The 72,089-nt window shown below is 41.9% G+C and overlaps 1 protein-coding gene across 1 annotated transcript; it reads right to left on the bottom strand.

Moving 5' to 3' along the window:
* Nucleotides 1-39,039: 39,039 nt before the first annotated feature.
* ETNK1 (ethanolamine kinase 1) lies at nucleotides 39,040-71,003 on the bottom strand. The gene is made up of 8 exons (XM_032105633.1): nucleotides 70,701-71,003; nucleotides 60,957-61,216; nucleotides 60,101-60,241; nucleotides 59,249-59,391; nucleotides 50,842-50,925; nucleotides 49,054-49,214; nucleotides 46,996-47,069; nucleotides 39,040-45,901 (listed from the first exon to the last, which is right to left on the bottom strand). Exons 1-8 carry the CDS (start codon nucleotides 70,854-70,856, stop codon nucleotides 45,829-45,831), a joined length of 1,092 nt encoding a protein of 363 aa, XP_031961524.1. The 5' UTR covers nucleotides 70,857-71,003; the 3' UTR covers nucleotides 39,040-45,828.
* Nucleotides 71,004-72,089: the final 1,086 nt, after the last annotated feature.

The following is a 72,089-nucleotide window of genomic DNA, read 5'->3' as shown; positions in this document are numbered from 1 at the left end:
AGAGAGGGGGATCTCATGGAGCGGCAGCTGGAGGCCAGGGCGGAGTCCAAAGTTGCACGATTCTTCAGGCTGACCGCGGGTCAACCGATGAAGGGGACATCAGCACCCGTACGCTTGCTGCGAGAGCTGCTGGACCCGGCAGGGAAGGAAGTTACCCCGCAGAAGCCTGAGGGAGAACTGGTAGCTAAGGCGGAAGTAGACCCTCCTGACTCTGGGGGCAGGGCGCAGGTGAGCAGAGGAGAAGCAAGCGGTCCTGCTCCCGGCCGAAAATGGCAGTGCACTACCCCCCTCTGCCGGACAGCAGATCATCGTCTGACTGCGAAGCAGCCTCTGCGACTTCGTCGCCTGCAGAGCCAGAGCCAGCCAGGGCTGCCGGGGGTCAGCCCCAAGAGGAGGAGAACCACCGAGAGATGATGCATGAAGTAATCAAGAAGCTTGCTGAATTGTCTACACGTCAGGACGCACTGGAGTCTAAGGCTTGCGAAACCACACCATCAGCACCGTGGCGTCCCGTGGACCCACCGGTCAAGACAGCCACCAGAACTCCTCTGTTCCCGTTGGGAGAACCAGACGCAGGCCCTACAGCCCTTCCCTCCCAGCAAGAGGACGTGCAGCTATTGCCTCCGTCAGCCCTGACAGCAAGGACTGATCCATTGTGAAGGAGATGGAACGGAGTTGTCCGTAACGCAATCATTGAAGGAGATTGGCCGGCCGTAGATGCCCTGGCCTGCCCTGTACTGATACAGGGGGACACCGCAAGGTGGGAGCCCCATGACTGGAAGCTCTTGCAGCAAGCGAAGCAAACGGTCACCACGCACGGCCTCTGGTCCGAAGCTACACAGAGCATCCTGCAGTTTATCTTTACAGCAGATGTCCTGTGTCCGAATGATTGCATCAGCATCGCACAGTTGTTGTTAACCCCTTCACAGTTCCTGTTCTGGGAGCGAACATGGAAGCGGCTAGCACAAGAAGAAGCTAGCAAACACCAAGGTGATACGCAAGACCCACTGTATGCAATCCAAGCTGACATGCTAACTGGGAGCGGAGCTTATGGAGCGACGGTGACGCAGCTGACCATGCCCACAATCATTCATCACGTGTCACAGACTCTTGCCCACAAAGCCTTGTTGTCAGTACCCGAAAAGAAGAAGCCTCCTCCATACGTGGCAGTCTGACAGGGGCTGTCAGAGCCATATGGTCAGTTCATTGACCATCTGTCAGCAGTCTTGAAGGACGCAACTGAACTCTCCGAAGAGCTCCAAGAGCAAATGTTCCGGACCCTTGCCTTTGAACATGCTAATAGGCAAACTAAGACGATTCTTGCCACGCTGCCCCAGGGAGCAGGAGTAAACGAGATGCTCGTGCATGCTAGCTGTGTGGAGCAGTCATCTCAAACAGCTGCATTTACCACAATGCTGCAGAATGTCCTGCAAAAGCAGGGACAAGTCATCGCCGCAGCGCTGACAGGAGGGGCGCAAAGTAAAAAGGGGGCGAGGGCCGCTGGCCCATCTCCTGGTCCCCAGATGGGTGGAGTAGCCTGTTTCCGGTGCAGTGAAGAGAGGCCTGTGTAACCTTCAGGTGACAGACGACCCTATTAGAGATTAGCTTAAGGGTCTGGGTATTACCAGATGGCTGTGTACCTTGGTAGTAGAAAGCTGCCAATTGCTATTTGTAGTTGTAATAGGCTTAATAGTATTTGGGTGCATTTTTTCTTGCATTAAAGTGGGGCTGTGAAAGATTATCGACCAGGCCTGGGTTTTCCAAAAAGAAAACGGGGGATGTGTAGAGGAATTCCTTATGGAACAGGGGCATATGATAGCCCTGGAAAGATTGGACAACTCAGGGTTGCTGAGGAAAAGCCCCTGAACTGGCCCCTGGCTGCAGGCAAGCCTGGAAAGCACCTGGCTGCAGGCAGCCCTGAAAGTCCTTGGCAAAGTTATACACTGGTCGTCTCCCCCGCTGATTAGAGGCTGTCTAGAGGGACTGGGCATGAATCTTTGCAAAAGTATATATAAGCTTGCATAGTTGAACAATAAAGGGGGAACGATGCTCAAATCATATCGGTGTACGTTTCGTTACTCTGGCCAGCTCTCCGGACTCAGTCCCTAACAATGCAGAAAGCACTCAAAAATAGCTACTAGTTTCTATTTGCAGTAATGTAAACTTACCTGATTATGGAGTGGAAAGCTCTACTCATAGAACATAGATCAACTTCTAAAACACAGCTAATTTCACTACTTACTGAAAGCAAATAAAAAGCTGATGCTAATGTTTGTGTGCTTTGGAAACGTAAAACATTGCATACAACTAATGCCAAGTATAAGCTTGACAATATTTGTTAGTTAAAAATGAAAGAGTAACTTTTATTTTTCCTATGTTTCTTTGTGAATCTTCTGTCATTGTTTCAGGTTACCATATTGCTTGTTTAAAAAGATAAATTGTAGGTAAGGGAAAAAAACCCTTTATTTCAACCTTAAAAAAAAAAAATATATATATATAACATGGCCTCATGCAGGAGAACTTTCTTCACAGCAGACCAGTAATAGGGACACATTTGGCATATGTTTTATAAGCATATATACAAAGATCCATTTACTTTACTACCTCTAAAAAATCTGATGTTCCCAGACTAATGCACCCTCCTGCATAATCATTGTCCCTAGAAAATTAGGTTCTAATACCTTTATTAGTAAACTGAATCTGGAACTGTGGCTTCTAGGCTCTCTCTCTTTCCCAGTTCTTAAAATTCAGATAAATAAGGCAACCACGATTTGTAAAATTAAGAAGTTGTTTAATGCAACTTTTCAAAAAACAACCTCCCCTTCCCAAAAAAAAGTACTTGCTTCCTCATTGGTTTTAATAAATGCAAAACTAAGTTTCTAACAACATACATTTTTAAACCATGTAATAATACTGTCAGAAGTGACTGGCAACTCAGGCACACTGACTTCAAGGTGCCTACATGGAGACATCCCCAGGAACCTGGCTTTAATAACAAGGATGTATTTAATCATTTTTCCCCATTGAAAATCTTGGCCCAGGCTTCTCTTAAGTGTCAGTGCAATAGTAGTTCTGCCCTGATTTCTGCCTGAGAAAAGATCCCTTTAGTCTCCTGTGCAGGCAGGGACTCCATTTCCCTACTTCTGGAACACAACTTCATCTTCTTCCATCCATAATTAAAACTGACTTATCTTATGTGGGCCATTCACTTCCTATTTAGCAAGAGCAGCCCACAAAAATAGCTGAGAGGTTTACAGGAAGGAAGCAGTTAAATTATAAAAATGTGAAATGTTATGCAGCAAGCTGTGTACAATTAACTAGAATTCAAATATACACCTTGTTCCAATCCAAGCCATTTATGAGATAAAAATAGTCTGCTAGAAGAATGTCATGATTAATGAGGTGAGACTCCAGCTAATTACTGTTTCCTCCAGAAGTAATTAGGTTGGCATTGCTAATCAAGATGAATGAACACTCTGACCCGCTTTTTTAAATGTAAAACTATGAGCTACAGCAGCAATAACATCATTTAGTTCAGGCAATGTAGTCTTTATTAGGCTTGTAGTTTGATTAAATTCTTTTGTTATACCAGGCTTTCCACACATGAACAGATGAATGCTGTGATGTTCAAAGAGTTTGTCACCCTTAATTAAAGACTGAAAACACTTGTTCAATTCATGGGGCAATACACAGGACAGCTCTAAATTGATAGCTTTTAAGTGGAGGATAACTGAGGAAGTCATAGGGTTTGCCCAGCTGCGAGAGGATCCCTCCTCCTTCCACAGTTTTCCATCATAGTAGCTGGAAAATTAGTATCAGATATTTTTGTATTGATTCCATTAGGCAACACTCATTTCATCAGAGCATCTTTTCACACACAACTATACAGCTTTACTTTTACAAAGTGAATCCATTATAACTTAAGAGAAAGAAAGCTGTAAGAAGTAAATTCAGATAATTTACTGTGCTGCTTCTGACTGTGACCCTTTTGCACAACTACTGAGCCCCAGAACAGCCTCATGTCCCACCATCTCAGCAGTTCCCATCATGACTACATAATTTCACCCTGGGAAGGAGGTTGAGAAAGTGACATCTGAATGATGTAGAGATACAATACATTATAGTGGAGTTAACACATAGTAGTTTCCTTTTTTACCTTTTACTAGCAGATAAAGCACTCCCTTGTAACCAGGATTTATTTCAGGTAAACACTAGGTCCAATTTTTCATCTAAGAATTCTAATTTAAAGCATAAATGAGACTGGGTAAGAAAGTGACCCTCACCCTGCACTAACTTATTGGATGTATTTGCTATTTGCAAGAAGCACAGCAGGTGAGCAGGGGAGCCTCAGGGCCAAGCAATGGGGCAGAGGGAGGGAGAGGGGATGGTGGCACAGGAGACCTGGCCTGTTCCATGGCAGCAGGTGCAGGTTTCCTCCCTTACCACATGAGAAGTCACTATGAATGTGGCAACACAAAGACCTGCCTGAGCTTTCTGTCACACACATTCCACTGGACACAGGCTCACCCAGCCAGTGGGGTAAGACCTGGTGCCAAGGCTCCCCAGTCAAGCCTTTCTCCATGACATTCCAGTACACAATAGAAGGCACCTGACCTGAGCAACGTCAAACTTATCAGCACTTTGCTAAGAAACTCATATGCCTCAGGTGAAAGGCAAAGCTTCACACCTGAGCACAACACACACAGGCACAAAGGATGCCATTTTCCTCTCTCAGTGAAGCTTCACTCAGCCATTGCCCACAGCAGACACACTGTTGGGGAAGATGAAACAGGAAAGCCTTATAAATATGATTGCCTGACAAAAGATTTTGGGAATATGAAAACTATAAGCGATATGAAGGCCACCTTTGAGATACCAAGTCTTAGTTACTGAACAACTGGAAAACAATGGTATGGCCGACTGAAGGTAATCCCCTTTTGATTGAACAATACCCTCTGCTTGCAGGCAGGTCCGAGGGTCAGAGCAGACCCTACTAGCTCAGCAGAAGGAGTCCAAAGAGTAGTTTTTAGGAGTTAAGATGTAACACTCTATGGTAATATAACAATTCTTATAGGCTGTATGTAAATGCTATAGGATTTGTATCTTGTATTAGATTGGTTAGTGAAAATTAGAATATTCAGTACAAAAGATGATTTATTGTATTGTAACGAGGACTTCTGCACCACTCTACTTACTCCCTTACCCGCTTACTCTCTTACTTACCTCCTCTTCGCTCACTCTTACTCCACTTTTACCTACTTGTTCTTACTTTTACACTCTTGCTCTCTTGGGCCTGCTCCGAGCTGCAGCTGGCAGCTCTAAGCAGTGCCCCTGTACCCACACCCTTTGCAATAAACCACATGTTCCAAGATCTGACTTAAGAGATCTCTCGTCTCCGTCCATCCCGACCGTCCAACCCACCCAAGCTCCTACAACACACCACCTACCCCAGCAGGCAGAAGTTGCTTGCAGTTTCTCACACCTTCATCACAACACTTGGTAGGACCAGGGTAGCCCCCCATGAGCCACACCATAATGGACAGACAGAGAGTAGCTCCCTGAGAGAGCCCAGGCTTGTGGGCCTATAACACAGTACTTGATGCTCGAGGCATGAGCTCTGGCGTGCCCCAGGTCAGAGAGAGTCCAACTGCGTTACTTCTGTGCGTCGCTGAAGTGACTTCGGCATCAGGAAAAGTGCTGCTGGCTGAGCTAGCTAGCTGGCTTCTTTGCAGAGGGAGCATAGCAGGAGCCGATGGGATTGGCCCACGTTAGCTCGGAGACAAAGGAAGAGAGAAGCTGTTCTGGTCTGGCTCTCAACAGGTTTATTGTTAGAAGTTTTGCAACCCGAACAAGCTCGGAAGGGATGGAATGCAATGGGATGCTCCCCCAAGGCTTGTCCTCAGTTTTATAGGCAATTTGAAAACCGCGGGGAAAGGGGAAAACAACCAATGAGTTACAAGCCAGGGGGAGGATACAATTTAACAAGAACCACTGGAGGAAACTGAGAGGCAGGAGTTATAACAAAGAACCAGTGAACAACCGAGTAACGGAGATCTTTCCCGAACTGGGGGAGGCAGCTTGTACCTGGGCACCGCCCAGGGGGGGTGCAGCTTAGGCTTCTGAGCCACTCCTCGACTCACCCTCTGAGTCTGTCTCTTTGGGAAGCTCGATCCAGGGGATGGGCTGGGATTGATTGGCATCATGCTGCCCCAGCCCTGCAGTGGACTGGGTCACCGCCACATCTCCCCCTTTTTTATTACCTTGAAATGAGGGGGAAGGCTTAAGGGATTTCAAAACCAAACACTTAAAAATGGGAAGGGCTAATAAAATTAACAACACTGTAAACAAAACCCAAACAATGTCCTTGATAATGGAAGGAATCTGGCTGCTGAAGCTCCCAGTGGGTGAAGAGAGACTGGAGGCAGAAAAGATATTTTTAACCAGTCGCTGCCCTCTGCATGCAGGTTGTCAGCTTGGGCACAAATTTCCTTAATTTTGGCATGGAGGGACTTGCTCTTTGACAGAGCAGAGTCCTTCAAACTCATCACAGCCGTGGCCATGGGCGAAGAGAAGGAAATCGACAGCAGTTCAATTTTGTAATGTCGCCTGCTTTGCTTTTTCTTCCTCAGCTAAAAGCTGGCTGAGGATGGAGGATGTAGCTTGGGCGCTTTTCCCTAGCCAGCAGGAAAACTACTCAAGTTCTCCAAGGGCCTTACCTGCCGCCACCCATGGCATGAAAATTGACATGATAACTCTTTTAGAATGAGGCCAATTAGTGACCGAATTCTCACAATCATCAGGGATTTTGTAAATTGACCCAGCCTGATTAGCTGAATTTTGCCGATTGAGAAGTTGAGCCCTGTCTGGGGTGCGAGTGGTCAAATGCCCCAGAGTGCAGGGGCCTCCTGTGAGAAATGGTGGGATTCCGTTCCACGCCCGGTCCCCACAGATTAAGAATAAACCCGCTGGCAGCACCTTGCTGTGACTGATGGAGTTGGAAACTGACAGAGCCATCTTGTGAGACCAACTCTGGGTTTTATGGATTCTATTAAAAGGGCTGACTGGGAATTGGTGTTCTGGCTTGCTATAGTGTGGGTTAAAACAAAAGGCTGACCCAGCAGAACCCTGAAGATGTAATTCGTGGGGTTCCTGTATGGCTACCAGAAGTTTCCGCATCCACTGGTCCCAGTGGTGGGGCTGGAGGATGTGGATGTGTCCTGGGGTGACTTTATGATGTGTATCCCATGTTGCTGCTGTATGCCCAGAAATTAACTTTGTGCCTTTCTATGCCTCTGAACTGAGCAAAACTTTTTCAAAGCAGTTTGCAGCTTGTTCAAGGTCACACAGAGATAGCAGTTTCTTCCCAGCTGCCGCAGGGGAGTGAGGAAGCACCCAGCTTGCTGCTTTCCAGTCAGCTTTTGGCCAGTTTTTTCAGTTTCCTTTTCTCCAGAGAGAGACTGAGAGTTGAACTTTGCTTTTCCTTCCCTGGAATTTTGGATTTTCTCCCTTTTCTACTGGACTGCTTTCAACCTCAGAGCACATCAGGAGGACTTTCCACCGGGCACAGCGGGCCTGGCCCTGGGCCAAGCCCCAGCTCCGAGGAGACCAAAGGGAGGACTCTAACACTTTCTCCCAGGTTTTTTCTCCACAGCGAGAGATTTTATTATTTAGCATTATTTTCCTTTTCCTGTGTGTTTGGTAAATAAATAGTTTTATCTCCTTCACTTTCCTTAGAGGAAAGTTTATTTTTCCCGAACCTGGTGGGGGAGGGGTGGTTGTGCCTTCTCTCAGAGGATATATTTCTAAATTTGGCCAAACCAGAACAAATTTAGTGGCGCCCAACTGCGTGGTTCGAAGGAAAGTGAAAAAACCTGTGCTAATTACATTTTGGTTTGAATTTACTTATTTTGTGTTGGAGTAAAGTAGTCACCATGTTGGTTGAGTTCATAATGTCTCTCTGGCTTGATGTACTCATGTCTTTTTGGTCCTTAGGCTTCATTGAGGTACTAGTGGTTTTTTGGTCCCTAGGGTTGTTTGCCTATCCACAGCTTGCTCCAATCTTGTCCCTGATGTGTAAATTTTACAGATAAGGGAGATGAATCAGGATTTCTATCTTGCTGTGCTCGGTGATAATGATTTATAAGAAGTTGACAGAGGTACAGGCAGCTGTTCGAAGTGTGTATGATAAATGGTTTCTCCCTCCTAACCCCAGTCCTAGCTTCGATAGCCTGTTTTGGGAATTTATTAGTAACTGCACCCAGATTGTTAGAGGAGGAGGAGACGGGGTTTCCCTTCCCTTTAAATTTGATAGGTTATCTTTTGAGAGTGTTCAGTTTCCCCTGGATGCTAAAGAGACCACCTTCCTGGTATTTTATCTCGTAAGCTTCCTCTATGTGGTTCACAGCTTGTCTAGAGTAAGAGCTCAGATTTCCAGGGGGACTGCTGAGAAACCTGACCCAGAGGTGGAACATCCTGAGTGGTGTGGGGAATGGGAGGATATGGGCCAAATCTTGAAGAAATTCTCTGACCCAATGGTTTGCAATTTTCCCCCTGAACAAGTTCAGAAACCAGCTGAGGTGGCAAAATATCTGAAAGAGAAATACAATGACAATTCCAATGAGAACAAGCTCCTTGCAATATATTGGGCTTTGGCATATGCCTATCGCACACTGCAGCAGGTAATGGTAGAGAGGCAGGAGGATAAATCAGCAAAGCCTGCAGACACCCCTGCAGTCACTCAGACTGCAGCCAAACCAGACAGCAAGCCCAAACCAGATGGAGAGTCTAAGCCACTGACAGTGGCTCCTGTCACGAGAAAAAAGCACACAACCAAAACTGATCATCCAGTGAAAGATGGGGATAATGCAGGGAAAGGAACCTCAAAACCACCAACTGACTCAGGCACAGAAACCATTACTGAGTCCATGTCCATAAAGGACCTTCATAGCCTAAGACAGAATTACACCCGACAGTCTGATGAATCCATAATAAGTTGGATGGTCCGTATTTGGGATGCGGCAGGTGATGATGTGATGCTGGATGGTGCTGAAGAGAGGCATTTGGGATCCCTGTCATGTGATCCAGTGATCGACCAAGTGATGATAAGGGAGGCTGACTCTACCAGTGTCTGGAGACGGGTCTTGACAGGCGTGATTGAAAGATATATGTGCGGAGATGATCTCTATATGCAGCAAACCCCGTGGAAGACCATAGAACAAGGGATCCAACGCCTGAGAGAACTAGGGGTGGTAGAGGTTGTCTTTGCAAATGACCCAGGATTGAGGAGTCCAGACCGGGCCAGAGTTATTCCATATATGTGGCAAAAACTCATACAACTTGGGCCACAGGAATATGCTTCTGCTTTAGCAATAATGAAACCGGACTACGCTGCGAATGAGACTGTGCAGGATATGGCAGTGAAGCTCCGAGCATCTGCAGACTCTGTGCATGGCCCAGCACATGCAAGAATCGCAGCTGTGGAAACACATATGCAGAAAATGGAAGATAAGATGGAGAAGAGTCTCCAGGAGATTAAAGAGTGCCTTCTCCGTGGACGTTCCCCAGAGAGAAGGAACATCCCACGAAGTGAGCTGTGGAAATTTCTGTGTGACAGTGGGGAAGACACGAAGAGGTGGGGTGGACAACCCACCTTTGCTCTGGCAGCACAAGTGCATGAATTGAAGGAGCGCAAGTTTCCGAAAGGAAGTTCTACCAAAAAGGAAGTAGCTCCAGTTGCCTGTAGCCAAACTGCCGGAAATGATGGAAAAGACGATGGCATGTCCAATTCCCATGAAGGAACCTCTAAGATGCAGGCCCAGGGAAAGAAGGATAACCAGGCATAGAGGGGCCCTGCCTCTAGCCAGGTAGAGGCCAGGGAAAACCGTGGTTTTTGGACTGTGTGGATTTGTTGGCCTGGTACATCAGAACCACAAAAATATGATGCCTTGGTTGACACTGGTGCGCAGTGTACAATAATTCCATCGCAACATGTGGGAGTAGAATCTGTTTCTATTTCTGGTGTAACAGGTGGATCACAAAATTTTACCTTGGTGGAAGCTGAGGTGAGCCTGACTGGAACTGAGTGGAAGAAGCATCTCATTGTGACTGGCCCAGAGGCCCCGCACATTTTGGGTATAGACTTCCTCCGGAACGGGTATTTCAGAGACCCAAAGGGACTCAAGTGGGCTTTTGGAATAGCTGCTGTGGAGACAGAGGGCATTAAGCAATTGAACACTTTGCCTGGACTATCAGAGAACCCATCTGCAGTCGGCCTTCTGAAGGTAGAAGAACAAAGAGTACCAATTGCTACCTCAACAGTGCATCGCCGACAGTACCGGACAACTCGCGAGGCTGTGATTCCCATCCACAAGATGATCCACGAGCTGGAGAGCCAAGGGGTGGTCAGCAAGACCCACTCACCCTTCAATAGTCCCATTTGGCCTTCGTGCAAATCAGAAGGAGAATGGAGATTGACTGTGGATTATCGTGCCTTAAATGAAGTGACCCCACCATTGAGCGCTGCTGTGCCGGACATGTTGGAGCTCCAGTATGAGCTGGAGACCAAAGCAGCGAAGTGGTATGCCACTATTGACATTACCAATGCCTTCTTCTCCATTCCTCTGGCAGCAGAGTGCAGGCCTCAGTTTGCCTTCACCTGGAGGGGTGTGCAGTACACCTGGAACTGACTGCCCCAGGGGTGGAAGCACAGTCCCACCATCTGCCATGGACTGATCCAGGCTGCACTGGAAAAGGGTGAGGCTCCAGAACATTTGCAGTACATTGATGACGTCATTGTGTGGGGGAACACCGCAACAGAAGTGTTTGAGAAAGGAGAGGAAGTTATCCGGATTCTCCTGGAAGCTGGATTCGCCATCAAGAAGAGCCAAGTCAAGGGACCTGCTCAAGAGATCCAGTTCCTGGGAGTGAAATGGCAAGATGGACGGTGTCAGAGTCCCACTGAGGTCATCAATAAGATCACTGCAATGTCTCCACCAACCAACAAGAAGGAAACACAAGCTTTCCTAGGTGCCATAGGCTTTTGGAGGATGCATATTCCTGAGTACAGCCAGATCGTGAGCCCTCTCTACCTGGTTACCCACAAGAAGAACGATTTCCATTGGGGCCCTGAACAGCAGCAAGTCTTCGCCCAGATCAAGCAGGAAATCACTCATGCAGTAGCCCTTGGCCCAGTCAGGACAGGACTCAAAGTGAAAAATGTGCTCTACTCTGCAGCCGGGAGCCATGGTCTGTCCTGGAGCCTTTGGCAGAAGGTGTCTGGTGAGACTCGAGGTCGACCACTGGGATTTTGGAGCCGAAGCTACAGAGGGTCTGAAGCCAACTACACTCCCACAGAGAAGGAAATCTTGGCAGCCTATGAAGGAATCCAAGCCGCCTCAGAGGTAATTGGCACGGAGGCACAACTCCTCCTGGCACCCCGACTACCAGTGCTGGGGTGGATGTTTAAAGCCGAGGTTCCCTCTACCCACCACACCACCAATGCCACATGGAGCAAATGGATTGCTCTCATCACACAGCGCGCCCGTATTGGAAAACTGAATCGCCCTGAGATTTTGGAAATAATCACAAACTGGCCTGAAGGTGAAAACTTTGGTCTCGCTGATGAAGAAGAACAAGTGACACGCGCTGAAGGAGCTCCACTGTACAACCAACTGCCATCAGAAGACACACACTACACTCTTTTCACTGACGGTTCTTGTCGCATTGTAGGGATGAAACGAAAGTGGAAAGCAGCCATATGGAGTCCCACACAATGAGTTGCAAAAGCTACTGAAGGAGAAGGTGGATCGAGCCAATTTGCTGAACTCAAAGCTGTTCAACTAGCCCTGGATATTGCTGAAAGAGAGAAGTGGCCAAAGCTCTACCTCTACACTGATTCATGGATGGTAGCCAATGCTCTGTGGGGATGGTTAGAAAAGTGGGAAAAAGCTAATTGGCAGCGTAGGGGAAAACCAATCTGGGCTGCAGAAGAGTGGAAAGATATCGCTGCCCAAGTAAGAAAGCTGGTTGTGAGAGTCCGCCATGTAGATGCCCATGTCCCCAAGAGCAGGGCTAATGAGGAGCACCAAAACAACAAGCAGGTAGATCAGGCTGCAAAGATAGAAGTGTCACAGGTAGACTTGGACTGGAAACACAAGGGAGAATTGTTCCTAGCTTGATGGGCCCACGATGCCTCAGGCCATCAAGGCAGAGATGACACCTATAGGTGGGCATGAGATCGAGGGGTAGATCTAACCATGGACAGTATCTCCCAGGTGATCCATGATTGTGAGACATGCGCTGCGATCAAGCAGGCCAAGCGGGTGAAGCCCCTGTGGTATGATGGGCGGTGGTCCAAATACAAGTATGGGGAGGCCTGGCAGATTGATTACATCACGCTGCCTCAAACCCGCCAAGGCAAGCGCTATGTGCTCACGATGGTAAAGCCACCACAGGATGGCTGGAGACCTACCCTGTGCCTCACGCTATGGCCCTGAACACCATCCTGGGCCTTGAAAAGCAAGTCCTTTGGAGGCATGGCACCCCTGAGAGAATTGAATCTGACAATGGGACTCATTGTAAGAATAGCCTTATAAACACCTGGGCTAGAGAATATGGCATTGAGTGGGTGTACCACATCCCTTACCATGCACCAGCTGCAGGCAAAGTGGAACAGTGCAATGGATTGTTGAAAACCACCCTGAAGGCACTAGGTGAGGGAACTTTCAAAAATTGGGAACAGCATCTAGCAAAGGCCACCTGGTTAGTTAACACCCGAGGTTCCACCAATAGAGCTGGTCCAGCCCAATCTGAATCCTTGCATACAACAGATGGAGATAAGGTCCCAGTAGTGCATGTCAGAGGTCTGATAGGAAAGACTGTGTGGATAAATTCTGCCTCGAGTACAGACAAACCCATCCGTGGGGTTGTCTTTGCTCAGGGACCTGGTTGCACATGGTAGGTAATGCAGAAAGATGGAACAACACGTTGTGTACCACAGGGAGATCTGATTGTTGTATGAGAACCACCTGTAGTGTGAAAGTATACCACTGCTTGCTGAGGGTCACTGTTTGTACATAGCTGTGTATACATATATGTATGTATTGATGTGCGTGTGTAGAGTTAGAATATATTAATTTGGGCATTGAGCCAACAATATGGGATAAGGGGTGGAATGTCCTGGGGTGACTTTATGATGTGTATCCCATGTTGCTGCTGTATGCCCAGAAATTAACTTTGTGCCTTTCTATGCCTCTGAACTGAGCAAAACTTTTTCAAAGCAGTTTGCAGCTTGTTCAAGGTCACATAGAGATAGCAGGTTTTTCCCAGCTGCCGCAGGGGAGTGAGGAAGCACCCAGCTTACTGCTTTCCAGTCAGCTTTTGGCCAGTTTTTTCAGTTTCCTTTTCTCCGGAGAGAGACTGAGAGTTGAACTTTGCTTTTCCTTCCCTGGAATTTTGGATTTTCTCCCTTTTCTACTGGACTGCTTTCAACCTCAGAGCACATCAGGAGGACTTTCCACCGGGCACAGCGGGCCTGGCCCTGGGCCAAGCCCCAGCTCCGAGGAGGCCAAAGGGAGGACTCTAACACTTTTTCCCAGGTTTTTTCTCCACAGCAAGAGATTTTATTATTTAGCATTATTTTCCTTTTCCTGTGTGTTTGGTAAATAAATAGTTTTTATCTCCTTCACTTTCCTTCGAGGAAAATTTATTTTTTCCCAAACCTGGTGGGGGAGGGGTGGTTGTGCCTTCTCTCAGAGGATATATTTCTAAATTTGGCCAAACCAGAACAGGGTGTTGTGGGTGTAGGCAACAAACTCCTCAGCGTGCAAGGGAATACCAACAAGGCAGGAAGACATTGGGTCCTTCACCCCGCCCATGTCCAAGCATATCCCTGTCTGGTTGAGGGCTTTGGCCAGCAATACCCACACGTTGTTTTGTGGCTGCGGTATGATCCATGCCTCGCCTCTTTGGTGGTGGCACAGGAGGAGCTGCAGCAGCAGGTGGGACAGCAGCAGGTAGGAGGTCATCACACAGTCAAGGGTGGTAACTTCAGGAAAAGTATAACACAAAATTAATACAAATACAATTAACTTAAATAACAATGACTCCCTTGGACTCTCCCTCTTTCAAAACAAAACTGAGGGGTCATTTTGGGAAGGGAGACACATTTTAAGGAGACTGGGAGGTGGAGGGTTTGTTTTTCAGGCTTGGAGGAGGAGTCTTTTTTCCAGGTGGCTTGGTTTTTCTTCTTTTCCAGGCTGTGGCAGCTTCTTTCCTTTGCTTGGCATCCGCAGGTGGTCTCAAAAAGGGTTTGATCTACTTCCCAGGGATCCATATTGGACCTTCTGGGGTGGAAACACACCCATAGCCTCTACCCCGGGTGACTAGGGGGTATGGGCCACGTATTTGTAAAGTATCAGGGTCTTTTATTAGGACCTCAGGTCTCTCAGTCAGTTTATGTTTGGCAGAGTTTGTGAAGTGTCTCAGGATGGGAAGATCAGGTTCCTCATAGGAACAGTTTAAAAAGTTCAAAGTGAACAACGCTTTGGAAAGTCTTATGATGGGGGCAGTGATCTTATTGCCACCTTTTTGTTGTTCTAGCAGTCTTTTTAGTGTTTGATGCTTTCTTTCTATGATGGCTTGGCCTGTGGGCAAGTCAGGGATGCCAGTGATGTAATCCACACCCCACTCACTCATTAATGTTTTTAACTCTGCAGAGGTGTATGCTGGGCCATTGTCAGTTTTTATTTTATTTGGTGTCCCCAACACAGCGAAGGCCTGGACTAGGTGGTTGATGACATCTTTGGCCCTCTTCCCACGGTGGGCTGAGGCAAAGGTTGTGCCAGAAAAGGTATCCACAGAAACATGAATATATTTCTGGCAGCCAAATTGGGGGAAGTGGGTGACATCTGTTTGCCATACCTCACAACTGCCTAGACCTCAGGGATTAACCCCTTGACCTAATGATGGAAGCTGATGTTTTTGGCAGTTGGGGCATGTTGCCACAATGGCTTTCACTTGGTCTCTAGTGAGGTGGAACATTCAAATGAGAGCCGGAGCATTCTGACGTCACGTCTAGGGGTGGGGATAGGAAAGGGTTGGGGGCAGGAGGGCGAAAGGGACTGTGGGAAGAAGAAGAGGGGGGAGGGCTGAACTGTGCCATGTGGTCAGCGCCATTATTCAGACACGTGGAGTGGGGGGAGTACAATGGCAAACAGCGTTTAGAACAGTTTTCTGGGCTTACAACTGGGGAAGAGGGCGAGGGATACGGGGTTTGGGAAGGGGTCAAGACAGCCTGGCCAGGGCTAACTTGACAGGGTGGCTGAAAAGACCAAGAGGGGTCAGAGAGAAGGTAGCAACTCTGTGCCTCTGGGCATAACACCCCCATTCGGTTTTTCCAATGAAGGGGAAGTGGAATGAGGAGCAGGAGGGGAGGAAGGAGGGATGTGGAAAGAACTGCAAGGGGATTTGTGCTTTTCTTTTACTTTCTGATCCATTTTATGCAAGTCCCAAAGGACTAGAACTAGAGGAAAGAATTTTTCTCCAGAGGAGTCCTCTTTTTGCTTTAAATCAGCAATCTTATCCCCCACAGCCTGCCAGAAGGCAGGAGATTTTAAATTTGCAGGAGACACTTGAGGAAGGTAAAAGAAAAGCCAGCAAATAAACTGTTTTAACAGACCCTTTGAAAATTTAAATTAACTGAAAGGAATTTTGCAACTTGGAGAAAAACCTCTCATTGGGGCTGAGAGTTTTGATCCCATCTCTCTCTCAGCACTTCTTACACCTGCAAAATGAAAAAAGAAACAAAGTATCAGGGACTGGGGATACTCACACAAGTTTCAGAAATCAGTTAAAAGGTGTCCGGTCCCAAACTAAAAAGCACAGGTGGGGTTCTCTGAGGCACGGCTGCTCGCCAAAGTCAGTTCAGTGCACAATCAGTGGGACTTAGCAGTCTTCTCTCAGGACACTGCTCCTAAAACAGAGCAGACTGCACTGAGAGGCGTCAGCAAGTCCAAAGTCACTTCTTCACGCCGTCCACCGACAGCCACGACGTCGCAGGGATCCACTCATGTGAGCCCCACGCTTGGTGCGCCAGCCTAACGCAGTACTTGTGTTCGAGGCACGAGCTCTGGCGTGCCCCAGGTCAGAGAGAGGCCAACTGCGTTATTTCTGTGCGTCGCTGAAGCAACTTCGGCATCAGGAAAAGGTGCTGCTGGCTGAGCTAGCTAGCTGGCTTCTTTGCAGAGGGAACAAGGCAAGAGCCGATGGGATTGGCCCACGTTAGCTCGGAGACAAAGGAAGAGAGAAGCTGTTCTGGTCTGACTCCTAACAGGTTTATTGTTAGAAGTTTCGCAACCCAAACAAACTCGGAAGGGATGGAATGCAATGGGATGCTCCCCCAAGGCTTGTCCTCAGTTTTATAGGCAATTTGAAAACCGTGGGGAAAGGGGAAAACAACCAATGAGTTACAAGCCAGGGGGAGGATACAATTTAACAAGAACCACTGGGGGAAACTGAGAGGCGGGAGCTATAACAGAGAACCAATGAACAACCGAGTAACGGAGAACTTTCCCGAGCCGGGGGAGGCAGCTTGTACCCAGGCACTGCCCGGGGGGGTGCGGCTTAGGCTTCTGAGCCACCCATCGACCCACCCTCTGAGCCTGTCTCTTCCAGAAGCTCGATCCAGGGAATGGGCTGGGATTGATTGGCATCACACTGCCCCAGGCCCGCAGTGGGCTGGGTCACCGCAACCGGCCTACCCCACACCCTGTTGGCGCAGGGCTGCATAGCACCTTCTTCCTCTCCAGCTTTCTGATCCTGAACAGTTTAACAAAAATTCTTACCTAGACAGTAGGAATAGTGCCTCTTTCCTTCCTCCACCATCTGGTTGACGTTTCTGCCCACTAGATTGCAAAATTCTATTTTTAACCTCTTCTGCGTAATGATTCTACAATGCCAGCCACTGATTGAGGCACATCTGCCTCCCACTGCTGTTCCTTCCCTTCACCTGGACCAGGCTGGGCCAGTCTCACACATGGCCACTCCTGGGAGCAGGGCAGCATGTACCAACAACCACCCCAAGCAGCCATGCACAGGGGCTTTCTAGAGGGAGTGTCCAGGTAGAAACCCTGAGGGCTAATTTGGGGGCTAGTGTCTGGGAGACCAGGTTATAATTTAATTAACACCTCTCCTTTCTCACTGCTCCCTGCTGAAGCCTCTACCTGCCCTCATCTGCTTCAACTTACACCTCCAGCCCCTCTTACATGAGTACCTAAAGCCCCCTCAGGAGATGCAGTGCCCTGGTCCTGCTGCTTATATGTCCCTGAGCCTCAAAAATACATGTCAGTGCTGTGGGGGCATTTAACTTCTCATCTATGTGTTACTTCTTTTTTTGTTTTGTTCTCTCTTCTGGAAAGTGTTGTGGGTTTTTTAAGAGCCAAGGCCTCCTCAAGTAGGAGCCAAGATGGTGGCACTACCATTCAACAGCTTTGACCCATTTTTGTTTTACTTGCTGAATCAACTTGCTGGTTACAGATTCCTGCAATGACGAACTCACTAGGAAACCAGGAAAGGAGAAACATCCAGCATTCCTAAGAGCTTCATTTCCCATCCCTGCAGTGCCCCTTCATGGCTGTAGGCAGGATGTTGTATGGTCACCCTCTGCCTTACGACTGCCTTCTTTCAGTGCTTGAACAAGAAAGTATACAGTGTAAAAAGTTATTTAAAAATGCAAAACCTGTAAAAGACATTTCCAATACTACACGCCTTGTTTCTCAGGCAGGCATGCTGATCTCACAAATCATAGAATCACTTAGGTTGGAAAGACCTCTAAAATCATCAACCAAGTTTTAATCCAGCACCACTGTTGTTCTACACTACACCACAATCCTAAGTGCCACATCCAAATGTCTTTTGAAAACTTCTCTGGGCAGCTGGTATCAATGATTTACCAAAATTTCAGTGTAGAAATTTCTCCTAATGGCCAATCTAAAATTCCCCTGGTGCAATTTGAGGCCATTATGTCTCAATCTATGACATGTTACTTGGAAGAAGAGACTGATTTCCCCGTTCACCACCTTCTTTTTACAGCCTCCTTTCAGGGAGCTGTGGAGAGCCATAAGGGCCCCCTCTAAGGCTCCTTTTCTCCACAGTAAACACCCCCAGCACCCTCAAATTCTCCTCATGTTGGAGTTTTAGGAGTTCTCCTTTTGTTTTTTTTTTTTTTCCTCTTAAGGACTTTCCCCCCATACATATTGCTAGGAGACAGTAACGACTGGATACTTCAGAGAGACAAAAGAAGTCGTCACAGGTCAGGGGAGGGGTCCAGCTGGCTACTCTCTTTTACCTGAGGGTCCTCGTGCAGGGCAGAGATGCTGCAAGATTTAGACTGGAAAAACGGGGTTGGGTGGAGCCCCTACCTCTCTGGTGCTCTAGGCATTTGGAGGGGAGAGAGGCTGCGGTTGCTGTGGGGAGAATTCGTCACCTCTGCGGGGTTCTGCCTTCTGCTACTTTTCTTCTACTGTGAGTGGAGCTTGCTCACTGGAGCAGCTATTGCACTGGGACCTTATTTACCTCCCTACTGCACTAAACAAGGGACTTTTCACCATCTGCTCGGGTGCCTCAGGGAAAAAACCCCAGGATCCCGAGCCCGCCTCTCTCTGCCTGCTGGCAGCCGGGCTGCCACTGCCCTGCCCCCGCCATTCCTTTGCCACTGCTCTGAGTCTTCACTACACTGCAGCTCCTCACTCCCTGCCTGCCGAGAAGTCCCGGAGCTCCCACCTACAGCTGTGGAGTTTGATACATCTCATCTATCACCCAGGATTTTGTGCTCATTCCTGCCATTAGACGCTCACGAGGGTCCTGCTGGGGCATGGGGATCAGCTGCCATGGGGGTTTATGAAGCTTTTCTTCCATCCCTTCCCGGCTCAGCCAAGCCACCATTACCGCGTGTTCCCCGAACTCACGCCACAGCGCCCCCTGCAGCCGCGGGGGAACCATTGCACCTGCCCTGCTCACAGGGAGCCGCCAGCGCCCCTGCCGGCTGCGAGCGGAACTGCACCCGAGGGGAAAGGGCCTGCGGCTGAGAGAGGGCTGGGACTGGGTTTGTGGTTCTGTTTGCTGTTACTGCCATAGTTATTGTTGTTTGTTTGCCTTGTTATACACACTAGTAAAGAACTGTTATTCCTATTCTCACATCTTTGCCTGAAAGCCCCTTAATTTTAAAATTATAATAATTTGGAGGGAAAGGGGTTACATTTTCCCTTCCAAGGGAGGCTCCTGCTTTCCTTAGCAGACAACTGTCTTTCAAACCAAGACACCTCATAAAACTTGTGCTCCAGATCTGTCCCCATCTCTATTGCCATTTTCTGGACACACTCCAGCACCTCAATGTCTTCCTTGCAGTGACGGACCCAAAACTAAAGACAGGATTTGAGGTGTGGATGCTCTGCTTTCCTCAGAACCCAGGGAGAGGTGTAAAAGGACAGACTTTAGGTACTGTGCTCTGACCTGTGCTGACTGCACTAAGCAAGGCTAAGTATTTCTTTACTAATGCAGTTGGTTCATGTGTTCTTGTGTTATCAATTAACTGTGTAGCCCCTAAAAGTGAACCATGTCACTTCTGAGCTGCTACATGCTACTGAAGCAACTCTAGTGATTTATTTGTGAAAATTTATTGACCTGCCCAAGCTGTAGGTGCTCATTCACTCTTATTGACACATCCCCTTAGTTCCTGTTTTGAGAACATTGGTTAACTGACTCAAATTAAAACAGGTGACCCTATAGAAACAAGCGATTTCTAAATTCCCTTTACCTGGTCACAGCTGTGCCACAAAGGTGTTTCCCTTTCTCTCCATACATTATTTCTGTGCATTCCTGCTGGATATATTCCAGGGTTCTCCAGAAGGTCCTACTGCACAGAGCATGGGCAGCAGCTCTACTGCTGCTTGAGCATAATCATTTCCATCTCCCAGCCTGCTGCTACCACAGCGCAGGCATTCCATCAGTTGTTTTGCTTGGATTCCAGATGCATCACTCTGGGCTGGTTCTTTTCCTGAGAAACTCTAGTATATAGGGACTGTTGGATATTTTTTGGCTCTTCCTTTCCCTATATGCCATCCAAACATTTTCACAGTGAGGTGTGATGTCCCTTTGAAGGTCTGCCAGGAAACAAACTTGGACAAAGGGGATGTTGAGGATGAACTCTCATTTTATATGATATCTAATTGGTTGCGCTTTTTTTTTAAATGACTTTTATTAGTAGAACTACAAACATCTTTGCTGTCAAAGACTGATCTCTACCCTAGCAGTGTAAGCAAAATTATTCTTAGCTCCCCTTTTTTTTGCTGATAATAGGACCCATGGATAGCTTAAGAAATATTGAGATAATTAAAATTTTGGATGGCTAAATGAAAAACTCAAGTGAAAAAACCCAAGTGAAGTAAGAAGAATTAATAAGCCCATGAGGTCACTGCTCATGTTCAGCTCATGTCAGGAGGCAGGGAACTTGCAGTCATGCACATGGCAGCTATCACCCGCCATGGAGAAAGGAGGGTGGAGTCCACATCCCATCAGTGAGCTCATCTCCATTCTAATCCTACACTCTCCATATTTTTGGAGCACAACTCCTGTGGTTTTAGCAGGAACTGAGCTCAGCCCTGCCAGCCAAGAGGCGCAGAGTATCAGGAATTTCCAGAGTGCTCCTCAGTCCAGCCCACCCACCTCCAGCTGATGTTGTTTGTAAGTCCCTGGACCCTCTCTACTTAAAGAGAAATCTAGATCTGCCTACTCTCTGGACTTTCTGAGCTATTGATCTATCACAGAGCTGAGCTTGGCCAGCCTGGGAATCTGTCCTACAAACACTGGTGCATGCGCTGGTAAAAACTGATTGTCATGGGTTAGGTGTCTGTGAGTGCCTAAACTGCAGGGCAAATAAAAAAATCAGTCACATTTCTCAGATCCCAAGTGTATTAACCTGAAATGGAGAAATACTTAGGCAGTATTCAGGGAGGCTCCCAGTTCTCTTCCCTACTGCCAGCCAGAGCATCAAAGTTTAATATGCATTGTACATTGCACTCAGTCTGGTTTGGACAGCAGAGATCAGAGGGAGCTGTTTTTCCTGCCTGCATAAGGAGCTGGAAGAGCTTGTCCCCATGCATAGATGAGGAAGACCAGCTTTTTAATATAGGCAGCAGAGCTGGGTGTACAAAAGTGGGTTGGGGGCACAAAAGTGGGCACAAGGAACAACGCCCTCTTCCCATGTCATTTTTTGGGCTGGTTTTTGTGGGTTTGTTTGGTTTTGGGGTTTTTTTTGCTCCCTCCAGCAGTTTTCCAGCATACTTCAGAGCTTGTCAGGTTTGTAAAAATAACTGCCTGGATCTGAACAAAATTATTCTTGTGCTTTTTTAGAGCCCCTTGCTTATTGTGCTGCTGCAGCAATGGGTGAGAGAACATGGGCACACAAGTGGGCTTGTCTGCTGCAGGTTTCCTTCAGCTAATTGTTTTTAATAAATCTAATTTAGGTTTTGCAAGTCTCAATGTGAGTTTTTCTCCCTGAAAGAGTAAAATAGAAAGAGTCACTGATGATTTGTTCTTTGGCTCTCTTTTGGTGCCAGTGCATCATTTAGCGCTACAGCAGCCATCAATACCCATTCAGCCACTATCAGACAGCTTTTCCTGACATTCACTGTGTCATTTAGAAAGTGATAAAAATCCCAGCTTGGAGCGGTATATTCTTTTGTGGTTTCCTACTTCCAGCAACCTTTTAAGGCACTGGACAAAATTAGCAACAAATTACTTTATGAATACAAAGTCCTTTTGTTGCGGCGTTCTGAGAGTTTGTAATACTGTCAGATTTGAATTAAATTTAACAAAAATTAAGCTGCTCTGTGTGGCTGCTTGCTTAGACAATGAGGTAATTATATATAGTAAGGAGATCTGTTTAACAATCACTCCTAGTCATGGCAACCTCACAGCATTATTGTGCTTAACATGAAGACAGACTGTTATATTGTTTTGGAATGTGGGAAACCAGCAATAGCAGCAGCACACCATAAACTTAATACATAGAGTAGGATTTTTAACATTGCAGGCTGCAGTGAATTGTTACCAATCTTTTTTTTTCAGCGAGTATAGTTTTGCACATGGGTTAAAAAACTATAAGATGCTCAGTAACTTGTACACTGTGCAAAAATACCATTATATCTAAGTTTTTGTTGACCAAAATAAAAACAACTCTAGGGGTGCTGGTTTTTCTTGTTTTGAAAGGAGGCCACAGCGCAAAATAGTCGTTGTCATTGTCCTATCTGCACGTCCCAATGAGATGTGATGGCAGTAGTAACAACAAACATCCTGGAAGAGACATCTTCACCACTTGGGTCCTGCCCCAGCAGTTCCCCTCTGCCTTCCTTTGGGCCATTGTGCCATGGGCTAAGATAACTGGAGTATATGCTACTGTGAATTTACAGTGCTGGTGATTTTTTTATTTGGGCAGACTAATAGAAATGGAGAGTTCAGACACAGTACTTCACAAATGGCACAAGGACTTTTGCTCCCTCTGCCCGATCAGCCCTGAGAGCTGTTTACCTTGAAGGATGGAAAGGAGGATTTTATAAATAATGCATTTTTTTCCTGTGTTGGTAAAGTGTCTTGTCCAGGGCTAGAATAAGCAGCTCTATTTTGGGACTCTCCTTCACAAGCGTGTGGCATTTTAAACTCGGGGAAGCAGCTGGAAAAGAAAATGTCACATTCAGTTCTGTTCAAGACTGAGTTTTGAATCTTGGCTAAGCTTAACCAGCTGATCAAGGAATGTAAGTCAGCTTGCTGATTTGTGCCATTGAAAAGGAAACAGCTCCAGCCTAACCACATACGAAATAAACAGCCATGCTTTTCAAAGGGGACAATACACAAAGCTGTGAAAGTCTTCTCAGCAGAGCAGGAGGAGAGCTGGGAGGGAGGCAGCATCAGGGAGAACTTGTTTGGTACTGAGCGGCTTTATGAAACATTTGAGACACATTTCAAAATTGAGAGTGAAAACAGAGCAGAAATCTCTCATAGGGCAGCAGTAGCCAAGTCGAGATCCCAAACATCTCAAGTGCAGCTCCCACACTGGGACTGTGACACAAGCCAGCAGCACAACTGTTCGGCACAGGCAGCATCTCGGAAATCCAAAGGTCCATCTGTGGGAGAAAGTTATTGGGTGAGGAGGTGATAAGGTAGTCAGGAATAGCACATAAACACCAAGAAAAGCAAAGAACTGCACTCGGGCATGGAGTCACTAGTTATCATTCAGTAAAGAGTTCGGCGTCACTGTGCATAATGCCATAGGAACATTGAGCCCATGCTTCAGGAAGGTTGAAAAGGGAAATAAGACACAGAGAACCATGGGGGAAGGAAGAATAGAGAGAATAGAAAGGAGAATCCCTGTGCTTGTGTCTGCTTCAAGGGCCTGTTGTTACTCTCAAAAATAACACAGCATATATAGAAATAATAGAGCAACAGCTGTGTCACGGGTCAGAGCAACATTTGTGTGGGGAACAGAGGTACCCTGGGACTCTCCAGCCTGGGTAAGAGGGAACTTGATCTTCCATGTGCTGGTGGCTGCAGCGAAGGACGGGATGGGGAGATTTTGGCTCCTTCTCAATATCTAAGACCTAAGGACATGAAATTAATTATCTTGCAACAGAACTGGAATGAGCAGAGGAAGCACTTTTCCATGTGGCACATAATTAAGCTCAAACACAAATAACTCTGGAAGCCGAAAGTATAATATGGTTGAAAATGTAATTTGACAAATTCACAGAGGAAAATCTATCATGGGCTGTGGAACACAAAGCCACAAGTCTCCAGCTCAGAAAGTCCCTGAGTAAACAGGGCAGGGAGTTTCATGATACATTAGACCCCTTCCTGCACTCCTTTTTTAATTTCCATAGGAGGCAGAAAATGCACACTGCTGCTATCCCAGTGTTCCCAAATTAGCTGCCCAGCCTGCTGTCACTGGAGTGTCCTAAGACTCAGCTGTATGGCTGCCTGTACCCTGCAGGATCTATTGGGAAAACGTCTATCTCCTATTTGCAACTACTCTTCCCATATTTAGGGTATGTCCTGTGCCTTTTATATCTCAGTTATACAAACATTTTTCTATTCCATGAGGAGGGTTGCTCACACTGTTACAGGGAAGAGCAAACAAGAAATTTTGGTGGGAGAAAGAGGTGCCTTGCAATAAAACAAAATTAAAATCCCTGTTAAAAAGCCTTACTCATGTTCTGAAGCAACACAAGGGAAAACACAGGAAAAATCAAGTGTATCAAGCCCATGGAAGTAAAGTGACTGTTAGAGCAAAGGAATTTGAGAGATTGATAGAATAACACTGAGTTGCACTTGGTCACAGGAAAGTATCCATTGTGTTGTCAGAGATGTGGTCCTTTAGGAGCCTTGCTCATAGGACAGGAGAGAAATGTCTCAATAAAGCAATGTTCTAAAAGAGAAATGTATTTTAGTATTCTATTGCAAGGTGAAAAATTAAATGTTCTTTGTAATGTTGTGCATTATTTCCACATGAATCCAATCAGCTAAAACCATACTTTGATTTTTTCAATCTCTTTTGCAGTATGAATATATTTTGAATATTTTAAGGTAGTATTTTGCATCAACAAATGGCTTTTTCAGAAAATTTGCAATGCATTTTAATAACCAGAATTAGGTAGTTAATTTTGAATTTGACATCTTGAATAAATAGATTTTTGCCATATATGTCTAGAGGACTTTAGAGGTGCTACACATTTGATGCCTGTGTTGTGAGCAAATCTACCATCAGTGTTGTGACACTGAAACTCACAGAGGAAATGGACTTACCAAAAAGAGCCTATGTGACAACAGCATTTAGTCAACACTTTGCACAAGCTTCTACGGAGAGACAGCAGAGCCCTATATTTCTGGTTGTGCTGCAATGCAAAGGAATAATTCGGAAGGGACCTTGCTATGGACCTTGCTGTACATACATAAACTCTGCCTGCCCTGGAGACTTCCAGATATGTGGATGATAGGTAAGAAATGTGAACAACTCCTATGAGCAAGTGAATACAGTGGGCTATTAGCCCAGTACAGCCCTCCTTCCTGCTATTCAAGCCCCTGCAGGATGTAAACAATTATTAGATTATGTAGATTATATTATAGAGTGGAATAAAATATTAGTTTGAAAAGCTTGATCAGAGTCACATCCTAAATTAAGTAGAAAAGGAAGATTCCAGTCTAAATTTTGCAGACGTTTGGGGGTGGAAGCCAGTCTGCCTCAGGTGTTAGTCCTATTTTCTCCTACAGCACACTGAACTCGTCATCTCATTGAACAAGCTTTAGCAGTGAGCAACTGTGAATAAGCTAAATCCAGAGAAGTCTGCATGGAAAGGAGGAAAAATGCAGTGTTCTTCTCCAGAGAGCAGAGCTATCCATGAAAAAAATGTAACAGTACTCTAGTCTTTCTCAAAAACAAACAAGCAGGCATAAAACCCTCCTCTTGTCTTTGATCATACCGATCTTTATATAATCACCTTTGGATGCAGAGCTGGCATGGAAAATTCCAGTCCAAATGGTGAAAGTTTGAGAAAGTTATAGACATGAAACAAGGAAGCTATAGATGAAAACAGGTTTTCAACTCTACCTCAGGCAGATGCAATCAGTCTTCTCATTGAAGGGTGTGAAATCCATTTACTGAGAAGACAGCACAGTGTGCCCAAGCTGAAAAACCCCTGCTCTTGTGCACAGCGCCCAGGGTATGCAAGTGCACCCTGTCTCACACAAAATGCTGTGCCCACCCAGTTCTCCATACATACTCACATTTCACAATTACAGTGTCTTATATACAGGTGTAATCAACACTTCAGATGGATTGAACTGAAAATGTCCTCTGAGCAACTTTTCACAAGGGCTGATAGTGACAGGACATGGGGAATACTTTAAAACAAAAAGAGGAGAGATTTAGATTAGATGTTAGGAAGAAATTCTTTACTCAGAGTGTAGGGAGGTACTGAAAGGTGTTGCCCAGAGACATTGTGGATGCCCCATCCCTGGAGGTATTCAAGGACAGGCTGGATGGTGCTCTGAGCAACCTAGTCTAGTGGAAGATGTCCCTGCCCATGGCAGGGAGTTGGAATGAGATGACCTTAAAGGTCTCTTCCAATCCAAACCATTCTGTGATGCTGTGGTTCTATGATTTGTAACTCCTCTCTTCTGTGTCAATCTGAAAATATCTGTTCTGGTCTTACACTGCCCAGAGACCTTAGGGAGCATCTAGCAGACTTTCTATTTTGAATTAATTCTATATTACTGTTTCGCACATTTTTTGCTCTCTTTGAACAGATTCAACAGGCTTAAAGGCAGCAGAAGCATTTTTTCTAAAAATACAACTGATAGATAACTATGGTCTCCATGGGCTGCCTGTTGGGTCTTCTCTGATTTAGTAATGAACTGAATGATGTTGTGGTCACCTGTAAAAGCCTTGCTATGGAATAGCATTCTCCTGATAAGCTTCTCCTGAATAAAAGAAGAAAATTGCAAATACCTGGTCATGTTACAGTGAGGATAAAGCACAAACTGAGTAATACAAGAGTTTCATACATTTAATGCTTCCAGATGTTGACATGGTCTTCCTGCTTGCACTTCTCTTTTTATATTTCTTCAGTATCTCTTGTTACATGAATGGCTTGTTTTGTTTAGGTTGAACGTTTTCCTAATTCTCTTTCACTCTTTGCTTTCTTTAAATTTGTTAGGTATTGCTCCGGGACACAAAGTAAGCAGGAAATCGTGTGAGGCATCTTTTTATCTGTTTTTGTAAAATGTAATTTTAAAAGCAGAGCTTGTGTCCTCTTTAGATAGAAGAGCCAGAGAAATGGTACTATGCATTTATAAACTGCACAGTTTGTCACTAAGCTCATGTATTCTGCTACCAGCACTGAATATGCTATCTTAAACACAGAGGATCAAGAATTTAGGCCCCTATCTCAAAATCTGTAGGCACCTGAATCAAAATCTAATCAATTTTCTTGTTCTATGAGTGTTCTTTACTGTTTGAGTGCTGTAATCAAAGCATCTTCTTCGTGCACCACTGGCATTAAAGGTTCTTCAAGAAAAAATTAGGTTCTCCATTAAAAACATGAATTATTGAATTTGCATGGGGGATATAAATAAAGTTTAGTAAAATTCTCTTCCTGAAACAAAAGAGCATCTAGGTCAGTCATTGCTACTGTTGCTCTGCAGTGTTAATGAGAGAAAACTCAATAAATTTTTGTCACTTGGAATATGACTCAGAATAAGAGACAGATGATCTACTGATTAGGAAAGGGGGGAGTTGCTAATTTAATTAAGAAGTCAATTAATGAATTAAAATAGTACTTTAGATCTAAGTATCTAAGTCTTCAAAAAGTTTAGGAACACTGTAAGCATTTTTATTTCAAAAGCAGCCTAGATTAAGATTATTTCTCCTTAAGAGGTGACATCTCAGCTTTGCAGATGGAGAGAGGACTTTGAGTTCTAGAGAGATTAGTCACTGCTGGTAACATCACCACTATACAGTAAAGAAAGTATATTTTTGGGTATAATGTTACTGCCACACAGGGAAAGCAGTTCCACAGCTGAGGTAAAAGTTTGTTACTTTTTATGAAAAATGTTGACTGGGAAGGCAATCTTGTTCCAAATTTTTTTTGATAAATATTGTTTTGTCCCAAAATTTCAAACCATAAAGGTTTGGACATGTACAAGCTGAAACACTGAAGCTGAAATAGCATGTGCAATTTTTTAGCCAAGTATTTCACCAGGCTGGATACTTAGTGGCTATTATTAAAAAGTTGTAAAGTTTAACTGTCCTTTGGAAATAAAATGTTTCTTTTTATAGAAAAAACAAACCAAACACTTGCTTAAGAAAATATTTTTTTGTTGAGAAAACCAAACAGTAACAGATTTAAGTATTGGTGCATGATACAGAACTGAAAATAGACATTTCCCCTAGGAATGTCCATTTCATCAAATTTTCCACTTTGACCAAGCTGTTGTTTTTCTACACACAAAAGTGGGGGAGGAGTTCCATGAGCATTTTTCTATTACTTCTATTATAATTTCTTACTCTTCGTATTATGCCCACCTTTGAGTTGGGTTACAGAGCTGCTAGTTGCCCCCACCCCATCAGGTTTAGGCACCTGCCTGTTGCTGGGAATCACACAGTATTTTGTGTTGGAAAGGATCTTAAAGGTCGTCTTGTTCCAACCACTCTGCCATGGGCAGGGACACCTTCCACTAGACCAGGTTGCTCAGAGCTCCATCCAACCTGACCTTGAACATTTTCAGGGATGGGCAGCCACAACTTCTCTGGGCAACCTGTGCCAGGGCCTCACTTCCTCTTCACAGGGAAGAATTTCTTCCTAATATCCAAAGTAAACTACTCTCTGTCAGTTTGAAGCCATTTCCCCTTGTCCTGTCACTCCAGGCCCTTGTAAATAGTCTCTCTTCATCTTTCTTGTGGACTCTCTTCAGGCACTGGAAGGCCACCATGAGGTCACCCGAAAGCCTTCCCTTCTCCAGACTGAACAATCCCAGTTCTCTCAGCTTTTCCTCACAGCTGAGCTGCTCCATCCCTCTGATCACCTTGGTGTCCCTCCTCTGGACTCACTCCAACAGCTCTAGTCCTTCCTGTGCTGGGCTCCCCGGGCCGGAGGCAGCTCTGCAGGTGGGCTCTCAGCAGACTGGGGCAGAGGGGCAGACCCCTCCTCCCCTGCTGCCCACACTGGGGGTTCAGCCCAGCACATGGGGGATTCTGGGTCCCAGCGCACATGGCCAGGGCATGGCCACCTCCTGACCTTCAGCACCCTCCGGTCCTTCTCTCAGGGCTGCTCCATCTGCTCATTCCCCAGTCTGGAATAACGAAAAGGCTTCATTTGGAGCTTATTTATGACTTACTAGTTTTAAAGTAGGCTCTCTTCCACCACAGCAATTTTTTCCTTCACACATTTATTAGCAAGCAGATGCCTCCAGCTAACGCAGTTCTGTGCTCGAGGCACGAGCTCTGGCATGCCCTCGATCAGAGGGAGTCCAGCTGCGTTACTTCTGTGCATCGCAGAAGCGACTTTAGCATCAGGATAAGCGCTAGCTGTACGCACTCGCTGGCTTCTTTGCAGAGGAAACACGGCAGGAGCCAATGATATAAGATCACGTTAGCTCGGAGATAAAGGAAGAGAGAGGCCGTTCTGGTCTGGCTTCCAACAGGTTTGTTGTCAGAAGTTTCACAACCAGAACATGGCAATGATCTTAATCTAGGATCCCGCCGAGGGGCTTTTCCCTCAGTTTTATAGGGGGTTTGAAAACCGCGGTGAAAGGGGAAAACAACCAATGAGTTACAAGCCAGGGGGAGGATACAATTCAACAAGAACCAATGGGGAAAACCGGGAGGCGGGAGCTATAACAGAGAACCAATGAACAACCGAGTAACCGAGAATTTTCCCGAACCGGGGGAAGCGGCTTGTACCCGGGAGTAGCCCCGGGGGGGTGTGGCTTAGGCTTCTGAGCCGCCCCTCGACCCACCCTCCGAGTCTGCCTCTTCGGGAAACTTGATCCACGGGGCGGTCCGGGGTTGACTGGCATCTCGCTGCCCCAGCGCCGCAGTGGGCTGGGTCATAACATCATCCAGCTCCGCTGCAAGACTAAAATCTTCAGTCAACTCTTAACTCCATTTGGTCATTTAAAATGCCACTTACTCCCAAGAGGCAGGTTTTAGATTGCCTCTCCTCCCCTCATTGTGCTTTTCCACAGCAACAGGGTCTTATGTGGAAAGAAAGCTATTCCATGAGGGGCTTAAACTGATTTTTTCCTGCCATCCCTTGCAGTGTTGTGGAGCAGTAGAAGAAGTGACTTGGGATCCTTAGGCACCAATTATGCCTGGTTCAGATCGGGATGTCTCAGTCCTATGAGAACTCAACAATGGGATTATTCCTTTGTCATGGGCGGAAGCTCAGTCAGGCTGCAGTGGACACAGGAGGAGGGGAGTGAAAGAGAAAAGTCAGGGGAACACAGAAGTTGAAATTAAGAACCTATGTGATAGTCAGAAGCTGCAGAAAAAGGCCGGATTGTGCCTGGCAACCTGTTTTTAAATTGGCTGACAAGAATCCAATGTGTTGTTTGGGTAAGGATACTGTGCCGGCTTATAAGCAGAGCCAGTCATGGGAGGGGAGAACAGTGCAAATCGCCAGTTTTTTCTTCCACTCATCTCTTCGGCTCAGACTCCCAAGCAGCAACAATGCTCTCCAGCTGCTGCACTGGGACTGAAGTGTCAGGTACTGGAGCTTCAGCTGGTCTGAACCTGCCAGTGTCCAGGGAATTTGGAGGCTGAACACAAGCTGAAGACATGGCCCTTCATTATAAAAATTATTGTGCTCTGTTAGCAATAAAGGGAGGGAAGACATCCAAAGAAGAGGGAGGGCTGAGAGGGGATGTGAAGGTGAGCCAGGCTGCCTAACACCATCTGGAGCTTTAACACAGGCTCCCCATTGTGCTGGAATGTCTTTTAATTTGTAATCCTCCGTGGAATGGGCTTTGGCAAATCATCATCCTTTTGTGCCTCTCTTTACCCACATATGAACTGCAAAGTGATAAACACTATTTAACTTCCAGGTCAAGGGAAGTCTTCAGCTTTTAGCATCCCTCTTGATTTGAAAATCTTCCACTTGTTTCTTTGTCATGCACACAGAGATTAAGAGAGCTGAGGTACTTTGAGGTGTCAATGGCACTTCAGCATTTCTGTGTGCTGCATGTGATAGGTGTGCAGTGGAGCAGCCACAGCTACACCTGGGAATATGGACTCAGAGACAGAATCAGCCTGGTTCTGGCTTTTGCTGTTTACTGAGGCCAGCAGAGGCTGTTCTAGGAATATTTCGATATTTTACAAAATAAGCCTCAGTAATTCCCAAGAATATTGTCATCTTCAATAAATGAGTATCTCCACTCCTTCCCATGAGACCTTCACTGAAAATGAGATCACTCTTCCTGACCTGAGCAACTGAGGTGAATCTCAGCAGGAATTTCTGCCAGGGATGCCTTTGGCTCATAATGTCACTACCCATGTCCTACTCAGAAATCACCATCTATTGTTGAAGCCTGTAAAAATGAAAGATGTTCAACCTCTTTGGAATATTTCTACCAGTTTTATTCAAATCAGGTCCGTTTTGTTACACCCAAAGTGGAGATACACCATGGAAGAGCTGACAGATGGACAGAAGGGGAACATGACACACAACTTTATCATGGTCCTTGTCACACAGGAACCTTCCCAGAAGCGCAAGGCTGTACCGATGCTCACATAAACATACCCGATAATCAGGTACACTGCAGATTTCTCCTTTGGGGATAAGTCTCAAATTAATTATTTACTTGCAAAGGAAAATTCTGGAACTTTATCTTTTGCTTCATGTATAACTTTTTTTCCATCTAATTTTCTTGGTTCTTCCATCTTTCATTTCTTTACTGTTATATCTTCCATTTACAAGCCTATTTTAAACTCCGTTCCTCAACCATTCAATTTATTATCTCTTTTTTCTTTTCCTCTTCCACTCCAGCCATGGACAACTTGGAAAAATCATTCTTGGACAAGTCATTCTCTTATTGTCAATGTACCCATCAGAGGATACCTGACTTTGCCACACTGCAGTGTTTCATATTTTGGTGGCCAGGAAGCGGCACAGCAGCCACCACCAACACTTACAGCCCAACCCAGCCAGAGACTGCTGCCCAAAAGCCTTGGTCTCATTTTGGATCCCAGCCTCCTGCCATGGCCTTCCAGCTTGTTGGGTCCCATGGTCACATCATAAGCTGGGTCAAGAAATGCCCTAGCTGAAAATGAAGTGCTCTCAAAAGTTGACTTTTGGGGGTCAGGCTGCTCCTGCCTAGGACTGCATCAAGACTGGGAGTCTCCAAACAACCTTTGGCTGGTAGGCTCCCATTGATGGGAAGTGGTGAGTGGCAGAGCTCAAGCCTTTGCTACACATTGTTCATGTGTTTGCCAGGAAATTTGGCAGAGAACTCCACAGTTTTACTGCTGTGTTTCATTGGAATGGCCCTAATTTTGCAACACCTGGTGTGTAGTAGCCTGTGGAGTGTCTGTACTGTGTGAGACTACAGCTTCAACCTCTTAAACCATGACCCTTCAAGATAAAGAACTGTGAGAACACAACTTGAATTGCTAAAACTTAAAAAAAACCCCCCAAACTTTAAAATATATATTATTCCAATTATAAAGTGACAAAATGAGGTCACTTTAGTAGGTGGAGCAATGTTGTTACTGTAACTAAACCACTGTTACTGCTTATCATTTAAAGAGTGGGTGTTACATAGATAAAGATTGCAAACTTACCTTGTGGAAAATTCAGGGCTGTGGAGAGGAGCTGAAAAGGTTTCCAAATCAGAGAAAAATTTTGTGACTTCAAAAATCAGTAATGGATTAAAATTTGCTTTCAATTTAATTTAGAACAATGAATGTATTTCCAATAATTCATTTGGATAATGTTTTTTCCATCTCATTTGAGCTTCTCTTATGTTAAATATGATGTGTTAGCTGGTATATTTAATATGGAACATGTTAGATACTTTAATATAGAAAGAAAATGAAATGAAAACATGATAAAGTCAAAACAATTTTATCCTATATCAAAACAAAATGTTTTGATATTATTGAAATAAATCAAGAAAGTAAAAATGAGATGTTTTGACTTTTTCTTGTTAAAAATATTTGTTGAAATTGACACATTCTTGCAAAACATTTGGATTTTGACAAACAGAAATCTTTTTTACGGAAGAATTGTTTTGCTGAGCTCTAATTAAAAACTGGCTAACTTACAGTTAGTTGTCAGTGGCGAATTATTACTGTGAGTCAACTATATGATGAAAGGGATTAGTTCATGGGTCAGTGCTATTTAATATTCTGATCTGTGATCCTTAAATAAACATAAAACCAGTTCTGAAAAATTTCTAGGCACTAAGGAGTTTGGCAGAGTGACCAGGGCCATCACACTGTAATGGGGATCAGTTTGGGAGACCTGTGACTCAAATATCAGCTGTTTCAAGTCAGAAAAATCCAGACATTTCCCCCACAAACAACTCTGCCTTGTCAGGACAGGATCAAGGGGTTTTAATGGATAAATAACTGAGCAGTAAATGAAAGCAGGGGAGAAACAAGCAGGATACTGAGAGGAGACCAATGGAGGAAGGTGGTGTCCTCCTCTGATATCAACAAGATAAAACTGTGAGAGTGGAAAAATACACTGAGGAAAGAATAAGTCAAGTTAGTACCCTTTGTTATTTTGCCCATCAAAGACTGAAAAGTGATGAGGGAAAGTGAGGAAAAAAGGTTACTGGGGTTTTTGTAAGGACAGAGTTTTAAAAAGGAGTTTAAAGCAGACAACTTTAAAGGGAAAATGAAGCAACTTCTTTTACTGGTGAGTCTGAGTGATCATAGAAACATGGTACTTATCAACATGGTGAACTCATCATTTCAGGATGTCTTTAAATCAAAATTTTACTGAAGGCACAAGTTATTTTGGTTCAGCCCAGGAGAAGAAGGGGAAAAAATATCTGACTTGAGTTACAGAAAAGAACAGAATAAGTGTTTTTTTAAATATCCACTACATTTATAATCTGTGGGAGTCTACACATCAATTATTTGCACATGGTGAGTAATCTGAAGATAGCCAAGATTTTTTTAACGGAATCAAATTATGCCAAAAATCAGGAATTTATCATCAACACTTCAACAGTTGTTGAAGGTAGATGTTTAGATTAAAAACACTGTCCTGGACATGGTTTCACAAAATTATTTCTAACTCAAAATTTTGGTACTACATTTAATGAGACTGAGCTTTTAATGAGCCTTCATTTTAGGAGCAGAATGAGAGAAATGATCTAGAATCACTGCCCTAGTGGCAAGGAGGCTTACACAGATGCAAGAGGGATACCTGCTTTCCTTCCTGATTCAAAGCTTCCTTGGTGCCTCATACATTGCCCAAGACTTTGGGGTATTTTCAGCAAACAGAATATTTCTGTAGAAACATTTTACTCTCAGCAAGCACCATTTCATCAGGAAAGAAATTAAAAGCTTGATCAATATAATATCAGTGTTTAATTACTGCTCATGCTACAAAACTCATTGTGCAGAACTAGGTTTGCAATTTATATTTCTATTGTGTTCTTCTCCACGTGTAAAATGGGAATCTGATCTTCTTCTACCTTTATATCCATTGTAAGGTCCTTGGGTGGAAGACTTTCTCTCTCCCTGTGTGTGTGTACTTACACAGAGTAAGAAGCCTATCAGCTTGTTTATAATACAGATAACGCTTGTCCTTCTATTGCTCTATTTAAAAAAAAATACAGCCAACAGTTAGGAAGTGCAAGTCAGAGCTTTTATCTGCCACCCATGACTTGAATATTATATATTTAAATAAAATACTGAATTATTTGAAGGAATGAATTTCTTGTATGTCATGTGTTTCTTTGCAGAACAATGTGACAGGGAGATAACATTTTGCAATTTCAGATCATTTCCCATGGCAAGGAAATTGTATTTGACAGCCAGCTGGTTTCTTTTACTTAATTTAATGTACACATGATGGATACTGGTTAGGACTGATGTTTTCACTAGAACATTATCAACAACTAAGTCTAATAACTGATACAATGACCGAAAATTTTGTATCATCTTCAGGTATTTTCAGCCTATATTTATAGATAAGTTAACATTGTATTTATTTTTTGTGTTATAGTTGTTATGCAGAATTGTATCTCCCATTTTTTTCTCAAAGGCAAATGGATTATTTGCAGCAAACCTCTGATTTAATCTTGCCACTCTATTCAATATCTCCTCCCCCTAATCTTGGGTGCTCCCTTTTATTTCATATCCATGTTTTTAAGCCCTGCACTGTCTCCCATGGCAGTGCACCTTTTCATTAATCCCTTTTCTCCATTACCTGTCCCATAATTCATTCCTTGTCTTTCTCCTCCGTGGTGCTAGCTCCTCTTCCCATTAGGGAGACATATTCTTTTTTCTGATCCCTTCAAATAAAGATCCCATATTTCAATAAATGAATACCCCTTGATACTGTTATTATTATCTGTGATATATTAAAAAATGACTGGATGTGGCACCAAGCACTCTGGTTTAGTTGACAAGGTGGTGTTTGGTTAAAGTTTGGGCTCAATGATCTTTGATTTCTTTTCTAAACTTAATGATTCTGTGATTCCATGATTTTACTCTTCCCCCTATAAAACACTACCTCAGACAACTCCTCTGTTTTAACCACAAACATTAGTATTCACATAGGTCAAGATCAGAGTAAAACATTTTCTTTGTCTAGTGCATAAGATACAGAAAATAGTTTTTTCCTTGTGCAGAGTTATTAGACACAATTTGATTTGTTTTCTTTGGTTTAATCTGTTTCTGAAATCCTGCTTCTAGTCAGCAACTGCAGTGAGAGACTGCACCTTTTGGGTCAGACTTAGAATCACAGAACCATTAAGGTGGGAAAAGACCTCCAAGATCATGGAGTCCCACTTTTGACTCAGCATCACCTTCTCAGCTAAACCACAAGTGGCACGCAGAGTCATTTCTTGAGCATTTCCAGGGATGATGACTCCACCACTTCCCTTGGCAGCGCATGCCAGTGCTTGACAACCATTTTGGTGAAGAAATTCTTCCTGATGTCCAACCTGAACCTGTCCTGGTGCACCTTGAGGCCATTTGTTCTTGTCCTGTCACTGGCTGCCTGGGAGGAGTTGAGAGTCATTGTGCATCCCCAGGACATACAGCAAGGAAAAGCTTTTGTTTCCTGTACAGCTCTACCAGGCCGGCACCTGCATGACATCTTAACTTGCAGAGGTGGGTGAATTAAGTTAGCTCTGCTTTATGTAGAAGAAGCATGAAGGAGCTGCAAGACAGTTTGATGCACATAAAACACTGCCACTTGCTTGTTATCGGAATTGCTAAATCTACATAAGTGTGCTGGGACAGTCAGGAACCCACTGTTCCTTCTGTAGCTTTTAAACACAACCTGTTGCACAATCCAAATGAGTAAAGACCAGCCAGTAGACCTCTAGACATCATTTTTCCAAACTTGAGAATAAGTTTTACCTTCAAAGCTCCACTGAATTTTGTAACAAGAGCCAAGGGAGTCCAGTGAATCCATGTGCAGAGGCTAGATCAACATTGCAGTTTAGAGCAACTTGGGAGTTCTCACATTGTCACCACAGCCCAGAGAAAAGTAGAGCACCAGCTGCTCATAAGCTGAAGCTTCAGTCCAACTTTCAGAGAGCATCTTAAGTATTTAAAAGGTCAAATAAAATTTTTTTGTGTCTTCCTCTCTCCACAGTCTTTTCTTGTTATTTCACTGATAAAATCTGGGGAGGACATGCTGCTGTTTTTATAGTGCAACAGGATTGGCAAAGCCCCACTTTAGAGAAATGTAGGTTGTAGCATGCATGACTAATGATTAATGATGCTCATTAAAAAATGAAGTTCTGATGAAATTCATTAATGCTTGGCTTGAGTCTTGCTAACAGTTATGCAACATTAAGAGCAAGGCAATTACAGATCTTGGCTGCAACTCATTGAGAGATAAAAGAATACCCTTTTTCCTTTTTAACTCAACAAATGACATGCTGCACTACAGAAAGGAGCTGTCTTGAAAAAGCTTCTCCAACAATGAGACAGAGCCTGCAGCTCCATTGCCACCTGCGGGTGTGTGCTGGAGCCTGTCATGCTGTTTTATTTCCCAGAGCACAGGGAAAGAAAAAGTACCCACAGAAAAGAAGGATGAAAAGTAAAAGCCATACTTCTGACTTGCCCTGGTGATGTGCTGAGGCCTGAGCAGCAGGCCTCACCCAGAGTTGATTCACAAGATGAATCCTGGGTGCTGTGTGACTAACGCCATCAGTATTACTTAGCTAAAAATAGATGACAAAGATGCTTATGCTAGCTCTATATAACCTGGTGTAGTTATCTGCAAGAAATTTATCATTTTAAGAAACTTTCCCAACTGACATGAATAGAGGCTTATTTGTAGGGTATTTTAGGGGAAAACCTTACCAGCTGAGGCCTGGGCTCTGGCCAAGCCCTGGCCCTGGCTGGTTAGGAAGTATGCCCTCAGATCCAGGAGTTTCTGTGCTAAAAATATAATCAAGTCACTTCGACTTACTGATTTGGGCCTATAAAAGCTGGGCCCACTTTCGGGGTGAATTTGGAGACTTCACCTATGGGTGGACACACTGTGCAGGATTTTCCCAATTGCTGAGAAGGGTTCTGCAGGTCCTTGCTGTGAAACTGCCTCCAGCAGCGACTGCTGACTCTGGATGATGGTAAAGTATTTAGGCAAATGGTGATATATCTTTCTCAATCACTATCCTTTCTCTTGTATAGTAATGATTAGATGCATTACCTTGCTTAGTTTTGCTTGTTGCTAAAGCCAAGTGCATAGATTTACTGGATGTATCATTTTACTTTTGTGTTGTCTTTATATTCATAGAAAAATAAGACCATTCTTTCTATTGGTGTCTGTGTCCTTTAAATTGCTCAATTGGCAGAACAGATGGTCAGCCAGAAAGTAGTTTCAGGTAGACACCACCTTTGGCTTCTCAGGCACATACTATTGCTCCAACAATTTTAATTATTGATCCTTTCACACTCCTAAAAATCTAAAAACTAGATGAGCAACTTTATTCTAAACAGCACAGCAAGAGACCAGGATGAGGGTAAACTGCAGATTGCTTGTAGGAAATATTAACAAGGAATGGGAAGGAAACATATATAGATATAATTATTGTATCTATTAACAATGTATACATGTTAAATATATTAACCTATAATCCTATATACATCCTAAATAACACAAATCAGCTTTCTATTGTTATTAAGGTTAAATGTGCTATTTTGAATTCACTCAGGAAGACTCCTGGGAGTGCACACTTTACATAGCTGATATTTAAAAATGATAGGTAGTGTAGTCCACTACACATGCCATTGTTTTCCCTCCTATTTTATGTCTGTACTTTACTCTTTATCTAAAGAAGAATTAATAACTTATTCAGGATCATCTTTTCTGTGGTGGCCTCAAAAAACCTCTTCATTACTTCCCATGGTCAACTTCTATCTCAGAGCTTACTCTGAATTTTCTGGCCAAGCTGTGAAGAAAGGATTTTTACTTAGGGAAGAAAAGAAAGATTCCAGGTTACCTTGGATTAATTCATCAACACAGATCTCCTTTCCACTGCAACTACAACAGTAAACAATAACTAGCCACAGCATAGCCATCCCTGTGGAACTTTGAGGATGTGAGCAGTGGATGCCAGACAAACACCATCTCTTGGCTCTAGGCAGCAATTCAGGAGGGATAGTAACCCCAGAAATCCAGTCATAGTCTGAGTATTTTCTATTAAATTGAAATCATAGAATGGTTTGGGTTGGAAGGAACCTTAAAAGATCATCCAGTTCCAACTCCCTGCCATGGGCACGGTCACCTTCTACTATCCCAGGTTGCTCAGAGCCCAATCCAATCTGGCCTTGAACACATTCCAGCTGATCCACAAGCAAGTGTCCAACCCTGTGCCACTGGCACTGGATTCAGAGCCTATTTTCAGCATCATGGATCAGCCTACAAAATGGTCCCCAGAGTTAAAACAGCCCTTATGGGGCATAAATTAAACTTCAGAGCAGCCCTGACTTGCCATGCTTTCCTCCTTTTCCTCAATGGCAGTGAGCTCTCCTGACAGCCATGTTCAATCTAATTCCTGTCTCCCATGTTAAATTTCAGCAGACAATGACTTAAGCCCATTTAATACGCAAAGCTGTTAACAGTTAACTTTGTGCAAGCCATATTCTGGCTCAAAATATTTATTTTTAGCTGCATTGTCAATCACATAGAGAGGCATGTATTTGGACACAAGTCAAAACCCTTTAAGAGCTCCTAACTATTCTGTATCAAGAGTTTTCAAACCTGGGGAAAACTAAATCATCACAATATAGCTAACAGCGCCGTTAGAAACCAACTTTATTGTTGCAGTTTGAAATTATTTACACAATATAAATCTCTTTGAAAGGTACATTACTTCATTTAATCAGAAGTAGAAGGCCTTAGAATAGTTTCAATCACATTTAGCTCAAAAGAAATACAATTCACTCCAATGAATAAATGATGCACCTAAACACCACAACATACAAGGGGCACAGGGACTCTTTTGGGGGATTACAGTGCTAGAATATGACAAAGGCTCTTCTATAAATTGAGCTTAGTTTACTCACAGGACGCAAGTGAACTCATGTTTAAAAGAACACTGAAAAATCTGCTGTAACAAAGAAAATGACACAAATTGGAATATATTCCTAATATGCTGTGGCCCTGTCTCTGCAAGTGTTCAAAGGGTTTTGGATGAAGAGGCTTAGAACCAATAGCTCTAAGTGGAAGTCACACCTTAGAAAGATTGGATACGTTCTCTGTGCTGAGACTATTCAAAGCACTTGTGTACAAAGCAGCAGCATTAACTACCACACTGTGATACAAAATGGTAAATGGAAACTTGCTACAAAAGAAAAGAAATCTTTCACACACTGAAGACTGGACACTTATTTTCTGATAACACTTAAGGATTACTACTACCAAAAACTTAGAAACATACACTTTTTCTCCAGTTCACACTTTATTTTATGGCATTTTATACTATATTTTTCATGTTTCTCTTCCAAGGTATCTTTCATCTTGCATTTTGAACGGGTGTCTACATGGGAAAAAAACCCAAAACCAGTTAACAGAGGAAAAACACAGTTGCAATGCCAAAAACATAGGCTGGTGCAGGACCTGAAGTTATTTCAGCATTTAGTCTCAAAGTTTGCTTGCTAGATTTCAAGTAACTTGTTTTTCTTTCCTTTTCATTTCCACTAAGTTTCCCTCTGTGTTATCTCTCTATAAACATCAAATCAAAGATATTTGGGAAGTCCATGAATTAAATTCCACACCACAGGGAAACTGTGATAACAGCTTGACAAATTTAGAAGGCTGCAGAAACAGAGTGTGAAACCTTGAACCAAAAATTTGGTCATCTGGTGAAGTCTGGCCATCTAAGATCCCAGTGGTCTTCAGGGCCATCCCAGTCAGTTTTCTGACATTTCCCAATAGTAATAAAACCCTTTATTAAAGAATTTGGTGCAGAGCACCATCCACACTATTAATACACAGAAAAGCTCAAAACACAATGTATTGCAAACTCATCAGCTACAAAGGTGCTTTCTTTTTTATAAATTATTTTTTGAGAGTCTCTTCCCTCTCTCTCCAGGTTGAGTGGTTTCCTAATTATCTCTATATAATAATCTCTACAGATCAGACCACCTGTAAAAGTCACTTTAAAAAAAAAAAAAAAAAAAAATCAAACAATGCCTTTTCAGCACTTCACTTGGATGGAGCACCTCCTTATAACCAGCCTGTGCAAACATTTCACATATTTTCCTTCCCACTGAAGGGTCTCTAAGTCACAAAGTCTGGTTTAATCCAACACATTCCATCCAGAATGGTGTGGTGTCTCACTGTTGAGAGCCCCATTCCTAAAAATCCTGTGTTTGGCTAAGAGAACATCTATCTTGCACAAGATCAAAGGTCTTGGCTTTTCCTATCTTTCACAACTATTGAAAACAATCAGTTTGCCACTCACAGTCAAAGAGGGAGGAAAAATTGTCTGCAAGACAGTTCCACACCAGCCTTGAATTTCCCTTAAGGTTTGAAAGTTGCTTTCTGATCCACTACCATAATTACAGCCTGCTTGGTATGGAAGATGACAGCAGATAGTTGCCAAATCCAGCAGTTTAGCAATCTTAAAACACAACAAATAACACAAAACATGAGAAAAAGGAACACACGGCCACCTAAAACACATACTGGTAAGACATGGTCAACCTCCTCTGCTAACTACAGGAAGAACTGCCCCAAACAAGAGATTATAGTGCCACTGGGGTTTAGAACAAAGTTTTATTTAATCAAAAAGTTACCCAATTTTAAGATTTCTTTTGGTATGAGTAACAAGAGTATTTGTAAGCTCTTGTTACGTACCAAAGGCTTTTAAAAAATCTGAACTTTATTCTGAAACAAACTTTACTCTCTATAATTTTCTCTTGTCCTTAAACCATGAGAGGAAACAAGCAAATACAGTTCATGGCTACAGCAAAAACTTGAGTTTCCAAGTGAATTATTTCCTTTTACTTACGTTTACCAAGCCCATCCCTCCTCTTGACTAGTACTTCTTGGATAAACTCATTTCCCAAGGCCTTTGTAACTTAAAAGTGTCACCACAGGTAAGACATACTACGTCAAGATCATTTTGTCAGATGGAGAACAAGATTTGCAAACCAGAATTTTCCAGCAATTATTAAACACACCAGTGAGAAGAATAAACTAGAATAAACTAACAGCTTGAAGGACACTATGGAGTTCATAACAGACAATGAAAGGCAACAGTGATGAAATCTAGTCAGGGAAAAAACGATCCTTCATTATGTCTGTGTTTCCAAGGTTAAAGGCCTCTTCAGAAAGGGACTTTTTACACAAAAAAAAATTCTGATGAGAAATCATGTATGACAAAGCAGAACATAATTTTAGTCCAAAAGGACCTAGTGATAGCCAAGTATGAAAAGGAAGATTTTATATTCATGTTTACGCTAAAATAAGTAGGGTTTTGGGCACAAGGAGGAGGGGGAGGGAATCGCACACAGGGAAAATACCCCCACTATAAGTTTTAAATACTCTAAAGGGGTACCAATAATTCTCATGTTGAGGTAAATTAATTGACAGAACTATTTGAGTGATTTGGACATTCAGTATAAGCATTTACAAATTAGCAACTAATCCTATTAGAAGGCTATATCCACCAAAAGCATTTAAGTTGAGGGACTCCTATCATAGCTACCTCAACCAGTGTCCCCATGGGAGCACACACTTCAGGAGTGCTTCAATCCAACACCCTTAGTTTAAAAGTGAACAGCATTCAAGAATGCATAGGAAATTTAAATAAACAATTTTAACAGCTTTCCCTATCCCACCAGTACTGCATATACCTCTGACACATGGTTTGCCCTATTATTAGAACTGATTTTCTGTTAATCTAAGTACCGTATAAATCTCTTTATTCCCAGAATCATTCCCAAGAGCAAGATTTCAAAAAGCTAATGAGGGAAAAAAGACACTGGGTGTCCAAGGCTATAAATGGATATCTTAACATGGAAGTATTATGCTCCGTTATAAGTCAATTTAACAAAAGAAGTCCGCACACAGAGTTAGATTTCTTCTTTACATCAAAATTTCTACAAAATAGGAGAGAATACAATGCAATACACAAGTCCATAAATGCAAGATACAGTACAATTCACACTAATTTACAAATGGTTATTTACACTGTTGTATATACATATACAGTCAGACCTGGTTAATGCAAATTTGGTACGTCCTTTTAAAAAGCAAAACAACAAGTGTCAATGAAGGTATTTAAAATTATGTGACAGGAGACTACTGACCATTCAGAAATCTTTAGTGCTTGGGTAACCTAAGAAATTAGGCCTGGATTAGCCAGATCTGACTGCAGAAATGAGAAGGAAAAAAAAAATCACGCTATTCTGCTTTACAAAAGCAACCAGGCCACTACGGTCTATTGACTTGATGCTATTCCTGCAAGAATACCCAGATTAATAATCCTCTTTATATTTACAATATAGCTTTAACTACAGCAAGAATTATTAATTTTGGCATTCATGCCCTTAGTTTAACAAAGGCAACAGAGTATCTTCTTGGCAAGTCACAGTCAAAACTACTACAGGATGTTTCTAGAGCTCAGTCATTTTGTTCTCCTTCAAATATCTTCATGTTGCTTTTAAAGAGACTGAGATAAATTAAGTGAAACAAGTATATGTTCTCTAGTACCTAACTTACATTCAGAATGTCCTGTATTCACAGTTTCAAGCTACCTTATCATCTGCAATGCAAACTACTACTTCCAACTTAATGTATATGTAGATATTCCTCAGGAAATGAGGATACCCTAGCGCTACTGGCTCAAACAGATGTGGAACAAGGCTCAAGGTAACTGGGATTTCATTTTGGGAGATGTTTTACAGTATTTCCTCAGAGTTGATCACGAATGGATTTAACCTGCACTTCTCTTGAGAGAAGGCTGATGCGGAGCAGTGTTGAAGTGTCTGAAGTGAATTCCAACGTGCAAACTTAAAGCCTTGACCAGTACTGCAAAGTCAACCACTGTAACCTGTGACAGTCCTTGTGCTCCTTCAAAGTGGCTCAGGAAAAGCTTGGAGTATTTGCTACCTGCTTCAAAGTGCTTTTATGTGATTCACTCCACAAGGATGCGATTGAGCTGCACTCAGGAAAAGCTTTGGTTCTGCGGAAGCAAACTTCCACTCCTACAGTTATTGCTACTTGAGCTATACAAACAAAAATACTACTGACAAAAATTACAGTAACTCCAAACCTAAGTAGTACTAGTACCTGAAAAGGGAATGTGTTTTGCCAGCCATTGGGAAACTTAGGATCTGTCAAGTGTTGGATTTCCCAAGACCAAATCAACTTCACAGCCTTCTTTCAAAATGTTTCACAAATACAAAGCAACACTGTCAGAAATAAAGCCACTGCTTGGAAGAAAATAGTAACAAAGAGTTCAAAAATCTTTAGCAGTCTTAGTTCCAAGCACATTTTCCTGAACTTAAAGAAACTACAAGACAGTAGGGTATTACTCATCAAATGTCAATAAAGTCCATAGAGAGAAAGTACAGAAGATTAAGGTCTTCAGTGCCTTCATGAGCTCTAGCAACATCCTTGATAACTGCTACAAAGTAAATTATAAATGTCTATTTTAACTATTTGTTTCAAATCAAAGAGAGTTTCTCCAGTATAGTAGCCTCCAGCTAATGAAAATAGTTACTTCATTTCAAGTTACAAAAAAAATCCCAGTTCTACCCTTTGTATAAAGATTTTTAACATTTTGACTGAATAAAAATAAAATGGAAACATTCAGAGATTATTACAAACAAGAGGAAAAACAAATCCTAAACCGTGCTTTTACAAAATAACAGAATGCCATTAGAAATGGTCTTTAATAGTGAAGATTTTTCATTCACATGAATTTTCTTTGTCCTGAATCACTCCAAGCTTTTGTAAAGCACATATGTATGTATGCGTGTACATACTATACACACATACACACACTGCCATGTGCCATAAAGAAATTTTGAATAAATATCTTTGCTGGAGTCTGCACAAAAGACTCCCCACAATATTTAGTCCTCAGGTAAGTTTGTGTTTGCATGTGTTCATGCACACGCACAGACTTTGTACATGTGGGCACTTATGTGACCAAAGTGCAAAGTTTTTCAGAATATCATCAGAGTTGAGTTCATGCCTGCCTAGCCTCAAACTGTATTGTTGGGCTTTAGTTTTCTGCTGTGGGTTCCTTCTCATCTCCTGCCTCCCAAACCCACCCTCCCCTTTCAGAGTTAAAGCCTCTTTTCCACACAAACTTATGCATTTTTCCATTAAGTAAACATTTTCTTTTCAGTTCACATTTTGTAATCCAGACCATTCTTGGTATAATAGCTTTAAGAAATAAAGTGTGTGTGATGATCAAAGCCCCGCTGCTTAAGTCATACACTCTTCCATTCTGTCCTTCAAACTGGAGGCTTTGAAAAGCAATTTGCTGACAGAAAAAAAAAAAAAAAAGAACCACCAGACATACCAGAATCTGCACAACTACAGGACCAGGCATTTAAGACTTAAGAATCTAAAGTTAGAAGATGACAAAGCAGAAAGTTGTCATCAATACAGGAACTGTAAACCTGTGTCTTGCTCCCCCATGCAACAGGATCTCTGCTCTCCTATCTCCAGTCCAACAGTCCATTCTGCCACTGAAGCACAACAGATACAGACACCAAAATAGTGTTCAAATATAGAATCAAGTTTCAAAAAGAAAGAAATTTGGAATAGTGGTCTTTTGACTTTAAGAGGACACTTAATAAACAAGCAGCTTTCCCACAGAAGTCAGGGATGTCCAGCTAACAACAGTGATTGGTACAATATCCTCGAAGAATCTTGTGGTCACAGAACTTGAACATTTCTACAGCTCAATCAAGAAGAAAAAAAAAAATCAAAATGTTATTTTATCATTTCAGCAAGCTGCTTGATTCTTGTGCAAAAGAAAAGTACCATCATATGGAAAGCTACCTTTAAAAACAGAAAAAGGGAAAAATAAAGACCATCCTAACCATTCTCCCTAGTTATACCACACTAGAGATCACACAGATCTATTGTCACTCCTTTTACTCGTAGGCCTCTAAAATAATAATTGTCTCTGACATGTCTTCTTTAGCATAAGTTAATGCAACTTCAATAAAACAAGTTGTTAAACGAATCCTTTGGAACAACTTCACTATCTGCACCCAACTTTAACAAAAACTGATGAAAGCAGCAATGGAATCATGTTAAACTTATAATAAATAATTCACATACAACATATGTTAAATTACAAAGAAGGATTAAATTGCCATTTCTACAACTTTTTATAGATTTAGCAAGTTTCTAATCCGTTTTATATCAACAGCAGTACGTATGTTCTTCATAATAAATTTAACATTGAAGGACTGTCTAGAGGCATTATTTATAAAGCAGGAACCACCAAGTGAGCATTACAGCACTTCAACAAATGTTTAGCTTTTTTTCCAGTATCTGTTCTCAGAAAAGATTCAGGGGTTGTCTATCCACTTGGTAAGAGTCCTCCTCTTCATTACTCAGGAAGAGTTAACGTCATGACCTCCAGTTTCATTTTGAAATACTGGTTAAACCGAACAATTGCATACCTGGTCAAAAGGAGAGAGACATTCCAAGTTAGGAACAGCTAGCTCTCCACATGACAACAGTCATGTAGGACTAGTCAAAATTCCACTGACCCCAGCACTCTGTTTCCAAAATTGACTCTTAGCAGAAATTAGGAACAGAACAATGATGATATAGTACTACTTCTCCACCACCCCCCCACTCCCAGCTTGCAAAACAGATGCTGCTCCAGGATTATCAAAGTAGTGGTTTTGTGTTTAATTGTTCTTGATGGACTGTTGGACAACTACAATGCCACAGAAATTTGATCATGATGATTAAAACAAACGTGTCAAAGCAGGTAAGTTTTTGGGGTTTATCACTGGTGTTTTTACGTCATCTAGTGGTGACTGCGAGGTACTGCAGCCTGAAAGAATTAGGAATCCACATCGGTCTTATTTACAGCAATGACATAATTAAGCCCAGTAAACTGGCTTAGTCAGTGCAAAAAATTCTAAAGTGGGACCTTTTACCAGGTAAAATGATGAATTTTATCACCTCACTCAGCCCCTAAAGGAGAAATTAATTCCTCTGCTTGTTGCCATGAAAGACCATTTTAAGAAGGCCAAAGACACAGGTATCTACCTGAAACAGAACTTAACATTCATTGGTTGTACAAAGACTCTTTAAAACAAAAATAGCAACTTCCAGGATCAACACTCCATGCAATAGGTCATCAAGCTCTTTTGTACTTTATCTTTGATTCTCACTGTTGGAAATGTAGGTCTTGCATCTGAAAGACAGCACACCTCACTGACCATCTTGGCTTTTATGTCTTTGTCTCCCCAACAAAAAAACACTTAATGCCCAAAAAAACATTTTGTTCTTTGCCTTTTAAACCATGTGTTTTAGCCCAGGGACACATAATTTAGAGAACTTTCAGCAACAAAAAACCACTGACAGACAGCTTTTACTGCCTTGTTTTCCCTTAAAAATGAAGAGTTTTATTCTATGATCACATAGGTCAGGTGTGTTGCTCAGATTTCAGTTTCTGATAGCTGGGGTGTTGGACTAAATGGCCCCACAAGTCCCTTCCACCCTCTAGTATTCCATGATTGTACATAGCAAGCACACTTACCCTAGAAAATCAAAGTCAATGGTGGAATATTTGGCTTGGATTAGAGCCCACAATCCCCAAAAGAAGTGGGAAGCCTGAAAGAAAAAAAAAATTAGCACAAAAAAATTTACCTTATCTTAAATCTAACATGTAAACATATCCTCACATAAAGACAAAACATTATCTATAAGAGAACACTCAAAATCCTATCTTTTTGTAAAGTTATTTGATCTCTCTTTACCAAAGAGATTTATAAGCAGTATTTTAGAATAAATTACCAGCAAGCAGAGGAGGAAACCCATTGGACTCTAACTCCCCATGTGTCATTTTCAAGAGAAACAATGTTGCATTTATAAACTATGTCACCTATTAAGTAGATTGTTGTACGACCATATACACTATGCTAAAAAAATGCACAGAAATGTAACTACCACCTCTACTGCTGCTAACTAAATTTGTATTATTCCACGTGTATTGAACTCCACTGCAAACAGGAAATTCTTTTTGAATCTTCAATTACACCCTTAGACCTCTATAATTACACTCGCTTTTACTGCTCGCTTGGACAAAGAAATATGTAATGCTTTAAGAAAACCTCTAACTCATCAGCATTTACACAAATTTGTCATCTGTTCCAAACTTACTTCTATTAGGAGTCCAGAGAAGTAGTCTGGAGGCCTCTGTTTACTTTTAGATTGAAAGTATGGGTTATATTAATGATATGACTGTTAATATACTTCAAAATGAACATGCAATGGCCATAAGCTTGACAGTATCCTTGTGGAAGACGTTTCTGGACACCCAGGTTACAAGTGACAGACTTTGAACTTCAGTAAATGACTGCTCATATTATCTAAATGGCTTCCTGAAGCTTGCATGTAACACTTGATCAGGAATTTAGAAGATATCCATGGACACACCTGAAAATGCCTCAAAATAGCAACTAATCTATGTCCATGTGAATCTTGTACACCTAGTTCAGCTAACTGTGCCAGAGAGTTGCAGTTCATCATTTTACATCAACAACCATTAACTTTATGTCAAGTTTTCCCTTAACAAAGCTTCCCACATGAACTGACACAAGTATCACACGGTGTTCGTGCATCATGGGTGGTTTATGGGCAAGTCCTGACCTGTTCTCTAAACACAGCTCTATGCTCTTAAACATTACTATGACCATTGTTTAAAACTGACAAAACAGTGCTATATATTTTCAAACAGACCACCAGAGTGCTTAATTACGGCTCTAACTTTCCTAAATGAATAGGACAGCAGAATTTAACAGTAACAATATTTGAAAAGAATAGCAGCACACAAGCTACTGTTTTTAAAGCTTGCTTAATAACCATCTTCCTTGTTAACTATACTTCCTCACCGCAACCAGTAGCTTTTGCCAGAAAATGGAGGGTATTACAGTAACAGAAGTGTGCTCAAATTAGTAGGAAAGAGGACTAAAATAAGGCCAAAGTGGCTACTTTAGCCTTATTCCTCCTACAAATAGCTGGGAATGTTATTCTTCAGGAGAAAAAAAATACAAGCACTTTTGCTGTAACATTTCCTGTCACATCACCTAGACAAAACAAGATCAGCAAGAGACTCTAGAGTGACCTATTTATCTGTAAATGAAAAAATAAATAAAATCAAAATAGTCTAGTTTAACAGAATTGTTACCACCTTATTTTAAAAACAGCTTTTAAAGTTTGTAAGTCTTCATGAAGCACTACTTTGCTCTTCTGTCTTCTCACCATTACAAGCAAAAGTTCAACAAAGACCCACCATAAGCTGTGGCCAACTTAAACTTGCCAGACCAATAAACAGCCAACAGAAATCCTCACTCAAAGCTCATCTTCTTGTTTTCTGAATGCCCAGTGCCTCCTTCACTAGGAATATTCTACACAGAATTTTTAATATACATCAGAGAAGCAAGTTTCCATAGAACAGCGAAGTTTTATTTCTTATGGAAGTTTTCTCTACATGCCACAACACTCAAATTCAAGAAAATAGCAACTACATTTGTTCAAAGAGTATCAGGTTTCTCTTCATCATTCAACATATTCTAATCCAGTGTTTGTTACTTACCAGTGCAAACTGATTGACTTGGACATACAGAACTTCAACTTCTTTTTCACTGACTTCTGTGCCAAATCCTTTATATTCTTTGTAGGCCTCAAGGTAAGATCTCAGCCATTGCTCCTGTAATTTTCTGTTAGGATAAAGGCTGTAGTCTACCTCATTTACTCCTAGGAAAAGGACAGAATACTATTAGAACCTTATGTTGCATTAAAAGGCCATTAGAAACCCTTTAGTACTACTATTAGTAGTCCATTACTGTACCCCTTCCCACACAGGAACAGATTGATATTGTCAAATATCCACATTTTTACTTTGACCTGGCCTTATAAATTACATCTTGACAAGAATTTCCCACATACGAATCAGTGTTCTGCATTAAAAATTTATGTTCTCAGCCAGATAGAGTCTGCTTGTGTGTTGGGATTCAACACCTTGGCCTTTGAGAAAAAGTATTTGCATTATGAAACAAAAACCCTCATAAATAGATCAAATATTACCTATTTTGTGGGAAAAGAGACTGGTATGCCACAATATACCAAGCTGAATCCAGATGCATATCCAATTATCACTAAGCTCACGTTTGAAGAAAACTTATTATAAGTCTGTCTCTCTCCTCCACCGGTGATTGATAGAATGAGGAGCTCATGACGCATTTTTATCCTATTTTTCTTCCTATACTGGCGGTGCTTAGTCACAGGCTATAGAGAGTCTTGCCAGGAGTCCCAAACCTGGGTCACAGTTCACTCCCATTACCACTCTCAGGGAATTTGGGAATTCTCATTAATTCTTATATTATGAACATTGCAATCCCCTGGCACCTAAACTCTTTCATGTGTTAGATCCACCTAAATTTAGCTAAAAAAAAAATTCAGATTTTTACTGGATAGAGAATAAAAGTGAAGCACAACTGTTCTTCATAGGAAGAAAATGTATTTGTTCATTTATTCTTCTTACTGATGTCAGATTTCAGAAGTATAAGGTGAAAAATCAAAAGCTTTCAAATATAATTTTGTAAAAGAATTTAACTTGCTTTCCAAATGTTTAAATTACCAATTTTGCAACTTAAATTACCAAGTACACACTCCGTGTTTTTTTTAGTTATCTAAACTTAACACTGTTTGTGAAGCAACTGGTAAATTAAGGCTCCTCATTTCACCACAGTGTACTTTCTGTCTGCACTAATCATTATGTAGGTTTTCCCTGCTGGCCCATGCTCTGAAATAATACAGCATACACTTGAGGTCATTTCTCCCTTATGGAGTAAGAGGAATGGGCATGCACTGTAAAAAATTTCAACTAGTTAATAAATTAATCTAAAAACATCTTTTTCCTAAAATCCCACCTTTTTCCTATGACATAGTCTTAGTCTTTACTTCTCATTTTAGGACAGGCCAAGTACTTAGCGCACACCTTCAAAACCACCAAAAAACATATACCTGCCTTTTGCCACTGTGGAATCACACAGAATATTGTCACTATATACACCTCTAGTGTGACATCCACAGTATTTCACTACAGTGGGCTGCCTCTGCTGTGTCACTTCACAGAAGGATAGGGTGAAAGCTGTGTGTTCTCTACTTATCTAATTCTACCAGAACTTAGGACATGATGTTTCTTTTTCTGGGTTAGAAGACCTGCAGAGGAAGGCCATAACTGGCCTGCAAAATGAGACATCAACACATTCTGATACCATGAGCTGACAGCTGTAAACATGTAACTAGATATACAAAGAATTAGTTTGTTGGGGTTTTTAATAAAACCAGTCAACTTTTACCTCTGAAACCCAATTCCTACCTGCAAATTCATTGAAGTGATTTCCAATGTCATAAGCCAGATAGTTGTACCCAGAGTACTCATAGTCTATGAACTGCACATCACCTATGTAAGAGACAACAGCAGCAACATCAGAGTCCAGATCAAGTCACAGCCCTAATCCTTTGGTGTCCTTTGAAGTTTTTTGGGGAAAAGAAACCACATTCATCTTATACCCAGTTGCGTGCACTCAGATGTTTCAGGGTAAGACTGTGATTTCTACGATATGAGATATTTAAGGGTAAATATTTGTTGCAGCGGGGATTACTGCAACAAGCATATATCAAACCAGGAGTCCCGTGGAAACGAAGTATATATGGACAGATTCGTGGTAGATGTTTCAGAGATGTTTATTTCTCCACCCGCATGGCCGGGGCTCAGCTCAGGAACTCCGCAGTCACGGGACCCCAGGGTCCTTGGCCACACCGGGGAACCCAAATCAACCAATGGGAAACAAAGGTGACCAGGGACAGGGAAACCCCGTGTCTCCCCTCAGGGCCCCTCTCCCAGGGCTCCATGGCAGGGGAGGGACCCCAACATCTCACCCGTTTTATTTTAATAAAAGGAGAATGAAAACAACTGGATAAACATAACAAGAACAGTTTCAAGACAAAACAAGCCACCCTCCTGAGTCTTTAAATGTCCAAACAGATTCTCTGGAACATCTTAGGGCTGACACAAGGGAGACAGAACTCTCCAGGCATGCTCTGTGGGGAAACTGAGGCAGGAGAGGGTTTAATTTCTTCCCTCCCGCTTTTCATCCCCCCCTCGGTAGTGGAGAGGAATTGTAGGGAAATGGAATTGTATAGGGAAGCCATGGGGTGAAAAACAGATTAGGAATAAACTGGGGATAGAGTAAACTTAGGAAGGGGTTCATATTGGGTATAGGATAAAAGGGGAAAATAGGCTGTGGGTAGGGAAATTGCAGGGATGGATATTGTTTATAATTTTGTGCATAACGGCTGCCTTTGACTGGAATACCTCCAGGCCCAGTAACATTCGCTGCTTGTAAACCCTTCTTTCCTTGCACTATATCAAACTGTACAACTTCTCCATCTCCTACACTTTGCAGGTAATTTTTAGGGTTATTCCTTTTAATGGCAGTTCTATGGATGAATAGATCTCCCCCTGTATCATCTCGTGTTATAAATCCATAGTTGTTTTTTACATTGTACCATTTCACAGTTCCTGTGACTTTCGTGGCTACAACTCCTCCTATCACCTGCTTGCGTGTTCGTCGTGGCTGCTGGTCCCGCGTGGCTGCCGCCTCACCGACTCCGATGTCTCAGCTGGGTCCCCACGTTGCGGCTGCTCCGCGCTCTCCGAGCGGCGCAGCTCCGGCGCGTGTCTGGGCTCTGCGCGGCCCCGCGTTGCCATCGCCACTGGCTCCGTGCCCTGTGAGTGGTTCCGCTCCGCCAACTCCACGCTGCTTTGGTTGCGGCCCCGTTTCGGCTCGGTGCTGCGCTGCGCGGCTTCTCATGTTGCTGTGGAAACCGCCGCTTCTCCCTCCGCAGGGCTCTCCGAGCCATGTGCTCAGAGCGGCCTGCCACGCCGATGCCCGGTTCCTGGCTGCTCGTGGCCCACGGCACCCGCGGCACCTGCGGCATCGCTCCCTCACTCGCGGTCGCATGGCCGGGGACCCCGAGGCAGGGATGGGGTCTGCAATAGGGCGCGCGCTCCCGAGCGGGCCGGGCGCATCCAGCGCAGGCACCTCCGCCGGCACGGCTGCAGTCATGTGCTCCCGGGATGGCGGCCACACGGCCTCGGCCACGGGATAAGTAGGATCCTCTGCTTTAGGGGTAATGGGACCGTACAAATGCTCCTCAAGAGCTTCCCTGATTATAAGGTATGCACGGAAAGCTTCTCTTTGATCCCATACTTTATCCCAGATCTCGTCCCAGAAACACCACAAGACACAGGAGGTTCGATATTAAAAAGTAAGTCTCGAGAAATACAGGAGAACCCTTTGAAAAGCCAGATGAAAAAGTGTTCTAGATCTCCCGGTTGCATTACTTTTTTGTTTTGTTGTTCAAGGATTCCTTTTACTTCTAGATACATTTTTCTCTGTGGCTCAGAGAGCCCCATTTCCCACGATTCCTCCATAGTCCAGAGAGAATATCCAAACCAAGATGAGAAGAGAGAGGTCTAGAGTGATTATGTTACTCACGAATCTTCCTCAGGGATCGGTATCTTGCTCGCAAATATTCATTCGAGAAAGCTCTTAAATTTAGAGCTTACAATTCTCCCTGCTTGAAGTCGGAGTAGGAAAATTTCAATTTTAACTTCTACCACATGAGGGCCTCCCTTACCCTCAAAATGAGAAGTACAGTAGCATATTCTTTATTTTAAATTTATGTAGAAATAGTAGATCAATTTTTCCCCTGACTTAAAAAATAACAGTCCTGTTTATTCTCACACAAATGTGCAGCCACAGTGGACTAACACATTGCAACATGCTGATACTTCCTGCTTCCTCAACCACTCTTACAAAGCAAGACTATTCTTAATTGTTGCTTTTTTAAGCTGGATTCAATTAGTTTCAAGAATCCATCAGATAGTCGTAAGGTCCCCAAAGCTATCAAACTATGTGCCATTGTAAAAACAAGGGCTGATAAAGCAGCAAAACACAGCCCCAAAAGTTTCCAAATTACGTTTACCTGCAGTAAAGCTAGGGAAAATGCATTGAAGCTGCTCAAGAATGTCTAAAGCACATAAAACAGTCAAAATGAAAGCAAGATGGATTAGGTAAAACTAGAGCTCTTATATTTTAAGGGAAACCAGCAAAATTACTAAAAAGTCAGAAAAGGAAGCAATGGGTTAACAAAAGATCTGTTTGCACTTGAACATTAAAAAATAAAACCTTACATTTCTCACTGCTATACTGAAATGAGTAATTTTCACCATTGCACCCTTCTCCCTCTCTATACTCTTTTATTATCACTAGCTGCATATTTAATTAACAAAAACATTCGTTCTATTATAATGAACAATCTTTTAACATGACTTAAAACTCTAGGCTAAAAAGAAAATCAAGAACAATGTTAAAATTAAGTACATTATATATGTATTTCCTAGACTAAGGATTTTAAGTGCCTACTACACTGCCTCCTTAAGATTTAGGAATATTGTGTATCTCAAATAAAATAGTTTCACCAATGTCCTGACCAAGTTAGCTCAGAAGAAGTTTGTTAAAGTGCTCTTTTCTATGCAGTTCATCTTCCCCATACTTGAACTACTAACACAATTATGTTTTCCAGATGGACAAATCTTTCTGTCTAAGCACTTAAAATGGAAATAAAACTCTAAGACAAATATAATCACATAGTCACAAATCCTCCAAGTCTGAGTTCACCCTTACTTCCACTGAAAGAGAGGCTTTCTTACCAAGGTTAAGATGTTAAATCTTTTAGGTTCTAACGAACCAACAGCCCTGCAAAGCGGCAAGCTCCTTCCAGGAAATTCTGTTGGCAGTGGAAAAATTGAAGTTCTCTAGAGCTTTGAAGTGGCAAATCTTACAGCAGTTGCAGGCAAGATCTTATTGGCACAGATGAACTTCTGCCACTGCCTGACTGGCAGATTCACAGGCTGGCCCTTCCCACTGGTTCTCCAGTGCTGCTTTTCAAAACAGGCACCTCTAAAATTACAAGCCAGTTAAAACCCCAACCCTGGCTAACATTCTGCTACACAACTGATTGCCTAAACCCCTTCTGCCCCCCAAACAGTTAATATTGCTTGTATTAAGAGAAGTTTTTTTTCTTCCTTCCTCACATAAAATCCAAACACAGCAGGTAAAAGTCTGCTAGTAAAATATGGACATATATACTTTAAATTTTTCATGTGCAGATTTCACCTAGAACATCCCTATGTGCCATCATGAATTTTTAATTACAGCTAACATTTAAAAAACTTACTTCCAGATATAAAGAATGTTACAAACAAGCAGAAATTGAAGCTAACAAGACATGGGTGGGGCTGTTACTAGGCACTGTCCTCCCAATGCAGGAACAAGGGCATATCCAGCCTGTAGCAGATTGCCAAGTTTTCTCTATCTCCCATTTGATAAGATAAAAGTTTAAAGTGAAAAAGCCTTGCATTTATACTGATCCATTTCAGGCTCATACTATTGTGAAACTCAACCGTTAAGTTCATTTTTGCATGAAGGCTCAAAATAAAGATGCACAGTTCTTTCTGTGGAACTGAAAAAGCAAAAACAAAAAGTTTGCTGATTCAAAAACACGGAACATATATGTACTTATACGTACACATACATACCTCTACGTAGCTTTAGAAAAAGCAGAAGAAAGTTTGCAGTAATTGTTTAAATAATCATTGTATTAGAAGCTACTTTTAAGATTTACTGCAGTTCATATGAGAAAGCCACTTCTAAAAGCTTACATTACTGGTTTAGCAGGTAGCTGTTGTTTTAAGGTTTCTAAAAGGTATCCACAATTTGTACATCCCATCAATATCCCTGGGAGCAGGCAGACCAACAAGAGATCCTGGTCTAAGTATATTTGTGCTTTATTGAAATGAGAAACAATTTAAAAACAAGCTATGCCATCTCTCTGGAGAAGCTACTGCTATTGACAGGAATAGACATGTCAAGAGTGTGGAATATTTTAAGTTGAAACATATTTCTTTTTTCCAGGAATTTCCTAGTGCAGACAACATGCAACACACTCCACAAAAACCACAGAAGGATACAGAATGGAATTCATGTTGTGCTCCATATACCAGAAATCCAGTTTTAAACAGATCAAGTAGTAACCAACAAAGGATCTGCTAGATCTCCTCAGGGCTCTGACAGGTAGGAGGGTGAGGATACGTCTCTTTCTACCTGCTTTTCCTTTTTAATGGTTTAACAGGGAAAGCAACTTCCCCTGTCCAAGTCCTGGCTGTAGTTACCACAGCTGAATGATGCATCCTGAGTTCTGTCCCATCCTGCTCATCAGGTGATGAGCCCCACTGAGCCCCTAGAAAACAGCTTCAAAGACAAGGATCTGTGCTAGGAACATACTTGAAAATTCACAAAAGGGTCACCCACCCAAAGGATAATTTTAGCTCTAAATACCCAAAAGAGCTCTGCAAAACAAAACAGGTTTTTAGGTCAAAACCAGAAGCCTTAAACATACCTCAGTCTTCAGAAGCACTGAGCACCCACAGACTCCTACCAAAGATCATAGAAAACATTGGGTAGGCAGAGGGAATAAACAGAACAAAACTATCCATCTACCTACACACAACTTCCTGCCAACTGATTTTCATATCTTCAAAAAGAGCACACATAGAAAAAACAATTCTGATACTTGATCTCTTGATCTTGTTGAATATCAAGTAGCTGAATACTCTTAAAACATCAGGTATTTTTGGAAATTCCCAGGTCATACTGGGAAAGAAAAAAAAAAAAAAACAACCAAAAAAAAACCAACTAAACAAATTAGGAGCATCAGAACACAAGGTCTATAAATAAGCAGCACCAAGCTTCAAGCATGTTTTGAGTATTCTTGATGTTGAAACTGCAATAAAAAGCAATGTGAAGTGCCGAGCTATACCCTTCAAAGAGTAGATGACAGTGATAATTATAAGTTACGTAAAGTAACACTTGCAGATATTCATATCCTGAGTGACTGAGAATGGACATTAACAAAACAGCAAGAGGCAGAGTTCTCTCAGCCACAGCAGGAACAAATTCAAATCAGATGAGTGAAACTCCATTAAATAAAGTTAACACTCAACATGCTCTTCCAGTCTCACAAATAAAAGTTAAGAACAGGAGACTGATTTTTCTTAAAAGCAGTATGTGGCATGACTATGATTTTTCTTTCAAGTCTGAAAATTTAATGTGAATTTAATGCAGAGGACAAGTCTAAGGCAAAGCTCAGGAACAAGCCACAATTATTCGTACTGCACTGGACACAAGTCCTAATATGTCCTGGTAGTCTGTAGCTTACACACACACCCACACATGCCCCCCCGACTAGTAAATGTGCAAATTAAGCATTCAAAAGCAAAATTATAAATACAGTATTACTAAAACAAACAAATTAAGTTTTCTTTGTGCCAGCTTCTGAAAAGCCAGATAATACTACTAGCTTTGTACAAATTTTACTGAGGAGTAAATCAAAAATAAGGTAGTTAAACTAGAAAATCAATTCTCTCTTGTTTTCAGTTTAGGCTTACCAAGGTCTTCTGATACACAGAAGCCTTTCTAGATGGAAAAGTGAATTTAGTCAAAGTATTGCATTCACCAAAGCTGTTAACTACCTTCAGACAATCTGATGCCATTCCTAGTGAAGCTCCTCTTTAAAAAAGATTCCATTTTGTGCTCTTGTGAAATTATTTGTATACCAATAAAAGCTTTTGCTCTGCTAAACACTATTCCAGTTATACATGTTTCTTTACAGTTAAAGCTGAGCTTCCTGTTTATGCTCTGTAAAAGTGTGCTATAAAAAACGGCTTTCAAATGACAATCATCCTTTCTACAGATGGCATTGAGGTTTGGTTACCATGAAAATGGTCCCTGCTGTACCCAGATTGCACAAGTTTTATAACACAGTACATGTACAACATTCAAACATATGTTTAATAATATAAATCATAATTTCAAGTGTTTCCCCCAGCTGTGTACAGCTTGCTTGAAGCCTAAGTACTTTACACACCTCCCTCCTCCCCACCCTGTCTCCAAACTCAAATCATTCACACACTTGTTTTGTAGGATTGCTCACAAATGATGCACTACTGGCATTGTTTTTTCTTCCATTCTGTTTACAAAAAGAAAAGCATACAGCATTTGTTTTTCAATTAGGAGCTTCAAGTCTATTGACCACGATAGAGAACCTCTTAAAGGAATTCCTCAGATTTTTGTCTTTGTGTTGCATGGTTCTACTATGAAAAGTGTGTATAAAAGTTACTTTTACCTCAGTGGGTCTGCTCTGGAATGCTAAAACTCAAGGTAATTTCAGCACTAAAAAAACCCACATGGTAAAAAGAGATGGTACTAGAGTATCACAACTCCAAGAATGTAAGACGACAAGTCTGGTCTTATGCACACCTTCCATGCTTTCCCTCCTTTCTCTATTTGAGCAGAACTATAGTCCATCACTGAAACTCAGTAAAACCACTCAAGCTTGGTACTAAAGTCATAGAATTTAAAATTCATGTTAATAGCATTGTTAGGGTGCACATACACATATGGGTATACATAACTAAAAGTAGCAATTCCCTTCAAAGGTGCTATTACTCAGAGGGAAACTTATATACAAGTCAACAAAAGAGTTTATTTCCTCAATACACATGGTGATGCAGAATTCACATATGATGCAGAAATGTGTTATCACATACAGCCAATTTTCATACTAGAACAAGCTCCAGCTTGGTTTTGTTACTTTTTTTCTTTAATAGTTAAGATACATAATTCTAATAGGTCAAAGACCAATAATAACTGACAGCTTCAGTTCCATTCAGTTATTTACTTCACTCATTTTGGGCTTACATACCAACAATCTCACCCAACTGGCACAAAAATAAGCAGCTACTAGAAGGAATGCATCATCCTTATTTCAAAACAAAACCTTGTAAACTGGTTTGTCACATTTAGCTGAGCTCGCGTATCTGAAATGGGAGGAAAACGGTGTATTTTTACTGCACAGCAGCCATTTTAGTGTCAAAAGTTTGCCTCGTTTGTTTTAATACCTGATTGATTCCCTTAATAACCAAACCCCAAACCACTAAAATCAATAAGCTGTGGGTTTATATGGAAGCTTTAACAGATCTTAATAACATGAACTATGAGTTAAATGTATTGGAATAGAAACAAAAAAGTAATTCATCTTTGCCAAGATGTCTGCTGCCTACAACAGTTTAAACAAAGCATGTATTTACAAAAGAAATCTTTTAAGATGTCTGTGTACCTCATGCAAAAACAAATTGAGCTACTGAATGTAGTAGTTAATATCACTAAGACGGTTCATTATGAAAGGGCATTCCCCCTGATCACAAACCAGAACAAAACACATTGCAGGACACAATTTTCATATTATTTTCTATACTTGCATGATTTTTTTTTTTCTTCCTAAAAGCTTTATATAACCAGAATAGAATTAACATCCAGTCACATACTTTCAAGCCCAGGCATACAGGCAAACTGGAGATTAACAAATTCATGAGTTCATTAAAGAAAAGCAAGGAACACTGATTTTTTTTCCTCTATACAGTAACATACAGATGAAAATTAGCTAATTAAGCAACTTAGTATTTGCACAGGAATCACTACCATTACACTGGATCTTAAAAGCTCAAACTGAGTTCACCTCAACAAGTGAGTAAAACAACACCACTGATACAGCACAGAAAAAGCCACTCACTACTCATTGTTTAGTTCAACACCTACCTCGTTTCTTGTTGTAAATAATATTCTTACACAACAGGTCATTGTGACAGAGCACCACTGGTGATCCTAAATTTGACAGTCTTTCCTTCATCCAGGCCATCTCTTCCTGAAGAACTTGAGGACTCGGAATATCACTTAAAAACCTTTTCAGGTATAAGGAAACAGAGTTAACATTTAATACTCTGTGTTCCATATCAAGCATTTGTAATGAAGTATTTTTCTCTACATTCTTCTGGCAAATAGTTCAACAGACCCTTTCCCAAATCAGGGCATTCTTTCCCAAGACACAATAGCAGTCAAATTATGAAAATCATTTTTCTCTGTCCTTCCCAAAAAACAATTTTCTGAAGATTATCTGTGCTGTAAACACAACAGTAGTCCAAAAATCCAGAGCAGAATATGAATACACTCCTGCGCATTTTAAAGGTGCAAAGATTAAAAGAATTATTGCATGAATTTAATTCACTTTTTTTTCACATTACATTACTTCCTCCAAGAAGAATACACAACAGTATTAGGTACTATATGTATCTATACTAAGGAAATTAACATTAATTTTTAGTCTAGTCACAGTATACACTTAAATAGCCATTTTATCCTCTTCATTTTCAGTTATCTATTAATGTTTTCTCACTTGTCTTAATAATTTTGTTGTAAAAGAAAAACCACTTTGCCAGAGCATTCTCTAATTACAATGCAGCAAGAAGGGCATCCATGATTTTAAACTCACATGAAGAATATTTTTAAGCTGGAGTCTGCTTCCTGAGCAATATGAAGTCTGATGATATTGTACAAACACAAATTCCAGCAGAAGGAATTTGAAGACTGGAAAGAACATGATGACATACCCACCTTTTATTTACTCCCTCATCTGCAAATTCTGTAGGTATGAGAGAGAAGTATTTTCCCATTTTCAGCCACAAATTGGATTTAGGGATCCATCCATTGTGTGCATGAATAGTATGGATTTTAGCAAGCTGTCTAGCAATGAGTCTAAAAAAAATTAAAATTAAATTAATGTTATATTTAACTGAAAAATTCTAAAAAATGCAACACAGGAATTCAAAGAGGGTTTAAAGAAGAGTAGCACAGCCATTGGGTAGCATCTTTCAAGACTCAAAAGGTCATTAGGATCATTACCTGTGGGAAGGGAAGGGAGAAGGATTGGAGTTCAGTTACAGCACACAAACTTCACCTGCATTTACAGTCTACTCTTGCTTATGTTTTGAAGTATTGATTTAAATTAGCTGCTATTTTTAGACAAATACATTTCAGCACACACATGAAAAACTAAAATCTTTAGACATCAGCACTTTATGTTCACTGCTAATAGTTTAAAAAATAATTTCTCAATGGAATTTTCTGGGATCTATTCACAAAAGGAAAGTATTGGAAACAGTTAAAAGTACTTTAACCAAGTCCAACTCCCTACAACTCCACCATATTCAATGGCCTCTGTAATGGTGATGTGCAAGTGTTAATTACTCATGATAAACAGACCTTTAATGAGTACAGTCTTCTGTGGAGGCAGCAAGGATCATTTTTTCAGCACTGAAATACCATAACTAAGACGGTGTGAATATCAGCTTAGCGCATGCTTATAGAAATACTGATTTTCTGCCTGCGCAAACTCTGCTCGAAGTCCTTCAGGCCGGGCAGAACTTCATTAATGCACAACGAAAATAAGAAATTTTTAAAAAAAGCTTACCTGAAAATATCTGGATTGCACACATGCTCTGGATCCAAGGCTTCTCCCTGCATGAACTCGTAGCACAGGCCATTGTTAAAGGTACAGTAGAGCTGAGGTGCACAGCCATGGGCCTGCAACACACGGAAACTCTTCACCTCCTCATCCCGATCTACCAGGAGCTCAGTCTTGTTCCCATAGATCCGAACTAGAACAACATCATCTGTTATGTCACCCACGTAGCAGCCAATTAATTTATTGGTGATTCCATCGGTGAATAGCTGAAAAGCAAAAATAATGCATAAGCAACTCAACTCTGCATCTTCAACAAGCAGGAAAAGAATGCTGGGTTATCCTTTAGTTCCCAAAACACAAAAGTGTACTAGATTGAGCATTAAGAAATCTTTAAGACAGAGGAATATCATGAAGAAAATACTTGAATATAAATTTTTTTTAGTATTTACAGTCATGTCTCTTCTTCCACTCTGTTGCCCTCAAAACCTTAATTCTTAATTCAAAAAGAATAAACCCTCCCACAGAACACCCTCACAGTAAAACAAGCAAGCAGCAAAAAATAGCTTCAAGTTGGATAACACAAAAATTTTTTAATTCATAATAGCAATGAGGCCAGAAAGTCAGCTCAAAAAGAAAAGAAACCTATTTATCAAGATCAGAATACTAAGTGTTCGATGACAACAGTTTGAATTCCTTATTTACTCATGTCCAGTCATGCACCCTCTGATATGACTTCTCCCTCAAGCCCTAAGTCAGGCCCAGAACAAAAATACTGACAAATTCAATGATCTGTTGTGTGTCAGACCTAATTCTGAGCCATAATATTTAATGAAAAAGTACTTTTGCTGAAAACACATGCCAACAACAGGCAACGTATCTACAGTCATCATAATTCTTTAGAACCTTGGACAGTGTGGGTAGGGTTTTATTATGGATGGCGGGGGGGAGGGGGGTGTTTAGGGGGTTTTTTGTTTGTTTTTTTTAAAGCAGTAAAACACAATTCAGAAAGTTTGACTTCTATTCCCCCATCCCCTTCAAGATATAGCCTTTATTTTCAAAAGTAGTATCTCTCAAACACAAGTGACAGATTATTTCCAAATCTCAGGGGTTTAGACAAGTTGAGAATCATGAGCAAATTTTTTAATTACTAAAGAAAAAAAAAAATCTGAAGTTGGGTCAAGTCTCCCCCTTTAGGAAAAGACAAGACTTTTACAGTAGATGTGTTTTAGCTCATATGCCTTGCTTTTCCCAACACCCCTCATTTGATGAGGTCAACAGATTCATCAATAAATGCAGAAAACAAGTGGGGAAGTTTTAGTTGTCATCACAAATTGGAAGAAATAGCTCAAGCTCCTGAGAAAAGATGCAGAAGATACAAAGGTACTCTATTTTCTTGAACAGTTACAAACAGTCTTGCAGAAGTAGATATAGCAAATTATATAACTTTCATCTAGACAGGGTTACTTTAAATTCAAATAAAGCTGCTTACAAAGCCTCTTTGACTCAAAACTCAGACTTTACAATTTATGGGGACATCTTATTAATAGCTATTATTTTAATAACTCAGGATGAATAATGAAGACTCAAACAGTCTTCATAGTAACTATTACAATGTTAAGCACTGCAACTAAGAAAACTGTTCCATTTAGCACCATAGATACTGGGCTTGAGCAGTGTTTCACTGAGTACTTAAATGCATTTCAAAATGCTTGTAAATCACAAATTACACCTTTATACTATAAATATCCATTCATACTCTTCCCAGTCATAAGCGTATGGTCACAGAACTATTCGGATGAGGAAGGGACCTCCTATGGTCATCTAGTTAAACCTCCCTGCTCAAGTAGGGCCAACTAGAGCCAGCTGCCCAGGACTGTGCCCAGGGAAATCTCCAGGAATTCTGGAGACTTTGTAACCTGTCTGGCAGCATGTTCCAGTGTTCGACCACTCTCATGATAAAAAAGTGGTTTTGTTGTTGAGATGAAACTTCACACTTTTTATTTTGTGCCCATTGCCTTGTCTGTCACTGGGCACTGAGAGGAGTCTGGATGCCTCCTCAATTCCCCCCCACCAGGTATTTATATATCTAAGACCACAGCAAGCCTCCTTTTTTACAGGCCAAATAAGACCAGCCTCTCTTCATATGAAAGATTCTCCAGGTCCCTCTGTCATCTTCATGAACCTTTGCTCGACTTTCTCCAATGAGCATGTGTCTTCCTTCTACCGGGGAGCCAAGAACAGAACACAAGCACTTAAAGATGGCAAATCAACATAAAAGTACTAACTCTTATAACTTTTAACATAAACCCAGAATTAATTCGTTTAAAAAGTATGAAGAGCACTTTGCAGAAGTGATTCATGTTGAGCTGTTCGAGTTAAAAAGCATCTTATCTGCCATATTTAGATAAAAACTTCCAAAATGTAGTTTAAAAGGAAAAAATGTACTATTAAAAAGATACAGCTCTAAGGTCATCAGAAATAGTGATACTACAAAAAAAAAAAAAAAAAAAAAAAAAAAAAAAAAAACAAAAAAAAAAAAAAACAACAAAAAAAAAAAAACCCACCCAGATGTTAATAGTGCTGATGCAAAGCACTGAATCTCAGTTGTTATGCTGTTGAACAGAAACTGCTGGGCACAGTTCTATCACCTTCTGTCACAGGTCTATTATTCCCTTCAAACAAGTCTCATTAGCACTAATAAAGAGAAATCTGCAACAAGGAAATTGGACTCCCTCAACTGTTAATTTAGGAACTCTACTTATTAGCATCTATTTGTAACATGCTGCTACAAATAATTATTTACACCCAGGAGCATTTTAGCTATTGCTTCTTAAAAAGGCAAAAGGGTTCACTTACTTTTCTAATAACATTATTCAAAGTAGACAATTTCCATATTCCATCATAAGAAAACATCTACTGTTTACTACCACCAGTAAAAGAAAATAATAGTCATTTTATTTTTTTATTCAGAATGCCTTTACATTAGCACTTAAAGAATCAGCTTAGAAGGCCTTGCCCAAAACATAACCTGAAATGAAGCAGAACAAAACAGTTCTCTAGCAAAAGCATCACTTGAGCATCATATGCAGAGAACAGACTCTGATGTGGATAAGATAATCAGCAAACTATCATAGCCACATGGAAGAAGATGGAAGAATCTACAGAATGCAATGAAAGTAGAAAATTCTGGGAATAAATTTTAAAAAAATACAGAGACAACAGAGGTTAAGAACACAGTGCAACACAGAAAAAAAATTCCAGCAGCAAGATTCTGACACTCCTGTAAGCCACAAAAACTTAATTAATCTGATATGCGCTTACCACAGTTTAACACATACTTTCAGATGAGGTGATACAAAGGTAAAATTAAATTCTGAAACATTTCTGGCAATTCTATTCATACTGCCCACAATCAGATCTAGCTTGAATCCAAAGCTTTCTAGAAAAAAAGAAACTGTTTACTGAAATGCAGACTAAAGCTGAGAAAGCTACAAATAAGCTTAAGTTACTCAAGTCTCAGAGAGCAATACATGGTACAAACAAGACAGGCCAAGAGAGCCCAAGAAGTGCAAATTCAACCAAGACATGAAGCATCTTTGAGACAGTTTACCCTAAAAGCACTGTTACTAGGTTATTAGATTCCTGGAAAGGGCATGTGATGCCTATGTCCCCATCTAATAAGCAAGTGTTTCATGAAAAGCTTCTATCTAATCCCATCGTTCCAGGTGTTCAAAAGAACGAGAAGAATGAGAACAAAATTGCAATCACATGTAACAAGAATGAATAGACAGAAATAAAAGTGTCATGGGGCAATGTAGAAAGTACTTATGACTCAGAAGAACTGTAAAACCAAGCAGATTTTTCCCTTCAGACTGAGTTATTACATCCATAAGCAGAGAACACAGGAAACAGTACTGTAGTGCGATAAAAAGCAGAACAGTGATGTAAAGCTGCAGCATAAATAAGTAGGGATTCCCCAGATTCTGCTGCTGAACCCCAGACTGACTTTGAGATCTCCAGAAAGGAAGAGACATTAGTAACATGCTTCTTTAACGCTCACAAAACTTCAAGTTTGTATTGTAAATCTAAGTTGATCTTTTTTCTGGAAAAGTATAGTCTACACAGACACATCCACAGGTATACAGATCAAGAACTTAATTTCTTGAAACAAGGCTAGTTATTTTACTCTCTCTAGCTATTGTAACTCTTTCTGTAGCTGTTCATAAAAGAAAGACAAAGTACAACTATTGGAAAATGCCTTGGGTAAATTCTCATATGTTCAGCAGGGCTTATAAGAAACCTCACTCAAAGGTCTCCAGGCTCTGGCACCATATCCTCTAGTTCATTACACTCAGCAGGAAAAAGCCACTGTCTGCATGATTTAGGTGGTCAGATGATCAGGAGCAAGATCATTTGGTGTTAAAAACACCAAGAGAAGCAGGAAGCAAGGAAGTTTACAGCACTATTGTCTGCTAAGTTTGGCCAGAGACTGAACTAGCAGTTTCTGCTCAACTCTTGCGGTACTCTGCATGACAGCAGCACGGAGAAAGCAATGCTTGGAGTGCTGGTATCACTTTCACATGTTTTTTTTTGGGCTACTAAACCATCAACAGTTCAGCTTCAAGGTGTGTGTGGGTTTCGTTTTGGGTGTTTTTTGGTTGAGGACTGGTTCTGATTGAAATGTGTATCAAGACGTGAAAGCTTTTTATAATTTTTTTTAAATGCCAGGAAAAAAAAAAAAAAGAACAAGTAAGTTACTTATTTTTCACCTTGTTTCTGAAGAATATTCTTCTACTTGAAAACAGTCAACATCAGGTAACTGGTTAACACTTTTTAAATTATGAATTTGCTTTACAAATTTTGTGATACTGATTAAAACAGATACAGATTTAAAAAAAAAAAAAAAAAAAAAGCAGCTAATAGGAAAGGACCCTAAGCCCCCTGGAATATTTTGACGTAAAATATTGGGGGGGAGGGAGAGGGACAGGAACTAAACCTAAACTGTCTTGGATTCTTCCTTTCCAAAGTTACAAACCTGTAGCATAAGGTATATGCCTTTACATAGACTCATCCAAGCTGTCCCTAAACAAATATTGATTCTCTGTAATTAGAGCCCCAGTCATCAATAAACACACCTCTATCATGCACAGCTGAATTACATCAGGTACATATGGCGTATCACTTACATAAAATGCCACTACAGTTTCTGCCTCACATAGACACCACAAAAACCTTTAAAAACAGGGGATTGAGATAATCAAGCTTCATCAGAAACTTAAAAGACTGGAGAAACCAACCCAGCCTCTAAGGACATCCAATTCTGCTGGCATTTCCCACTTACTGTGACATTGCATTCAAGGCACACTTCAAATTACAGTTTTTCCACAACACGAGTAATGCAGCCCATTCTGCAGCTCTAACTTTTCTTACTCTTTCCCTCACTCATCACTTCTCCATTTGGAGGTATCAGCACTTCCCTGTGAATTCAGTCCTTCCTCTTCACGTGGCAACTGCTTTCCCAACTGCTGGAGTGGGTGATATCCCCAAATCAGCTGAGCAATAAACATCTCACTTGAAAAATGTAACAGCACTGAGATACAAAATAAAGTTAGTTTACTTTGTTTCCCAGAGACTAGCATTTTCAATTTCAACACTTTTAAGCCCACGCTCAATCTGTTTAAATAAACTACAAAATACTCCAACAAGTTCAGAACTCTGAATCAAATAATAGTTTGTTATAAAAAGAATATCAACACAAGCAAATAAATTAGATCAGCAGCCAGAAAATACTGCCTGAAGAAAAGCTATTGAGTGCAAGTCAGGATGAAAAAGCAAAGAAACAAGGACAAAAGCTAATCTGGTAAACATAAAAATAGGTGGGTGGTTGTTTCACTGGCAAAAGTACAATTTTTTTATAAGCATGGGTCCATCCCATGTTCACATTTCATAGCTGTAGGAACAAATCTCTGGGAATTATGAAGTGCTGGAGTCGTAAAATCATGCAAAGAGCTGGCAAGAGCAAAGACAAGTAAATCTCAGGGAAAAAAAAAATTAAAAACCAAAAACCACAGTACCAGAAAACAAGCAAGGCCAAATTATTTCAGAGAATTAAAAAAGAAAACCAATCCAACTTATTTGGAGATGATAGTTGCTTGCAGGATTTGCGGGGGGGGGGGGGGGGGGGGGGCGGGTTATGGGGTGTCTTCAAGAAAAATTTGATTCCCTTTCCAAAACAGATTCTTTCCACCTCTCCTCAGGTTTCATCCAGGACAGGAGCACTGTTTGCCAGCCTAATATTTTAATGATTTTAGAACTTTGAATGATTCTTCAGCAAATTTTTTTCCATATATATCATTCTGTTCCACCCAAATAATGGTATAAATTAACACTTTTAGTATTAAGTCTTTTCACCAATAAAAACAGGCAGCGTTTATTCTCAATATTAAATATTACTTCAGAATGGTAAGAAATACTGATGGTTTTTCCTGCAGTATAATATTACACTGCAGAGAAGAAATTGTGTATTATCCCACTGAATCCTTCTTTGCCACCAGACTTACAAGAGGTAGACAGTAATGGGATAAAAGAACCCCAAATGCGCACTACTGAAGTGGTAACTAATTTTCCCATACTGTAAGCAAACACTGGCCTTCCTTGAATCTCCTTAAAAGAGAAAAAATAAGGAATTCATAAAGTGGGCAACAAACTACAATCTGTGAGTGTATTTTTACAGTAGGAAGGGTAATACAACCTCTTTAAAAGAGAAAAGAATTTTAAAAATTAAGTTTTTATATTTCATTAAGAATCGTGCAGAATATAAAAATTGGAATGCCCACTGTCAAAATTCAAGCTGCCTACAAAACTCAGAGGCCCTGGTTTGAGTTAGAAGAGCATTTTTTAATGAAATTTTAAAAACCTATTTCTCATGTTCACTACAGCTAACTTCTGAATTTAGCAATCAGTGAGTTTTTCAGCAAGGTTGGGAGAGAGGCTTCCACAGATTCCTTCCAACCTGAACTACTCAACATTTCTACTACTAAAAAACAGCCATTCCAGAATCAAAAGTGACTACCGCAAAAAGCAGAGAAAGCAAACATCAAAAATTCAGGAGTTAGAAAATCAAGCACCGAATTCCATACAGTTCCTAGGACATTTTCAGTTGACAACTGCACAATGTACCTACATGAAGATGAGTGTTTAGACAGAAAAATTCTGTTTCTCCCTAGCAATGTAGAATAACTTGAATATTTGTACTGCCCTGTAGGGATAAAATTCACATATAACTTGATATAAAGGAGATACATTACAGTATAGCTGCTTCCATTTCAAAAAAAAATGGGTAATGCTTCTGATGTTACAGACTTTCTGATAAATAATGCAATAAAAGAATAATTTAAGCACTGAAGATTTTAATTATTTTCATCTTCCGTCCCTAAATTTGTGGTTTATGCTATGGTGTAAAAAAAAAAAAAATTAAATGTTAAAATATATTCCTGATTTTAGGTACTTATAAATCTTAGGAAAAGTGAGGATTAAGCTTTAACATATACTAACTATAATTTCAAAATTGTTCAGCTGACTAAACAAGTTAACACACAACAGTAAATTTTTGCAAGAGAAGTTAACTAACTTCTTCAAATCAAACTCTGGACTCTTCAATGTCTTACTAATTGTTCTGACCCAAGAATTACTAACAGCAAAGGTAGCTAATGGCAGAGTTCACCAGAGGAAGCAGTAGTTCATTAAACCTATCACTGTTCTTTGTCCACTTTGCTGTTTCAGATTAGTCAGGCAAATTTTCCATGCAATACACGAGTCCCATCCTCATCTCCCACCTAAACACTTGCCCCTCTAAAGGGCGGACTCCAGGGCATCCTCCTGTTCACTCCATCACCTTCACAAAAAAGAGTCACTTTTCATTTCAACACCTTTTTGTATTTGATGCATGTGCAACACGCATCTGTAACTGGTTGTATTGCCATCACGGCTGCTGGAACCTGTTTGAAACCACAGGCATTCCTGCTTGTTACACACTCACAGCAGCTTAAACACAGGCTAAAGAGTTAAAAATAAGAGGCCATTAAAGGGCTTTGTGAATAGATTGTTCTCCCACTGTTCAAAAGGAAAACACCAAGCTGAAAAGTGTTCTTAAAGTAACTTGGTTAAAATTAAACTCAAGACATTTTTTAGACAGAAACCTCTAACCACAGACAGTAATCTCCTACTTCACATCTGCATGATCAGTAAAAGAATCCCGGTTCCGCACCAATGGTACTGGTGTTTTTTATCCTGTTAATTGCTTCTGTCAAAGGGAGTGGTGGAAGGAAGCAACTTTTTTTTTTTTCTTAAACCTACTAGAACTTTATCCAAAGGATAGTTATCCCTCCTTAACAGGAAAATGTTTTGGTTTCCTTTTTCAACATCCCTGAATGAAAGAAAGAAAAATATTCTGCTAAGAACTGCACTCATCGGAGAACCAAAAAAATAAAACCATGTATAACTTCATGTAGCCCTACAAGGAGCAAGGAGTTGGATTATGCTCATGCATCCCTTCCAACTCAAGATATTCTATGAACTCTAACAACCTCGTTTTTACATGTTGTAGAACTATTTTCATTGCACCTCGAGATCTTGGGACAGTGCATAACTTATGGCCACTGCCTCAAACAGGTTATTTAGAAAAAGCTCATTAGCTTTATTTTCATGCTAACTGGACTGACGTGTCAAGTTTCATTTTCCTTTCAAGACACTTCAGAAAATTTCTGTCAAATTATGTGCCATTACCTCAATGTGCTCAGCTTTCTGATACAAATTAGTTCAGGCAGCTCTCTGAAGAGGAACTTCATTGAAATAAGACACCTCCACGTAATAGCAACTGATGAATAACACAGTTGAGCATATCATAAAATGCTCAACTAACCACAGACTGAACTGTTATTTTAGCCAGCCAAATTGGCTAAAGACTTTTTAAGTCCAAGGGACCATGTTAAGTATATTCTAGAAGCACAAAAGCAGCCAATCCTCCAGCAGATGACTCGTCATAAATACGAATGACTGTTCACCTAGAGAACACCAGAGAGAACAGCGGTACTTCTGCCAAGAGCAGAGAGCAAGGGCGTTAGCGGGTCGGGTGTGTGCCGATACCGCCAGCCTAAACCCCAGCCCGGCTGCGAATACATGACAGATATTTATTACATTTTTGATTACAGGAAGCACCCAACAAAGGCTCCACGGCCCGTGGGAGCGCCCCAGACCGGCAGCAGCGACCTCGGCGGCGGTATCCCCTCCTCCGGCGGCCTGTCCCCGGTTTACAAACACGCCCCACCCAGGAGAGACACGGCGAGGGCGACTCTCAGGAACACCTCCTCTTCCTTCCCTCGCCCCCGGCACTAGAGCTCTCCCTGCCGCTAACGCGGGCAGCCGAGTTCCAGCGGGGAGGGCATGGGAGGAGGAAGAGGGAAGCGGGCGATGGGAGGGAGGAGCGCCGGGAAGGAAGGAGGGAAGGCGGGAGCCGGGGATGCTGCCGCGCCGCGCCGCCCCGCCCCGCCGCCGAGCCGCCTAGCAAATGGGGCTCCGCGCAGGGGGCTGCGGCGGAGAGCGGGGGAAGGAGGGAGGGGGAGGAAGCGAGGCACCAGTTCCCCCGCACAATGGCCGCTCGCCCTCCCCCCTTCCTTGCCTGCTTTTCCCCTCCCTCCCCGAGCCCGAGCTGCCGCACCCCCCGCGGGAACCGGGGCGCGGACTCCGCCGTACCTGCAGCGTCACCTCCTCGGGTCTCCAGTGCGGGCGCAGCCGGCGCAGGAGCTGCAGGGCGCCTTGGCGATACCCGGGCCCCTCCCGTTCGCTGACGGTGATGTCCAGTTTGGGAACCTCCGGCGAGCCGGGCGGGACGTGGATGTAGTTGGACATGACAGCAGGCAGAACGCGGCGCGACACGGGGCGACGAGAACGGGCAGCCCACGCTGGTGCTTCCTCCGCGGCGGAACCGGCAACTGAGGGAAATTTCCACTTCAGCTCCCGATAAAGCGACTCCACCTCCCCCGGCTGCAACGCGGAGCAGCCTGGGAGAGCGGGCGGAGCCGGGCAGAGCCCTGCCCTCTGCCCGTTCCCCTCACCTGCCTGACCCCTCCAGCATCCGCCTTTCCCCCTCCAATGCCCCCCTGTCCCACTCAGCATCACCCTGCCCGCCGCTGGACCCCGCGGCCGTGGCGCAGCCAGGGAGGGGATTAACCAAATGTGTTCGGGGCTGCTGCGGGAGAGCAGGCGTAAAGGAATGTGGGGCTGGCAGCTGCCGCGGCGCCGCCCGGGCAGTTACCGGGCGAGCGGTTGATCTTAATCGGGCTTGGAGTTATCTACTGCGGTTGATTTTTTTGTCTTTAATTTGCGTCTCGGCTTTCGGAACCCCTCACCGCCTCTCCCCTTTTGTTTGCCATGCCCCTGCAGGGCGCGTACCTGCTCAGCACCTTGATCCGTTCCTTCTACAGAACAGTTACATTCTTTCATTTTTTTTCCCCCTGACTTATTTTATTCTGGAAATGTTGTTGCCTTGAAGTTATTTTCGGCGGGGAAAAAAAAAAAAAAAAAAGCCCAGACTATACCGCAGCTTGTACCAACCAGGAGAAAAACAATCCCATCTTTTTTAGAAATATTTTGATGCTCCCCCTAATAGTCCTACGAGTATCAGCCTCCTTTCACATTCTATGATCTTCCCACATAGAGAAACACTGAACAAGAAGTTCCTCTGTAAAAACTACTGAATTGAGTTAGACGAAGACACAAGAACTATGTAAACAGAGTAATAATGGGGCTCTCCCCTGAAGAGCTGTTACTCTAAAACAGACCCAGGTCAGGGGATCTTTAATCTTAGTATTCTTTTCTATCTAAACTTTGATTCAGACCAAGCATTTAAAATCTTCAGAGCCAGGAATCTGTCTGTGAAGCTCGAAAAATAAATTTTCCTTCTGCTGTATTTTAAATTAAAATTTAATGTTTATGGGTTGGTGTTATTAGTGTAAGTATGTTTTTCTACATTAATAGGATTTTTCTATCAAGGATTAAAAGGGAAAGAATATTGGGGTCTGAATCAAATTTCAAATGCCATAAAATTTCACCCATTCTTCCATTATCCCACTTCACTTTTTC

Source organism: Corvus moneduloides, chromosome 4 (assembly GCF_009650955.1).
Source record: "Corvus moneduloides isolate bCorMon1 chromosome 4, bCorMon1.pri, whole genome shotgun sequence".
Classification (NCBI taxonomy): Eukaryota; Metazoa; Chordata; class Aves; order Passeriformes; family Corvidae; genus Corvus; species Corvus moneduloides.
The sequence above is the reverse complement of the archived record's forward strand: the minus strand, read 5'-3'. Positions and strand labels throughout refer to the sequence as shown.

Bases quoted from the DNA above. Each gene is read 5' to 3' on its own strand.
- ETNK1 (XM_032105633.1), bottom strand. From the start codon at position 70,856: ATGTCCAACTACATCCACGTCCCGCCCGGCTCGCCGGAGGTTCCCAAA. The intron at 59,392-60,100 runs GTGGGTATGTCA...ATACCTGAAAAG, and splicing joins GATGAGGGAGTAAATAAAAG to GTTTTTAAGTGATATTCCGA. The intron at 49,215-50,841 runs GTAGGAATTGGG...TCCTTTTCCTAG, and splicing joins TCACTTCAATGAATTTGCAG to GAGTAAATGAGGTAGACTAC.